This window comes from Salvelinus namaycush, chromosome 13 (genome assembly GCF_016432855.1).
Source record: "Salvelinus namaycush isolate Seneca chromosome 13, SaNama_1.0, whole genome shotgun sequence".
In the NCBI taxonomy this organism is placed as follows: Eukaryota; Metazoa; Chordata; class Actinopteri; order Salmoniformes; family Salmonidae; genus Salvelinus; species Salvelinus namaycush.
The window spans coordinates 23,864,807-23,922,019 of record NC_052319.1 but is presented as its reverse complement, the minus strand read 5'-3'; the positions used below and the strand labels follow the sequence as shown (position 1 = coordinate 23,922,019).

The window sequence follows — 57,213 nt, the reverse complement described above, 5'->3', positions numbered from 1 at the left end:
ACCACAGGTTAATGAGATGGGTGTGCTTGAAAGGATGCACATAACTCTGCAATGTTGGGTTGTATTGGAGAGTCTCAGTCTTAAATCATTTCCACACACAGTCTGCGCCTGTATTTCGTTTTCATGCTAGTGAGGGCCGAGAATGCACACATACAGTTGAAGTCGGAAGTTTGCATACACCTTAGCCAAATACATTTAGTTCAGTTTTTCACAATTCCTGACATTTAATCCCAGTAAAAATCCCCTGTTTTAGGTCAGTTGGGATCACTACTTTATTTAAAGAATGTGAAATGTAAGAATAATAGTAGAGAGAATGATTTATTTCAGCTTTTATTTCTTTCATCACATTCCCAGTGGGTCAGAAGTTTACATACACTTAATTATTATTTGGTAGCATTGGCTTCCTTTCGTTAAGTGCACCAATACCTCCTGCAGCAAAGCACCCCCACAGCATGGTGCTGCCACCCCCGTGCTTCACGGTTGGGATGGTGTTCTTCGGCTTGCAAGCCTCCTCCTTTTTCCTCCAAACATAGCAATGGTCATTATGGTCAAACAGTTCTATTTTTGTTTTATCAGACCAGAGGACATTTCTCCAAAAAGTACGATCTATGTCCCCATGTGCAGTTGCAAACCGTAGTCTGGCTTTTTTATGGTGGTTTTAGAGCAGTGGCTTCTTCTTTGCTGAGTGGCCTTTCAGGTTATGTCAATATAGGACTCGTTTTACTGTGGAAAAAGATACTTGTGTACCTGTTTCCTCCAGCATCTTCACAAGTTTCTTTGCTGTTGTTCTGGGATTGATTTGCACTTTTTACACCAACGTATGTTCATCTCAAGGAGACAGAACGCGTCTCCTTCCTGAGCGGTATGACAGCTGCGTGGTCCCATGGTGTTTATACTTGCGTACTACAGTATTGTTTGTACAGATGAACGTGGCACCTTCGGGCATTTGGAAATTGCTCCCAAGGATGAACCAGACTTGTGGAGGTCCACAATTTTTTTTATGAGGTCTTGGCTGATTTCTTTGATTTTCCCATGATGTCAAGCAAAGAGGCACTGAGTTTGAAGGTAGGCCTTGAAATACATCCACAGGTACACCTCCAATTGACTCAAATTGTCAATTAGCCTATCAGAAGCTTCTAAAGCCATGACATCATTTTCTGGAATGTTCCAAGCTGTTTAAAGGCACAGTCAACTTGGTGTATGTAAACTTCTGACCCACTGGAATTGTGATACAGTGAATTATAAGTGAAATAATCTGTCTGTAAACATTTGTTGGGAAAATTACTTGTGTCATGCACAAATGAGATGTCCTAACCAACTTGCCAAAACTATAGTTTGTTAACAAGAAATTTGCGGAGTGGTTGAAAATGAGTTTTAATGACTCCAACCTAAGTGTATGTAAACTTCCGACTTCAACTGTAGGTATGTGGTTGCAAAGGGCATCAGTGTCTTAAAATGTAAAAAATACTTCTTAAACAAGTTACTACTCGAAAGTTTTCTTGATTCTCGCTCAAAAAACTACAGTTGCTTATTTTTCAAATTGTTTGGTTTCTAAATGTCTGTGCACGAGTGAAGGTTTCCCGCAAGAGAGTAATGGTTAATGTGATTGGATGTTAACTATTTGACTAGGCTACCTGTATTTGACATTGTGTTGTTATTTTGCTGAACACTAGATGGTTTAATTTTATTTTTGGCAGTGAAACGAGGCTACTCATGCGAGAAAAAAACTCACCCAAATGTATAGCCCCGTTGGAAAATATAAATGTACTATTTGAAAATGTGAATATTTTTTATTATAAAAAAAATAAAATGTGAATCACATTTTTATTTGGCGTACCCCCAACGGGAATACCTAGGTTAGGGGTTAAGGTTAGTGTTAACGTTAGGGTTAGGAGTTAGGTTTAGGTTAGGGTTAAGAGTTAGTTTAAATGGTTAAGGTTAGGGGAAGGTTTAGTAGTTGCAAAGTAGCTAAAAAGTAATAACTAGTTGCAAAGTTGCTTAGCTAAAATGCTAAAGTTGTTCATGATAAGATTCGAACACGCAACCTTTAGGTTGCTAGACGTTCGTGTTATATATGCCCACCCAACCACCCTCCTTTCGTTTTTGCATTAAGTAACCTTCTGTCTTTTGTAACCATACCAAATGTAGCATATCTTACTAATTTGAGTGTCCCAGATTTATGCTTACTATGTTATGTCTAGTCTATGAGACCAGGCTGGATAGGGAGGCAGGTAGGTAGCACAGGAGGTTGGTGGCACCTTAACTGCGGAAGACGGGGTCATCCACTGGCTGGAGCAGAATCAGTGGAATGGTATCAAATACATCAAACACATGTTTAATGCCCTTCCATCAGCTCCGTTCCGGCCATTATTATTAGCCGTCCTCCCCTCAGCAGCCTCCTGTGGTAGAGAGGGAGGGTAGGCATATAGGTAAGGTAAATAAGTAGGCATATAGGGAAGGTAAACAACAGTCGTGCTTTGTGAGTGTGTTGACCTAGCAGGAGTGAGTCTAAACATTCATGACAATGGGTCCCACACACAAGACATACACTGTGATCACATGGAAGGCCCCTCCACAAAGCATGTATGTGTCCCAAATGGCACCCTATTCCCTATATAGTGCACTACTTTTGGGTCCTGGTCAAAAGTAGTGCACTATATTGGAAATAATGTGCCATTTGGGACGTAGCCAATGGTTTCCCTCAGCTTGTTTCTTTTGACCTGTCTCTTTAAGGTCAGGGAACATTCATACAGGATAGGGTTGATACACACACACACTTCCTGCCCAGGTGACACAGAGGTGCTGAGGCTTTCTGAAGTCCAAAGGTCTTGCAGGGTGTGTGTGTGTTTGTGTGTGTATGTGCGCAAATGCATCTATGTGTCTGTCTGACTGACTGTGTCTCTTAATTAACTGCCTAGTCAAGCGTTTCGATTACCTGTTCACACCCAGATTCCATTGGATAAACTGCATGTTACCAAGATAAGAGTCAATAGAAAGGTCCACATTCCTGAAAGACTCTGTGGTATCAATCAAAAGACTGCTCCCGAGTGGCGCAGCGGTCTAAGGCACTGCATCTCAGTGCAAGAGGCGTCACTACTGTACAGTCCCTAGTTAGAATCCAAGCTGTATCACATCCAGCCGTGATTGGGAGTCCCATAGGACGGCGCACAATTGGCCCAGTGTCGTCCGGGTTAGTGTTTAGCCGTGGCAGGCCATCATTGTAAATAAGAATTTGTTCTTAACTGACTTGCCTAGTTAAATAAAGGTTAAATGTAAAAAAAAAAAAAAAAACTGTGACATACACACACACACTAAACCTCACATACACAAAAACACACACACGCTGGGTCACTCTTGCTAAATTTCCCTGGTACCTGAGATGTTTGACTAAGACTTGACACATTCAAACAAACCCTGACCTGCATCATTGACCAGTCTGGTAACCACAGGTTACAGAGCACAGCATATCAACAAATCTGACAGCTAGGCAAACCTAATCAACAATTGACCACACAGGTGGAGCTGCTCAGAGATTGGACACAACATCTAATCACAGGTCAGTTTATTTAGATCTTCTGATTTCTTTGGAATCAAAATAACAACCTGAGCTCACCTACAAAACACACACAGTAAAGATTGTGGGTTCCATATCAGTTAGCTTGGGTATGTGAGTAAAATTGAGTGTTGTGGCAAAATCTGTGGCACAATGCTCCCCTCCCTGGCTTTTCCGTCCCCCTCCCTTCCTCCTTCCCTCCCCTCTCTCTCTTTCCAGGGCCAGGGATGAGCCTACGTGCCCGTACAGGTGTCTACACAAAAGCCTTTATCCTGCTCCTCATTCAGCCAGCTCCATAGACACACACACTAACACACACACACAAAAGGCTAATCACACAATGTTACATTTGTAAATGCATTCTCATTTTCCTGTCTCCACTCCCCCTCCCACTCTATGATTTAACCTTTATATACATAGACATGAGGTCAGGGATACACAATACCGGACATAATTACTCAAAACAACCATAATCCCACATTTAGGGACCTACAATCATGTGTAAATCCCACTTTTTGTGTGATAAGATTGTAACTCCAATCCCCACTTCTATAATAGTTTGAGTGTTTTGTATAACAGTAATATTTTCAGTGTTGTTCAGTGTTGTCATACAGTGAGGAGCCTCAGCTAGGGACCAGAGATTTTCCTGGTCAGTTAACATGGTTTGGAAAACAACCCTGGCCCTATTTATAACACATACCTGGGGCCAGGAATATATCCTGCTATGTGACTCTATCCATGAGCCTGGGCCCTACAAATGACTTACTAACCAGTTCAAACCTTTAGTCAGAGGGCAAAGAGAGCATCACTAGACTGAGAGTGGTGTGACATGTTGTAGAGGGGGTTGGGTTGGTGTTGGTTAGGGTGCTGCTGTGGGAATTTAGCGTCTACCTGGGGAAGTCACTGAATCTGCCTGTCAGAGATGGCTAAACTGCTGTGTGTTCGTAGCAGTCCATCACTGTCCATCCTTGTCTGTCCAACAGAAAGCAACAATCACAGCAGGCATCAGTAGCCATTAGCAACCAGAGCTAGGGTCAACTCCATCTCTATTCAGTAAACTAGAGAAAGTGGATTGGAATTCCACTTCAGGAATGGAGAAATCCTCATTGAAAATAAATGGCCTCTTTCAAATTATTGAATTGGAATTTCAATGTACTGTATCTCCTTAATTGAAATAAAATGGAACTGACCCCAACCAATCAAAATAGTGTAGCTACTCACTTGAGTAAAGCACAATGTTTTTGATAATGTGGACTGAGCAGAGCAATGACCTAGTTTAGATTCATAGGCTTTTACACATGGACATAGGTCTATGCTAGAGGCCCCAGTCAGAATGCACCATAAGGAAACAGTTGTAACTGTACAGAGCAGAAGTACTAGCTACTCTTTCTCCTCTGATCCAGGTCACCCAGAACAGCAGGGTCCTGTGTGCCTTTGTGTGGCTGCCCCATGTCAGAGGGCCAGTTTGTGTGTATGTGTGTGTATGTGTGTGTGTCAGAGAAGGGGAGGGTTAGTAAGGGGGGTCGTAGCACTACTCTCTTCCCCCTTTCAAAAGGACCCTCAGCCTTGCGTTCCATCCCATGTTACCGGTGTCCACCGCCCTCCTCACTCTCTCCACCCCTCCTCTCTCCAATCGTCTTTTTCTCCTTAAACCGCCTTTTGTTTTCTTTCTTTTTTTATTTTATTGCATTTCTCCTCTCTTGTTGTCAAGGCCCTAAATGAGTCTTGACTGGCCCCCGGGCCACTGGAGAAGCACAAAGGACCGTGTTCCACTCGGTACAGTTGAGCCATTGTGGCCGCTGACAATGCACTAATTGGCGATGACAATTAAGCGCGGTCGACACTCAGGTTCAATTTGCCCTCTCCTCAATACAAATCACAGGCAAATGAGTCAGGCAATACACAGTCTGCACACACACATGCACGTGCCCCCCCCCCCCCCCCCCCCCCTCACACACACACACTTACATCCACACACACACACAGTTTTGTTACACTTTTACTCGTCTTGTTTGGGAAGCCTGCTGAGAGATTCGGGAGGAGAATAAGGATAGGACCTATAAAGGCTGAGCAACATTTTTTCCCAACCATGTTTGGACACATATCTTTTGTCATGTCGGCAAACTACATACATAATTTACATACAGAGTTATTGTTTCAAAGTCCAATGACATTTTACAGGGCTTTCATTCCTCTGGTAACTACAGTAGATATATTTCCAATAGAAGGGAAGGAATGTGTCAACCGCTCCACTCACTCATTGCATAGAAGTACAAACACTTGGTGTCGTTAATACCTCACACTGAAAATCTGTTTAAAATCTTAAAGGGTTACAACGCCTGTAACCCCCGTGTCCCCTAGGGAAAGAAATGTGTGAGGGTTCCATTTAGGAAAGGGGGGGGAAGGGGGAAAAAAAGAGAGAGAGAGAGATCAACTCTGGCCTGTCCAACATTAAGAACTTAATGGAGTTTGGAATCAACAGAGCGGCGAGGCTCAAGGCCCCTCTAAAAACCACCCAAACCTCTCTGCCACTTCAGAGAACAAAAAAAAAGTGGCGAACACACACACACACACGCACACATGGTGGGCGGGCATGTTCCAGCCCATCGGTGGGCCTCAGATCCCGGTGGATTACTGTCTGTCAGGTGGAAAGCTTTAGTGCTCTCTCCTGGACAAGACCTGGAGGAATGGCTGCTGCCAAAAAGGCAGGGAGAAAAGGGGGGCGTGGGGGTGATGGTGGGAGAGTGGGTTTCTCAGGCTTTGTGTGGACTCAGTGGTTTGCTCTGACAGATGGAGCAGGGATCCCATTGGCTGCTGTATGCCAGGGCTCGAGGTAGAAGTTGGCCCTACCCACATATCTAGGATGAGACTACCCTGCATCCAGTCCTATTGTTAACCATTGGGTTAGATGAAATAATATCCGACCCTGTAACAGTGGTTAGGAACAACTCCTCCCCAATCCTATGCCAGGCTGGAGAGGTGTGGCTGGGTGATGCCAGGTGGACCCTGCCTCGCCCACGAGGGCATGCCATTGGATTAATCCATTCTTTCAAGGATTCTTTCAGATCTTAACCTTTGAATAAGGACAGAACAAGGTAATGTACCAGCCTGTGCCAGCATAAACAATATAAGGCAATTCACTATTAAAAAAAGCCACAAAGCGAGTGGTGGAACGCAGTCAGAGCCTTGATGATTACAAGGCTGCTAGTAAAGTGTGGTTTGTGACAGGTCCTCAGGCTGGCTGGGTCTTGGTTCTCCTCCATGAGGAAAGGAACCTGATACATTCAGTCAGGTTTGTAATTTGGGATTTGTGAGAGTCAGAGAGTCAGTGTTTGGACCTGCTCTGGCCCTAAACCAAACCAAGCCCAATATGAAACGTAATTCAGGGCGATCAACAGGACTACGAATAGAAATAGACAGGACTGAATCATTTGTTCTACTGTTATCATTCTTAGGTTGGTTCTGACTCACAAGCAGGGACTTATGCATTTCACAAATGTATTATCTAACTAGGACCAGTTTTTCCAGACCATGTGACCATAGAAGGTAAATCTCTAGGGACTGGCTTTTTACCTGTTATGGAGAAACTCCTGTCCCTATAGTGTCATCTTACACCTGCCTCCAATGAGTATTCACTCCAGATCAAAAAATCACTGTCCACACCAGCCTGTATTAAGTTGTTTGTTTTATTGGCATCAGTGGTAAAAACTGAAAAAAAGACAAAGAAAAGCAGGAGGAAGGAGGGATCAGGTACTGAAACACAAGTCTCTGTAAGAGGTTGGCTGTTGGCTGTGATACATATTCGAAACAGAAAGATAGAACAGTAGGTAAACCTGAAACAGTGCTGAAGTCCAAAGTGCTGGTTGGTGCACAACATAAATAAAATAAATAAGTGATACAAAATAACAAAATGTAACAAAGGCAGAGTAAAATCCACAATAAAAACCCAGTATTGAATAGCAGGGTGTATTCATTAATCCAGAAACTAAGTGCTCATGGTGTGAAGGTTGGAGAATGTATGTGGAAAGAAAGATATCCCTATTTGTCGGTCCATCTGAACAGGAAAAACATGTCCAGGAGAATACTTCCCTTAGGTTCAATGCCCTCATCAGTCCCTCAGTAGTGACTGTATTGTCCACCATTTCCAGTGCAGTGAATTCCTGATGTTTAAGCTCAACATACATTAAGAGAAGCAGTAACACTACTAGTCATATAAGCTTTTTAAGACAGTCTATGAGAGCCGGTACTCTGATAGACTTCAGTTATGTACATTTTACTGCAAGTATGCACAGAGTTTTACTTTAAAGAACAGACGGTTTATAAGCCTTCCCTTTCTGCTCTTAGTACATTGAGCTTTGCTAGAAGCCAATTAAAAGAAAATATCATATTTAAGATATTATCTCCTTTGCTTTCCAGATTGGAGTAAACACCTTTATTCAAGCAACAGTGACCATCGGTTTTGGATCTCTTCTATACAATGAAAAACAGAAACATGGCTTAATACTACATGGGCATCTGAGGCATTTTGATGATTAAAGATGGAAGCCCACACGTCAGTCTCACACAAACTACATTATCGCTGTAACAGGATTGGCTTTCATTTTAAGGCAGGCGAAAAGACACTCAATAAATAACATGAATGAAATGGTCAGAGCAAGTAATTATAATTCACACAAAAAACAAGCGATTGATTTACTGGACATAATAGCATACAACCCCAAACATTATAACAGCAAAATAATTGATAGTGCAAAATGTAAAAATACTGAAAACCAAATGATAATGTAGCTGCATTTAAACAAGCACAGCCACTTAGCTAGCCGTTATCTTGCTCTTGTTCAGAGCATTAGTGCTGCTTGGTAACACTGGCTCAGTGTTAGCAGGCCACACAAACAGCCTGAACCAGAGTTAGCTGTTATCCAGCTTTCAATCAAGCCTTTTTCCAGAAGGTGACATGACTTGTAACTTCAAATGTAAACCATACACACTTACATACAAATACGTGAATAAATAAACAAACCAAAACTTGGATGAGCAGCTTAAGGGGTACTAAGGCCCTTTCAGGACAGATGGGACAAAATGGGAAGAAATGTGGAAAGTGATAAACAAAGACATTCTAGGGAAAGCAGAATCTGAAAATAAAGGCCTAGCTGCATAAGGAAGACACGACTCAAGCTAAAGCTTCTGTCTTGTAAAGTTTTGTACGATTAAAGCACAGTACCTCAGAAAGTAGGAGAAGAAAGAGAGGAGAGGAAAAGGCAACAATGCAGAGAAAACATATTATTGCCCAAGTAGAGTTCAAGTAATGGAAAAAGGGGATCCTAAAGCACACATACAGCACACACACTGGGGCTCTCATCCTCCACCACCAGTCCTTTGAGCTTAGAACAGTCACACTAGGGAGTCATAGACCCCCCCTCCCCAAATAACCACCTTTCTCACACACTCACTCACTCACGATATGGCTCTAGAGTGAGAGCACTGAGTCATAGCAGTAGAAGAGTCCCAGCTCCTGTGGGTTTGAGATGGCTTGCGTAACATAACTAAGCCCTGCATGGTCTTTTCCATAGACTGTAATTTGGGCCCTCTGTGGCTGAGGCCTGGGGGATGTAGGGCTGACCTGATGGAGCCTTTCCTACTGAGTATAATGGAGACAGTCAATACATCCACCAGCCTCTAGCCCCATAGGGGCAGCTACTCCCTACTGCTGTCCTATCACTCTCAAGGAAAAAGTATACATGGTAGGATGAAATGTGATTTGAAAATAACTATGACTCAATCTCATTCTAGTTTCAAGTGTGTCTTGATCATAATAAGCGTCCCCCCACTTGGACCCTCCTATTGAATATGTCTGGATAAAGGTTGGTTGGTTAGAGGGGCTCTAAGGGCTAATAGGTGAGTTAAATAAGCAAACTCATCCTTAAATACAGTGGCTACTAGCCCAGTCTGTGGCTTGACATCCTAATGAACATGCATAAATAGTGCAAAAACATGTGACGGGGAGGATAAAGAGAGAGTGAAGGGCAGAGGGACAGTGTGGGGAAGGAGGGACATGTAGAGTTCAGATATATAGTCCAAATATATAGCGAGTTGCGACATCACACCAACAGAGTCCAGATATAGGCTATAGATATAGGCTATAGTGACAGCACACCAACAGTCCAGATATAGGCTATAGATATAGGCTATAGTGACAGCACACCAACAGTCCAGATATAGGCTATAGATATAGGCTATAGTGACATCACACCAACAGTCCAGATATAGGCTATAGTGAAATCACACCAGCTGTTCTTCTTTTAAGCAGCTGTTTGGTCACCTGGTGTGTGTATGTCTATGTGGACAGGTCACCTCGTAACACCTTCAGGTGGTGTGTGTGTGTGTGTGCGACTGTGTCCAGAAAGTCAAGAGGACCAATCCCTGCTGTTGAGTCAGCATAGTCCCTCTCCCTTTATTTGTGGTGTCTGTGTTTGTGTGTGTGTGTGTATCTGTGTTTGTGTGTGTGTGTGTGTGCAGCACTATGAAGATAGCACATAGCAGAGAGGCTAAGAGGCAGAGCAGTTCCTCTCCGGTGGGTGTTGCGTTGGGATCCATCTCTCCCAGGTGAGAGTGATGTCAGCTTAGCTCACAAAGCAGGTGTGTGTGAGAGAGCATAACCCTTTCTTAGTCATCAACACTCTCACTGTGCATCCTGGCCGGCTCACACACACAAACACACATGCTTCCATTGACTTTGGTGAGAGTAGCTCTGTGGAGTGGAACCCCTGTTTCAATCTCTGTGTGTGTGTGTGTGTATCTCCGGGTGTTGTGTGTGTGTGTGTGTGTGTGTGTGTGTGTGTGTGTGTGTGTGTGTGTGTGTGTGTGTGTGTGTGTGTGTGTGTGTGTGTGTGTGTGTGTGTGTCCCAGGATGTGTGTGTATTTGTGATCAGGTGTACTGGTAAGGCAGTGTGAAGCAGCCTGGTGTATCGTCGTCAGGACTCCAGAAAGAGGAGGCTCTCTTATGGTGGAGCTCTCTGTGTACGCAGCGTGGACACGGCTGGGCCTTCTGATGACACTCTGTATGGAACACCGCTCCACAACCATCACATCTGGACACATACAGACCAAGCACAGAGTCACAAACATCAATACAACACAAATCTGAAGGGTGGGAAAAAGCATATTAGTTTTAGCTTGTAGGTTGGTCACTGATGTCGGAAATGTATGAGCTGGAAATATACATTTCCAGATGAACACATCACTGTACTAAAAGACTGGATAAACATTAGTTTCACCCAGCCCTGTCCAGCCCCGTCTGGAGGCTTGATCACGTTGCCACCCTCCCAGGTATCTATAGGACAGGACAGCATTATACACAGGTGGCAGTATCTAGCGATCTGCTGAGCATATGTATAGAAGATAAGACGAGAGAAACCTTGTTCAGCATCCACTTAACTAGGCTACACAGTTCACCTTAAAACTTCTGGAACATGGAATGGTGAAAGCATTTACTTTGCCTGAAAATAAATACATTTGTAGTGACATTTCGAAAGTAAAAAAAAAAAAGACCATAAATTGGAATAAACAATGTAGAACATATTTCAGAAATGATTATGGAATGCATCCGACACAACATATTCATAGCCACTCTAATCAAAATGGGGCACCAGTCCCAAAGAATCCAATTCTTCACCTATTGATGATTAACAGTGTCTATATGGCAGGCTAACTAACTGAGTGTCCCAGGCTATGTCATGGATGAGGTGGTAAAGCTGATGCAACCAGGAAAAGAGCAGGTCCTGCTCTCGGGGGTCAAAGTCTGGCCCAGGGACTAAGCTGTTACTCTTACTACAGTATAACTGGTGTACTATCACTATCAGTTAACGTGATACTTCCTTGCCAAGGGCAATAAACCCTGGTCAACAGTTGAGGTGTGCCATCCAGCCTGATAGTGAAGGGTGTGTGTGTACCAAGCACTGCAATTAAATCATTAGCTCTAGTCTACAGCATCTTCTGTCAGCTGAAGAAACAGCATAATGTTTATGTGGGGAGTTGATACCTTTAAAGCTAGTTGAGCACAGATTAATATATATTATATATTCACTTCAGCAAAGATCGTAACGCACGCACGCACGCACGCACACACACACAACCGCTGCTTCTCACGGCCCTGTCTTCAGAGGCTCTCCGTTAACCCAGAAGAGAGATGTGTGAGCTGAGGCAGCAGAGATCAATCATTTAAGAGTGTGTGGACAGACTAGACATTAATTAATGTTTTATCTGCCTGTCTCGCTCTCTGGCTTCTGGCCAAGAGCAGCACAGCCACGTCTGGCGATCTCCCCTGTCCTCTACGCTGTCCTCTCTTCTCCTCTTCTCCACCATCCTCTCCTGTAAAAGAGAGGATCTTCTTTCCTCTTCTTCTCCCCCTTCCTGTCTTGTTCTCTCCAAAGTGAATGAAACCTCCCTGAGGTGAGAGAGGGCCATTCCTTAACAGTGGCATGTCATAAGGCTCAGGCAGAGGGAGACAAGGACAGGACGGGACGGAGCAAGGGACTAGGGGGATGAACTGTTCCTCTCCAACAGGACACCATGTTCTCCCTGTCACCCGTGCCCCTGCCAGCGTGTAATTAACAAGAGACAGAGACACACTCCTCTTTACTCCATTCATTCTTCCAGGATGCCATCATGCAAGTCGCTGATCTAACATCCGTTTTCTCTGTTACCCTGAATAGTTCATAAGGTTAAGATTGTTGAAGTATTGAGCTGATCCTATATCTGTGCATGAAGCGGCCTCACCTCTTAGTGGCGCTCTCCTGGAAGGGGTAGATGACCTGTCCGTTCTGACACATCTCACAGATGAAGCCCTTCTCTCTGCACTGGCTGCAGCTGAAGACGTGGGAACTGGCAAACTTAATCACCTTGGAGAGAAAGGGGGCCAGCTTCCCATCAATCACCTGTACAGAGAGAGAGGTAGGGAAAAAAGGAGATGGAGATAGACAAGAGAGAAGGAAAAAAGGGAATAATGGATGAAGTGAAATAAAATGTACTTTCCAAAACATTCTCTTCCTCATTCTCCACGATAGAATTCAAATTCAACATTTTCATTCTAATTCAACCATTCTATTTCCCATCTATAAGAATGTACTGCTGTAATATATTCTACTATACAGAGAGAAGAAGACAGCAGAATTTTCCCTGGGAGGATAAACACTTTTAATACAGGTTCCATTGGGAGCCACTGCAGCGCAGCGCATAGAGGAGATGGACAAGAGTTCACGTCAGGAATTCACATCGGGAATTTACATCAAAACTAATGAAGGCCCTGGGAGAAAGGCTGGCTGGAGAGGCCTGGGGGGCGGGGGGAATTCCTTTTTTTGGGGGCCGTTTTAGCAAAAAATGATATGTGAATGCCGGTGGGCGAGTAGTTAAAACCGGCAGGGCCTTTGATTGGTGAGGGCCTGGTAGAGAGCATTGTGGCTCTGTTGAATGGGGCTGGGGAAGGGAATGGGCCTGAGTGGACCTCCAGAGAACACTGAGGGAAGCTGAGGGGGCAGAGACAAGTGGCTACACCTGGCAGCGCTGGGGCTGCACCAATTAAGGCCTGCCAGGCATTCTTCAGCCTGGAGGAGAGAAGAGAAGGAGAAAAGACGAGAGAGAGGGAGAAGGGGACAGAGGGAAGGAGAGGCTGAAGAAGGAGGATGGGGGTGAGGAGGGGGGCTGAAGGTGAAAGGAGAACGAAGAAAGGAGAGGAGACCACCCCGACCCCCACTCCTACACACGCACGCACATGCATACGTACACACAATGGAGATGGATAACTGAAAAGGTGCTCTGCAGGGGAGGGGGAGGTTATGTCTGTATGGTTTGGACAGAGAATGAGAGATTACATAATGTAATACTAACTGGTCTACAACAGCTCGTGACTAACTACCTAGAGAATGGGCGACAACCAGGAACAGTCCTTATAACTTCTCAAGCAGTGGCTGAAAACACACCACACCTCCATCTTTCCATCCCTCCATCTTTCCATCCCTCCAGCCCGGAGGCTGTGGCAACCCCAGTCTGGGAGAGCTACAACACTGTGAATAATGCTGCCTAGCATGGTGACATGAGTCAGGCTGTAGCCCAGCAATCAAAGGCTGTGTGTAGTGTGGAGCAGTGAGGCAGAGCAGCCAGTCAGTGAGTCAGCCAGCAATCCAGAGAGCCAGACAGGCAGAGCAGCCTGCCAGCCAGCCAGGCAGTGTTCCCCATCCCCTAGCCAAGCCCAGCCCAGATGATATATGCCACCCCTGATCAATGCTGACACCAGAGGTAATTAAGACACTCCATAATTTAGTTTAGCAGAATGAAACGACTGGCAACACACCACACTGGGTTCTTCTGACTGGGACTGATGCTCAGTGGACAAGGAGAGAGGGAGATTAAGGGAAACAGAGGGAAAGGGACAGAGAGAAGGCAAAAGTTGCAGAGGGAGAGAGCGAGGAAGTGAGAGAGATAGAGAGAGTTGGAATTGAAGGGAAAGAAAGGGCAGGAGAGGTGTGAATGGGAGATGCTTTAGGAAAGAATAAAAACAGAAAATGGCAGTAGCCCCAGGTTTCCCTTTCTTTGCCAACCAGGTGGATACATTCTCCTCAGAGAAGTGATACCCCACCTACAGCTGGTCTGAGGGAGGGGTGCAGACAGAGCGGGGAAGAGAGGGGCTACCATTCGTTTGTCCTGCCTGCAGCTGCCTTCCTTGGCTGCAGTGTCATTGTTCCTGGAACACCAGCCCCAGCACCCCCCCTCCTTCCACCAACACCCCTCAATCAAATCCTACTCAGCCCCCACTCCTCATAAAGTCACACCCCTCTGGCCCTGTCCCGTGTGGGGGGCTTTGTGGTCCAAACGGCTTAATCCACTAAAACCTCTGTTTAACACCCACTACGTTATCCCTCTCTAGTGTTCCGCTGATGAAGGCCGGGCCTCCATTAGTGATGCTCAGAAAGCCACCCGGATTACACACATAAAGACAGGGTGAGCTCTGTTTGGATAACACCCCTCTCACCAAACAGGATTACTACCAGCCCCAGTGTGTGTGTGTGTGTGTGTGTGTGTGTGTGTGTGTGTGTGTGTGTGTGTGTGTGTGTGTGTGTGTGTGTGTGTGTGTGTGTAAGACGTGTAGTGGGGAGTGTGATTATGGATGAGAGCGAGTGAGAGATAGAGAGAATGTCCGTGTAGGTCTGTGTGGGACTGAGAGGCAGCGGTGTTCAAGCTTTTTTTAAATGTTTAAATGCAGAAATATATGCAACTTTTGAGTTTAAAATCAATATCTTACAGTTCAGAAAAAGCTGCATAATTACGATTTACCCAACAGCTCTCAAAATGACCAACATGCCCCTATTCCAATGAGCGTGCCAGTGTAAGGGCATACATGCCTAATGCCTGTGTCTATGTCTGTATCTGGGCTCAACTAGGAAGTGCTTGTGTATACGTCAGTGTGGCTACTAGATAGCCTGTGGTGTGCGTAAGTTGTATGCCAGGGTGTCAGTGTGGGAATCTGCCCTATTGCACGTATGTGCGTGTCACCATGGCCACCGTGCAATCCGGGCCGGGGCTGCTCAATGCCCCTTTGTCCCCTCCAGTTGTTTGTAGGTCGTTGGCAGGACTAGGACTGCTGCCCCGGTACACGACACACAATACAATTAGCATCTATATGGTACTCCTCAGTCCTCCACAACAAGCCTATCTCCCCATCCCACTACTTTACAACTGGAAAAGCAAAAAAACATTTCAATGAAGCAACAAAAGGGCCAGTAGCCAAACAAGTCCAGCCTCTGGGCAGGCCCTGGGCAAACAAATATGGCCAACAGTCTGATGGTTTAAAGACGGAGGCTGCTCCAAATAGGACGCGTTTGTTGGGAGTTCAATAGCAAAGAGCCAAGTGCACTGCTGCTTTCTATGAAGGACTGGGTCTAGTCTATAACTAGCCAGGGAGAGACGGTTCAGTCTTCATTGATCTCGCGGGGCAACAATAAAAGCCAGGCTTGATGAAGGAGCTCTGATTATTCAGGAGAAATAAAAGAAACAGCTCGTTAATATGGAAAGCCAATTAAGAAGCTGTGAGAGAGCGAGAGCGAGAGAGAGAGAGAGAGAGAGAGAGAGAGAATATATGGGGAAAAGTGTACTTGGCAAATAGGTTCTAATATAGTTGATCAATTATGGGGAAAACAAATGCAGCCATCCATCAATTTATTTGTTGAGCTGTTTGCAACTTTTAAAGCAGTTGTCAAGCCCTGAGTAAGTTGCCTGTAGCAGCATGTCTGTAGTAGCATGTTGCGGTGTCCTCAACTTGAGGTACACTTTAAGCCATCTATTAGAGTTTGTTTGACATGGGCATCATAACCTGGCTGAGTGTTGTGTGCAGTCCACTGGAGAATGTGACAATGACACACGCAGACACCCAGAGAGAGAAAGAGAGAGAGGGGGAGAGGGATAGAGAGAGGAGTGAGAGGGGATAGAAGTACAGAGCGATAGAGGGGGTAAAGCGGAGGAGAAAAGGAGATAGAAGGATAGCAAAAGAGGGGGAAGAGAGAGACAGTGTCAGGGCAGGGGATGTAGGGAAGAATGGTGGACTGTCACACTCTTGTTTTCCTGCCTGTTGATTCTGAATGTGTGTAATTAGTGAACGGGCCAGGGGGAGAGGGGGACATGGAGGGAGCAGGGAAGGGGGAGTAGAGGGCTGTGGACTCTCCCTGGGTTGTTAAGAGAGGGGGGGGTCAGAGAGAGAGAGGGAGTGAGCGGTACCCCACTACATGATCAAAAGTATATGGACACCTGCTCATCAAACATGTAATTCCAAAATCATGGGCATTAACATGGAGTTGGTCCCCCCTTTGCTGCTATAACAGCCTCTACTCCTCTGGGAAGGTTTTCCACTAGATGTTGGAACATTGCTGTGGGGACTTGATTCCATTCAGCCACAAGAGCATTAGTGAGGTTGGGCACTGATGTTGGCCGACTAGGCCTGGCTTCCAATTCATCCCAAAGATGTTTGATGGGGTTGAGGTCAGGGCTCTGTGCAGTCCAGTCAAGTTCTTCCACACTGCGCTCTAGCGACTCCTTGTGGCGGGCCGGCGCATGCATGCTGACTTCGGTGGCCAGTTGTACGGTGTTTCCTCCGACACATTGGTGTGGCTGGCTTCCGGGTGAAGCGAACAGTGTGTCAAGAATCAGAGCGGCTTGGCAGGGTTGTGAGTTGCAGTGACGGGACAAGACCGTAACTACCAATTGGAAATCACAAAATTGGGGAGAAAGAGGTAAAAAATACAAAACAATATCAAAATATTTAGACAAATATTCCACACTGATCTTGACAAACCATTTCTGTATGGACCTCGCTTTATGCACGGGGACATTGTCATGCCCAAACTGTTGCCACAAAGTTGGAAGCACAGAATTGTCCAGAATGTAATTTTATGCTGTAGCGTTAAGATTTCCCTCCACTAGAACTAAGGGGCCTAGCCCAAACCATGAAAAACAGCCTCCACCTAACTTTACAGTTGGCACTATGCATTTAGGCAGGTAGCGTTCTCCTGGCATCTGCCAAACCCAGATTCGTCCTTCGGACTGCCAGATGGTGAAGCGTGATTGATCACTCCAGAGAACGCGTTTCCACTGCTCCAGAGTCCAATGGTGGCGAGATTTATACAACTCCAGCCGACACTTGGCATTGCGCATGGTGATCTTATGCTTGTGTGAGGATGCTCAGCCATGGAAACCCAGTCTATTGAAGCTCCCGATGAACAGTTCTTGTGCTGCAGATGATTTTTACGCACTACGCGCTTCAGCACTCGGCGGTCCCTTTCTGTGAGCTTGTGTGGCCTACCACTTCGTGGCTGAGCCGTTGTTGCTCCTAGACGTTTCCACTTCACAATAACAGCACTTACAGTTGACCGGGGCAGCTCTAGCAGGGCAGAAATGTTATGAACTGACTTGTTGGAAAGGTGACATCCTATGACGGTGCCACGTTGAAAGTCACTGAGTTCTTCGGTAAGGTGATTCTACTGCCAATGTTTGTCTATGGAGATTGCATGGCTGTGTGCTCGATTATATACACCAAATCAAAATCCACACCAAATCCACACATTTGAAGGGGTGTCCACATACTTTTGTATATATAATGTATATGGAATTGTTTTAATAAGGTCATACCAAGGATAATTTTGCTATTTGATTTAGAATTTTAAGACCCCTTGAAGCATAACAACAAAAAAATATGAAAACATTATTTGATGAAAAAAACTGCCATCAGCCCATACAAACGCACTCAATAACAGATTCCCTACATGGAACAACATATAGACGCATCCAATGCAAAAAACAGATATCTCTAGCTTAAACTGACTGAACGAATGACATTTTGAATGACATTTTCCCCCCGTGTCAAATCAGGATTAATTGACACATAAACAAACGTTACAATAATTCACTGTGATAATTCATTGATAATTCAGGGAATTGTTTTATTATGCTAATTCGATTGAATTTAGGGGGTTAATAAAGGTATACTTCGGGATTTTGTCAATGAGGCCCTTTATCTATATTTTGTCAATGAGGCCCTATTTGACATAGATAGTTTGTGTGTATGCATTGATATGTAGTTTACGTGTGCCATTAAAAAAAGTTCTGTCTTTGAGCTGTTCTTGTCTATTGATGTTCTGCATTATGCTTCATGTTTTGTGTGGACCCCAGGAAGAGTGGCTGCTGCTTTTGCAACAGCTAACGGGGATCCTAATAAAATACCAAATATCTACTTCCCCAGAGTTAAGTTAGAAGTAGTTTTGTGAACCAATACTAACTAGCGTTAGCACAATGACTGGAAGTCTATGGGTATCTGCTAGCATACACTAGTTAGCATTGGCTCGCATAACTACCTCGAACTTCCTTCATACTGGACACAGAGACATAAAAATTCACCTGACTGGGGGAAGTAGATAAAGGACCTCATTGCTAAAATCCCAAAGTATATTTTTAAACGTTGGAGGAAATGCATTCCTAGCGTATGAGGAATGTGTTTGCTGGCTTCATAAATGCTAACCTATTTGCAATCCCTTTAGCTTTGCTAGCTAGCTTGCTGGCTAGTTAGAGAGGTTAGCTGACTAGTTAGCTACAGTAGTTGGCTACTGCCATCAAGTTGTTGTTGTGTTATCAGATTTAGCCTTTTCCACCGTTTTCAGAATGCATACAGGCATTTGAATATAGTGTGGGATAAGGGAATCCGGACAGAATGTGGACACGGTAGACATATTTAAAATGTAGGTGTAGACCAGGGTTCCCCTACTGGTGGCCCTGTGTCGAATTTGTCCCACCGGTGGTTTTATTTGGCCCCCAAAGTTTAAGAAAATGTAATAAAAAAAAAACATGAGACTGTAAAAACACCAGGAAATCAGCTCCAAGTGATTTTAATTGTGGAATTCTGCTCCCAAGTATTCCAACGCATAATAGAGAGACACATGATTGTAAACAAATGTAAGTAAGGTTTGAAATGATTATGTTTTAGTCAAATATTATATCCGTTTGTGCTTCTTGCAGTCAATTTGCAGTCTACAAATGATTTATAATTATATTCCGGCTCACTGACCATCCCCTCAAGAAAAAAAATCTAGTTGATGATCCCTAGTGTAGAAGCATGACATGTTCGAAATTCCATGATCAGAACTCCATGATCAGAATACAAAAGCTGCATCAACTATCAAGTGTAGACATGGCCTAAAAGCAGCCTGTGTGTCTTACCTGCTGCAGGTCAGCCAGTGAGTACAGGTGGATGTGTTGCAGGAGGTATTCTCTGGGGAAGATCCTATGGGGAGAGAGAGAGCATTACACTAATGCATAGATGCAGTAAAGAGGTCAATGGAAAGCAGACTGGGGAATAGAAGGAGGACGTTGGATTGGTGCATATTTAACAAATCTGATCTAACAAAGCAGATATTTGTCAAATCCGTAATGATTGGTACAAGCAACAGGCCCACAATGTGGTTACTAAAGTCCGATGTGTATCTATTTCGCTGTTTTCCCTGCATAACATTTAGAAATTGTCCTTTTTAAGGTTTAGAAGAAGTGACAGCTAAATGCTAACTCCCGTTCGTATAAGCTGGTAGCATAGCTAGCATAAAAAATTGGTGGTGGTAGTTAAAGACATTTTGAACTGTAATGCAGTTGATTGGTTAAGGTGACATGAACATGTGTTGGGGATAACATCCATACAAGCATTATACTCAGATTTTTACCTCAACATAGTGTGAAATACAAATAAATAATAGCCAAAATGTAGGCTAATTTTGCTGGGGGGCAATGAGGATATTTGGAATCTTTCCCCGCAGATCTTTCCCCCATGCATTTCCATGGCATTTCCATTGTTTTGGTCGAGTTAGATTGACTTCTTTACCGTATGTATTCAAATATTGGAATATTTTCTTAGAACCATGACTTATATCCTTTCATAATAAATAATAATACATACCATTTGACAGACACTTTACAGCAGTGCGTGCATATATTTTCATGTTTTATTTTGTAATTTTGTCTCGCACGCTTGAAATAAACTGACCGGTAACTTCAAAGTACACGTATGTAAATGTATAACACCGTTTAATGGTATATCATACATTAAAAGGTCCTAAACAATATCATAACCGCCATCGATAAAAGACAGTACTGTGCAGCCGTCTTCATTGACCTGGCCAAGGCTTTCGACTCTGTCAATCACCGTATTCTTATCGGTAGACTCAACAGCCTTGGTTTCTCTAATGACTGACTCGTCTGGTTCACTAACTACTTCTCAGATAGAGTTCAGTGTGTCAAATCGGAGGGCCTGTTGTCCGGACCTCTGGCAGTCTCTATGGGGATGCCACAGGGTTCAATTCTCGGGCCGACTCTTTTCTCTGTATATATCAATGATGTCGCTCTTGCTGCGGGTGATTCTTTGATCCACCTCTACGCAGATGACACCATTCTGTATATATCTGGCCCTTCTTTGGACACTGTGTTAACAAACCTCCAAACCAGCTTCAACGTCATACAACACTCCTTCCGTTGCTTCCAACTGCTCTTAAATGCTAGTCAAACCAAATGCATGCTTTAAACTGATCGTTGCCTGCACCCGCCCGCCCGACTAGCATCACTACTCTGGATAGTTCTGACTTAGAATATGTGGACAACTATAAATACCTGGGTGTCTGGTTAGACTGTAAACTCTCCTTCCAGACTCACATTAAGCATCTCCAATCCAGAGTTAAATCTAGAATCGGCTTCCTATTTCGCAACAAAGCCTCCTTCAGTCGTGCTGCCAAACATAACCTTGTAAAACTGACTATCCTACCGATCTTTGATTTCGGTGATGTCATTTACAAAATAGCCTCCAACACTCTACTCAGCAAATTGGATGCAGTCTTTCACAGTGCCATCTGTTTTGTCACCAAAGCCCCATATACTACCCACCACTGCGACCTGTATGCTCTCGTTGGCTGGTCCTCGCTACATATTCGTCGCCAAACCCACTGGCTCCAGGTCATCTATAAATATTTGCTAGGTAAAGCTCCGCCTTATCTCAGCTCACTGGTCACCATAGCAACACCCACCCGTAGCACACGCTCCAACAGGTATATTTCACTGGTCATCCCCAAAGCCAACACCTCCTTTGGCCGCCTTTCCTTCCAGTTCTCTGCTGCCAATGACTGGAACGAATTGCAAAAATCACTGAAGTTGGAGACTTATATCTCCCTCACTAACTTTAAGCGTCAGCTGTCAGAGCAGCTTACCGATCGCTGCAGCTGTACACAGCCCATCTGTAAATAGCCCATCCAACCAACTACCTACCTCATCCCCATATTTGTTTTTCTGCTCTTTTGCACACTAGTATTTCTACTTGCACATCCTCATCTGCACATATATCACTCCAGTGTAAATTGCTAAATTGTAATTACTTCGCCACTATTGGCCTATTTATTGCCTTACCTCCTTACTTCATTTGCACACACTGTATACAGATTCTTCTATTGTGTTATTGACTGCACGTTTGTTTATCCCATGTGTAACTCTGTGTTATTGTTTTTGTCACACTGCTTTGCTTTATCTTGGCCAGGTCGTGGTTGTAAATGAGAACTTGTTCTCAACTGGCCTACCTGGTTAAATAAAGGTGAAATTATTAATATTATTATTTTTAGTTACAGTATTACATACAGCATATTAAACATGAAAGTATATTCATACATCAATATGACAGTATCATACATGACAGAAAGGAGATTCTGCTTTCGTGTTCAGATTAATTTAGGACGATAACAGAATGCACACCATGAGTCACGTCTCTCACACACACGCCATGATCGGGCCTGTGTAACTGTGGCAACGAGTGGCCAAATTGCCCTGAAAATGGGGGTCAATTCAATAGAGTGGGAGCTGGGTTGGGGTGGCAGTGGAGGCTGGGGTATAGGGGTTTAAAATCCCTCTGCCTTTATTACGGGGTGAAGCGGGGTACCCTCAATGCTCTCTTCATCCTGCCTGTCTCGCTATTACAGCCCTCTCTACGCTCATTTGCCTGAACTACATACATACAAACGTTAGCATACATACTCACATACACACAGACAAACATACACACACTAATTCACACACACACACACACACACTCTCGCCCACGCTAGCTCACATTACAGCTCGAGAATCCACAAAGTGACACAGAGAGAGAAAGAGAGAGAGAGAGAGAGTAGAAGATGGAGAGGGGGAGATATGGGATCACATGGACAATTTGGGTGCACTCACTCTCTGCACTATTAACAATGTGAAAAGAGACACACACACAACACTAATGTGACTCCTGAGAGTGGAGAGAGGCACACACATACACAGCTCTATGCAGGTTCTATGGCACGCCTTAATCTGAAGAGGGTTGCAATATCTATATAAATTATGTGGAATGTGTGTGTACATCAGTATTCTACAGAGAGACAGAGAGAGAGAGAGAGACAGAGAGAGAGAGACAGAGAGTGAGAGAGACACAGAGAGAGACACAGAGAGAGAGACAGAGAGAGAGAGACAGAGAGTGTGTGATCAAGCATGTAGGAGTTTGCTCAGATATAGAGGCAGAGTGTGTGTGTGTATGCCCACAGACAGGCAGACTTTATGTGGTCATTGTGAGAGGAGGCATGGCAAAGGTCCAGTCAGAGAGAGCAAAGCCCCATTCACACATCAGCCTCAGGCCTCATTAGACAGGCTTCATTACAGCACTAACCTGACACACACACAGGCTCAGAGGGCGGGCAATTTGTTTAGCTGAGGATGAATTCCCTTTTCATGTGTTTGTGGGAAGCTTTACAGTTAAGCGATAGCCAGGGAGGTGTGTGTGTAGCTTTCCAGTCAGTAAGAGATAGACAGAGAGTTGGGGGGACTGTCAGAGAGACTAGCCCCTACTGAGAGAGTGAAGCCAGCAGTCAGAGGCTTCGTCCTAAACGTCACCCTATTCCCTGCATAGTGCATTACTTTTGATCAGAGCCCTATGGGCCCTGGACAACAGTAGTGCACTTCATAGAGAATAGGGTAGCATATGGAACGCAACCAGAGTCAGAACAACATAGAGCATACATACATACCAGACACACAGCTAGGGAATGTACAGTCCATGCCATAACTGACTAATGTAACTGCTATAGTACAGGGTTCATCAGAGGGACAGCACCAGCTTTAATTGGAGGATATCAGTGTTATGTTCAAGGAAGCAGGAGCATAGGGTGTATGTCTACTGACAGACATATTTAGGGGAGACTACCTGCCTCTCACCCTGATTGCTGCAAAATATGTTTTGGCCATATGACATGACAACCCACTATGGATCTTCATCTTCACTCACTTTCGTCCTACATTGTAAAGAACATACCCCCAGAGAACTCCTTCCCAAAACAACAAATCACTGGAGACAGAAAAGGTGGTTTAAAAAAAGGCATCATAACTGTGATATCTAACCTGAGTGTTTAAGCCTCCAATAGAGACATCCAGTAGCCACCCAGTCTGCCGTGTCAATCCCTGTTAAATCCCCTGGTTTGTGTGATTGTCATTTTCTCAGGGGCCTGCCTGCCTGCGTGCCAGTCCACAAGGGCTGGACAGTAATCTCCTTTTCTTCTTTCCTCTCGTTGGTCAAGTGTTTGCAGTGGTGGTAACCCCCAGATACAGGCCTGGCTAGCAAACAGAGCAGAGCCAGCTAGGAGGACACTTATCAGTGGTGACTTAGCACCTCGACGGGACTGTATCACGTCTGTCATACACACACACGATGGCGCCGACAGAGATGGTTGCCTCACTTCGAGTTCTTAGGAAACTATGAGGTATTTGTTTTTTTAATGTTATTTCTTACATTGTTACCTCAGGAAATCTTAAGTCTTATTACATATAGCTGGGAAGAACTATTGGATATAAGAGCAACGTCAACTTACCAACATTATGACCAGGAATACGACTTTCCCGAAGCAAATCCTCTGTTCGGACCACCACCCGGGACAATGGATCTAATCCCAGCCGACCCAAAACAACGGCGCCGCAGAAGGGGCAGATGGAGCGGCTTCCTGGTCAGGCTCCGTAGACGTGCACATCGCCCACTGCTCCCGAGTATACTACTCGCCAATGTCCAGTCTCTTGACAACAAGGTAGACAAATTTCGAGCAAGGGTTGCCTTCCAGAGAGACATCAGAGATTGTAACATTCGGAAACACGGAAACATGGCTCTCTCGGGATATGTTGTCGGAATCGGTTCAGCCACCGGGCTTCTCTATGCATCGCGCCGACAGAGATAAACAACTCTCTGGGAAGAGGAAGGGCGGGGGTGTATGCTTCATGATTAACGACTCATGGTGTAATCATTACAACATACAGGAACTCAAGTCCTTCTGCTCACCCAACCTAGAATTCCTTCCAATCAAATGCCGGCCATTTTACCTACCAAGAGCATTCTCCTCAGTTATAGTCACAGCTGTGTACATTCCCCCACAAGTAGACACCAAGACGGCTCTCAAGGAACTTCACTGGACTCTATGTAAACTGGAAACCATATATCCCGAGACTGCATTTATTGTAGCTGGGGATTTTAACAAAGCAAATTTGAGAACAAGGCTACCTAAATTCTATCAGCATATTGATTGCACTACGCGCAGGAGTAGTACACTCGACCACTGCAACTCTAACTTCCGCGATGCATACAAAGCCGTCCCCTGAACTGAAAACGCAAACCACCGCATTTAACCATGGAAAGAGGTCTGGGAATATGGATGAATATAAACAGTGTTTCCCTCCGTAAGGCAATCAAACAAGCGAAATGCCGGTACAGGGACAAGTTGGAGTCGCAATTTAATGGCTCAGACATGAGACGTATGTGGCAGGGTCTACAGGAAATCACAGACTACAAAAAGAAAACCAGCCACGTCACGGACACCGACGTCACGCTTCCAGACAAACTGCTGGCCCAGATGGCATCCCTAGCCGCGTACTCAGAGCATACGCAGACCAGCTGGCTGGTGTGTTTACGGACATATTCAATCGCTCCCTATCCCAGTCTGTTGTCCTCACATGCTTCAAGATGGCTACCATTGTTCCTGTACCCAAAAAGGCAAAGATAACTGAACTAAATGACTCCTGCCCCGTAGCACTCACTTCTGTTATCATGAAGTGCTTTGAGAGACTAGTCAAGGATCATATCACCTCCACCTTACCGACCACCCTAGACCCACTTCAGTTTGCATACCGCCCCAACAGGTCCACAAACGACGCAATCGCCATCACACTGCACAATCTGGACAAAAGGAATACCTATGTAAGAACGCTGTTCATTGACTACAGCTCAGCATTCAACACCATAGTGCCTTCCAAGCTCATCATTAAGCTGGAGCCCTGGGTCTCAACCCCGCCCTGTCAATTGGGTCCTGGACTTTGACGGGCCGCCCCCAGGTGGTGAAGGTAGGAAACAACATCTCCACTTCGCTGACCCTCAACACTGGGGCCCCAACAAAGGTGCGTACTCAGCCCCCTCCTGTACTCCCTGTTCACCCATGACTGCGTGGCCATGCACGCCTCCAACTCAATCATTAAGTTTGCAGATGACACAACAGTAGCGGGCTTGAATACCAACAACGACGAGACAGCCTACAGGGAGGAGGTGAGGGCACTCGGAGTGTGGTCCACCAACACAGACAGTGTGGTAAAGAAGGCCCACCTGCGCCTCTTCAACCTCAGGAGGCTGAAGAAATTTGGCATGTCACCCAAAACCCTGACAAACCTTTACAGATGCACAATCGAGAGCATCCTGTTGGGCTGTATCACAGCCTGGTATGGCAACTGCACCGCCCTCAACTGCAAGGCTCTCCAGAGGGTGGTGCGGTCTGCACCACGCATCACCGGGGGTAAACTACCTGCCCTCCATGACACCTACAGCACCCGATGTCAGGAAGGCCAAAAAGATCATCAAGGACAACAACCACCCGAGCCACTGCCTGTTCACACCGCTACCATCCAGAAGGCGAGGTCAGTACAGGTGCATCAAAGCTGGGACCGAGAGACTGAAAAACAGCTTCTATCTCAAGGCCATCAGACTGCAATACAGCAATCACTAACTCAGAGAGGCTGCTGCCTACATTGAGACCCAATCACTGGCCACTTTAATAAATGGATCACTAGTCACTTTAAACGATGGCACTTTAAATAATGCTACTTTAATAATGTTTACATATCTTACATTACTCATATCACATGTATATACTGTATTTTATACCATCTATTGCACCTTGCTTATGCCGCTCGGCCATTGCTCATCCATATACTTATATGTACAAATTCTCATTCACCCCTTTAGATTTGTGTGTATTAGGCAATTGTTGGGTAATTGTTAGATTACTTGTTAGATATTACTGCACTGTCGAAACTAGAAGCATAAGCATTTCGCATTAACATCTGCTAACAATGTGACCAATAACATTTTATTTGAACGCACGCACACAAGCAACGCACGCACACACGCACGCACACACAGTGTTGACTCTTCCTGTGGGTATCAGCGCTGGCTCTGCCAGTAACCGACCAGCACACCCTGCTGGGGTAAGATCACAGCCAGTCAGTCAGTGTGTGGTTTGATAAGACTACAACTATTATATATTGATTACAACAGGTTCACTGTTTAATGGAGGTTATGACTTCGGCTTATGTGAATAGGAGATGTACACTTAGCGTGAACTATGAACGATGTCTGTAAACAGTATGGTGCATGCCTGTGTGTTCATATGTATGTGTGCAGACTATCCACACATGTGCAGCGTTTCTGTGTGTCTGAGCGTCTGCAGCGTTTCTGTGTGTCTGTGTATGTGGGGTACCCGTGGGGTTCAGAGGTGTGCGTTAGATCAGCGCAGGCAGTGTGGGCCGTGACAGCTCTCTCCCATCTCCCAGGGGTTGAGTATAAACACAGGGCAGGCTTCCTCCGAGCTCCCTAGCCCTTTAGCCCTGTTCAGGGCCATGGTAGGCCTATGGAGGGCCGATGGATGGCCGGGGGAAGGTTTTAGCGCCTCCGGCCTCATTAATCCTGTAGTGTTTTGAAGTGTGGGGCATTAGCCGCTGTGGGCTAATGGTGTAGCGGTAAACATGGGCCCCGGTGAGCGAGCATCGTTCCGGGGTCGCCACCATTGCCGTAAACATCACAGCTAGATGAAGTTACACCCTCTTTCCGACAGCCAGATGGGATGGCTCTGAGGGCCCAGGGTGGGTGTGGAGGAGTAGGAGGGTCTCAGAGCCCCACCCTCTCTGTTGGTTTCTGTCAGTAGGTTACTTCAAACAGACCTCAGCACAGCAGAGACAGACATCAAAAGGACAGGTGAACCTGGGATGTCTGCAGTCTACATCGACCTACACACTCACTGTAGACAGAGGACATAAACCTGCCAGTCAGACTCTCAAAAGCACATAAAGAAGGACATGTTTTAGACACAAGTATATGGACCAGGACTGTCTTTAAAAACAATGTGACTAACCTGGACAAAATGAGAAGCTTACTAACCAGTTCTTTAGAGATGTGTTGAGTGTACTTCACAAAGTGCGAGTACAAGAGTATAGTGTGGGGAGGGGGTACGAAGAGTGTCTGTAGTCCATGGGAGTGACCCCATCCAGGGCAGTGAGCATCCATCACCCCAGAGACAGGCCTTTTAGTCTGGACCCCCTCACATAAACACAATCCCCTCATTCCCATCATACAGAGAGAGCATGTAGGGGCCTTAAGGCCTACATACAGTCATACTCAACATGGGCTAGGAATCAAGTCAACAAAGGGTCTTTCAATGGACATCAGACATACAATTACCATTCCAAACTTCTTCACTATATTCCTGTGTTTTATGAAATCCTACTTTGATGCTTGCAGTCTCATTACACACCATTCTCTCTCTTCCTCCTTCACATCACCCTTCACTGTCGTGGCCCCCCAACATCTTGCCCATTCACAACTCTTTATATCTGTAGTCACTAAAGATGGTCATGGAGTTTCAGTTCAGTGCTCATACACCTGACTCAATGAACAATCAAGGCCTTGATGAATCATTCTTTAACTCCTCCCCTCTCCCCATGCCCCTCGCCTTCAAAGCCCCCCTCGGCCACAGCAGGGCAGCAGCTGAACAGGTATGCTCTGAGGAGGAACTGGGTCTACTACCGTTTGGAAATTGCCCCGCTCTCACCTTCTACGGAGGTCCTCGGCCACGGCAGCGCGGCAGCTGAACAGGTATGCTCTAAGGGACTGGAGCTGCTGTCTCAGGCGCAGTACTGCAGCCAGGCCCTCACAGTGTTCATACAGACACGGGTTCAGCTGCTGCACGTCCAGCAGGGGTTCCTCATACACAAACTCCAGGAACTCCTTGGCCTGCTTGGACACCTGGACAGGACACACAGGGGAGGGATGGGAGGGCTGAGTGGTGGAGAACGCATAGGGATGTGGGGTTGTGACTGTGTATACATATGTGTATGTATGTATGTATGTATGTATGTATGTATGTATGTATGTATGTATGTATGTATGTGTGTATGTGTGTGTGTGTGTGTGTGTGTGTGTGTGTGTGTGTGTGTGTGTGTGTGTGTGTGTGTATGTGTATGTGTGTTTGAGTTGTGGGACCACATGGGGTAGTTTGGAGGGAAAATGTAACCTGGCAGCAATCTCTATACTGTATGGTGGCACCCAAACCCACATCCATGGGTCGACCCAATTTAAGATAAGCATGTGTGTAACTAGGGAACGTTTCCAAGTGCATTTTAGAGTGTATCTCAATAAGCTGGACATATTTCTGAAATGTGTGCATTTATCACCATTGATTCTCACCTTGTGTCTGTTGGTGTCCCAGTTGTGCAGCAGGCGGGCAGGGATGAGGAACAGGTTGTCTTGATGACAGCTCTGGCAGTAGTACCTGCCACTGTAGCAACACACCTTGGCCTTGCCCCGCGACAACCCTACTGGCTTCTGACACCCTGCACAGAGATAGAGAGGAGATACTGGATAAGGGTGTGTGTGTGTGTGTGTGTGTGTGTGTGTGTGTGTGTGTGTGTGTGTGTGTGTGTCTACAGCTGAACTAAAGCACAAAATGCTCTCTGTATCTGGAGCTCAAAGTTGAGCAATAAAGTCCCTCATTTATTAGAAATGACCTGTTGGGTAAGACACTAAAGACAGCTCATATTCAGGTCACAGAGAGAAGCTGTTGTCAGGAGATTGAAAGTCCCATTTGCTACGGCTAATGATTAGAGAGGAGCGACCCAGTCGGTCTGGGCTCTTAAACACAGTGTTAATATGTAGCAGTTTATGGCACCTCTTAATTGCCACACTAACCACGTTCAACCAAGCAAACAAACATCTATAACTACGAGAACCATTAAACTGCAGCCACATCACCTGTTCAGTAAATCCCTCAAACTCAGTTGAGACTGAGGCAGAGATCAATAGGTTCCCCCACTCCTACCTGCAGTCACAACAAGAAGGGACTTCAATGCTCTGCTGTCTAATGAACACTAAAGAGAGAGATCCTAGGCTTCTATTGAGGTTCTTTAGTAGTGCTGCTATCCTCTGAAAACCCTCTTTTATTGTTCCTGTCTGCATTCCCCCAAATACTCAGGTCCCACGCCACGGGTGACGATTGGAACCCAAACAGGTGAACGGGGCAACGGCAGGTATCCCTTATCCCCAGGATGATCTGGTAGGGCCGGGAGCGCCACGGAGGAAGAAAGGAACAAGAGAAGAGGGAGAAGGCAATGGAGGGAGAGGGGAAAGGACCTCAGATGGATAAAGACTTGCACGCTCTTGCTCTTTTTCGATGGAGCGTGGTGCCTTCCTCTTAACTTCACAGAGACAAGAGAGGGGCAAGAGATCAGACGTGGATAGAGAGAAAGAAAGAAAAGAGACAGAGGAGAGGAAAAGACAGAGGAAAACACCGTCTCCATAGCCGGACACCGATGCCAGCTATCAGAGCAGCAGATCAGGACCTGAGAGACTTAAAATGAACATAATACAAGTCTCTGATTTTGTCTGCTTTATCTGCGGAGGCTTTCTATGGGATGTTGTTGTTGAAGTACCTGATAGAGCACTAGTGCCCTTCTATGACTACAGAGAGAAACCAAAGGGTAATGCGTCTCAAATAAAAACATATCGGGCCGGTGGCTCAAGCCTATTCCTGGACAGACATTAGGCCGAGCACTTGTAATGGAGATTCTTCAATGAGCATGCTTTTTAGTCCAGGTGGAAAATAAATTTGGGAGTAATTGGTTTAACATTCACCACTGTGTACACAAGGGACACCAATGTAAAAACCTTACAGATCGCAAACACTACATTAACCCAATAGCCTCTCCAGCCAACATCTTAATTACCTCAAACTCTGGGGACAAACTTTGAGGCCCATTAGTTTCTACTATGATTCAGTCAGAGGGAAAGCCGGTGAAGAACACAACCCAAAGCAATATAAGAGGCCCCAATGAGTCAGATAAATGACTAAGCAGGGACCGATGTGGTGTGCCCGTTTCTCTTGGAGAGAGAACCCATCTCCTCCTTATGCCTTCCTAAACCCAAGGCAATATGGCATAAACACAGGGGCTGCACTGCCACTGGCTGAGGTAAGGAGTTAGCCACGCACCAATCAGCCGATCAGGCACACTGGAGCTAATGTCAACTTGAGGTTTTTGCGGCAGGGACCCCAAACTATAAAAAGAGAGTTGGTGTCTTCCCCCCTCAACTCTAGTTCCCTCTTTACCATCCATCCCTGTGCTTACACACACACACACACACACACACACACACACACACACACACACACACACACACACACACACACACACACACACACACACACACACACACACACACACACACACACACACAGGAGGCTGCAGTGTGGAGTGTACCACAGACCATGCGGCGGGGTGTCGTGTGTCGGGGCTGCCCTGTAATCAGTGTAGGAGCGCAGCACAAACCCACACTAACCACTCCGCTCCATAAATACACACATCCCATCCACTCCCCCAGAAAACAAACCAGCCTGCTGCTGCTCTGATGCCCATCAACTCACTCACTAGGGCTGGATTTAGCCATTGGGGTTTTCTGAAAAGGGCTCCTCCAAGTGTTCTCGGAAATTATTGATAGCATTCACTAACATTGTCGTTTCCAGAACTACACCTTGGCTTCTGTATAAGTTAGATTCTCTGAAATAGGATCCAGCATGTTTAAATCTGGACGGTAACTTGTTGTGTTGGATGGTGCCTTGGCAATACAGATCCTATACTAATGATGTGGATGATGTGGCTTATTTTAGTGAGTATGTGATGGATGTTAGGGCCTCCATGAGCAATGTCCAGCAGAGAGGAGAGGATGGTCAGTGCCAGCGGCCAAACGCTGTGTAACTGCTGGGAAGGAGCTGGCCACTAGCAAACCACAGCTGGAACGGCCGCTGGGTCTGCTGTCACTGTCAGTAAAAAAACAACAACAAGAAAAACCCTCACACAAAAAAACAAACGCATATTGATCTACATTTTTACAGTTTAGTCATATAGCAGACGCTCATATACATAGCAACTTACAGTAATGAGTGCATACATTAATACTTTTCCATACTGGTCCCCCATGGGAATCAAACCAACAACCCTGGTGTTGCAAGGGCCATGCTCTACCAACTAGCCACACGGGAGCTTACTTCATGGTTATGTCCTCCCTAAAGCCACAGCCCCCTAACACAGCTAGGTACATTCTAGTAGCCTTCTAGTGTAGAGTGCAGAGGGCAGAGCAGTGGTGCTCATGGTAACAACATGCCCTCTAGGATTGTCTATGCCCACCAGTGTGGGAAAGAAGAGGAATAAAACCATGGACCCACCATCTCAAGCTCCCACTTGAGAGGCCACTGTAGGGATTCCCCAAAACCTCCAGTGTCGCCTCAAAATGGCTGACACTGAGGGGAGGAGAGGTGATGGGAGGAGATGGAACGTGAGAGAAATCCACTGTTGTAATACTGAGGCACCCCAGGTCTACCTGCTGCTATGATGAAACTGTGGCCCCTCAGGTCCCAGTCCCACAGCTAGAGAGGGTCATTCTGTTCTGTCGTCCTCAGAGAGGGGTTCCTACTCAGCCACGCTTTCAACTGTCCGACGTTTTACACCACCGCACCGCTGAGGGGACATTGACCAGTGTGTGTGTGTGTGTGTGTGTGTGTGTGTATGTGTGCATGCACAGGGGGCAAAGACAAGAGGCCTCTGCTTTGATGTGTCTCATTCAGGCAGATGAACACTTGTGTGTGAGGGAGAAAATTGTATGTGAGAGAGTGAGAGTGCTTGTGTGTGGGGGGAGGGTGGGGGATGCGCTGCCCATCTTTTGATGTGAACGCCCACCTCTTCCCCTAACACCCCTTTCCACCTACAGATTCCCACCCAACCCCAAAGCATCTCTCTTTTCTCAACCTCCTCTCCCTGGTTGTCCCTCTGGATACTCCAGTCCTCCTCCCTACAAAGCCCTCTTCTCTGAGGACCCTGTGAATCCACACAGGCTGAAAGACCGGGGTCAAGCTAACTTTGAGAAGAACCTGGGGATACATTCAGCCCCTTATAGAATGGCAGAGGTGGTTTTGGGGGGGGGGGGGGGGGGGTAATCAGGCTTCAAACGAACATCGGCAACAAAAAAACAACCATGTGTTTCCCCATGTGCAATTAGCTGAATAAATATTGCTCATTAAATTCTGTTTCAGTATGGGTTTGATGTGAACAATCACCTGCCCCATATGCATGTGGCACAATTCTTATGAAACAAAAGGACAAAGACAACACGCAGGTGGAGGGTCACTGGCCTTTCATGGTAGGGTCCTGACCTGCATGACTGGTTAGCAAAAGTAACTGCCCAGTGATTCCAGATATCTATGAAATATTACCTATAATTACTAACAATATGAAATAGTAGTTATAGTATTTCTTAAAAAAGTAGTATTTGTAGAAATAGTATTTCTTTAAAAAAAAAAATAATAATGTTAAAAATCAGCTTTTCTGTGTTGGAATGGTGTGGCTGTATAACGGTCATTAAAGATATTCATGCAAGTTGACCACTGATTGGCCAGCTCATTCTCCTCTAGACCGCTGATTGGCCAACTCATCTTCCTCAGGGAGATGACATCAAGGTCTATATATTTTTTAAATGGTCACAAATATGAGTATAGGACGAGTCAAAAACATTATTTAACAGAATATGAACTCTTAAAAGTGAGATGTTCACTGGACAGATACTTTAAACCTGCTTTGTACCAAAAATCTTATTTTATAGATTGGCAAATATAGATAGGGTTGGGGAGTAACACATTCCATGTAATCCGTTACATGTAACGGATTACAAAAAGAACGGTAACTGTAATCCATTACGCTACCAGCAAAAATATTCCAATCCGATTACAGATACTTTTGAAAAACTAGATAATTAAATTTAGAAAGGATGTTTGCGGCAGAGGTTACTCTGGGTCTTCCATTCCTGTGGCGGTCCTCATGAAAGACAGTTTTATCATAGTGCTTGATGGTTTTTGCGACTACACTTGAAGAAACATTAAAAGTTCTTGAAATGTTCCGCATTGACTGACCTTCATGTCATAAAGTAATGATGGACTGTTGTTTCTCTTTGCTTATTTCAGCTGTTCTTGCCATAATATGGACTTGGTCTTTTACCAAATAGGGCTATCCTCTGTATACCACCCCTACCTTGTCACAACACAACTGATTGGCTCAAACACATTAAGAAGGAAAGAAATTCCACAAATTAACAAGGCACCCCTGTTAATTGAAATGCATTCCAGGTGACTACCTCCTGAAGCTGGTTGAGAGAATGCAAAGAGTGTGCAAAGCTGTCATCAAGGCAAAGGGTGGCTACTTTGAAGAATTATAATATATTGTATTTGTTTAACACTTTTTCTGTTACTACATGATTCCATATGTGTTATTTCATAGTTTTGATGTCTTCGCTATTATTCTACAATATAGAAAATATAAAAAAAATAAAGAAAAACTCTGGAATGAGTAGATGTGTCCAAACTTTTGACTGGTACTGTATATATCCATTGCTTCTTGAAGAATATAACTTATAAATGCCTCATGAGCTTAGTTCAACTGTCATAGACCACAAGGAACCCAAAATATACGCTTGTTTTTCTCCAATGTTTGTAAACATTGTAGATGTAAACAAAAACTGTATAGCCTCATATCAAAATTATTGTTTTAACCATGTTATCAAGGATGGTCAGTCCTTGCATCCCTTGCTCTGTCTATTATTCTGAGAGTCATTACATTTCTCCAGTCCCATCCCTCAGGTTTTTACCAAAACAGAGGCGGGGTGTACATTTTGTTATTGTTTCGTCTGTGGATTTTCCCTTTAAACAGCTGCATATTAGCAAGATATCAAAGTGTCACCAACAAAAAGGTAAACAATAGGCCTATAGCAAATGCAGCATATGGCATTCATTTTTCACATGTAAATAGCACTTTTCAGGTGCGCTCAAAGCATGCCATTCCATAAGGGCAGCATTTATTTTTCAACTCGAATCAATGAGCCCAATCAGTCCTCCATGACAACAAAATCATAAACAGAGTAGGGCTGGATAATAAGTCCTTAGTTTTGGGGTTATACTCAGGTAAAACAATTTAGCTAATCTATACTTCCATATTTCCAAGTCCTATTCTGGAAGATCAAGGGGTATAACATTTATTGGAATGACTGGAATTCTGATAGACTTTGGTTTTTAATGTAAAGATATAATTTAATTGTATTATTATATGTAGTAGAAAGCGATGGGTTAGAAGAAGACTACATAACCAACCCATAAAGTAAAATTTAACATCTATATATGACCAGCTATGTAAACTTTAACATTGATTTATCCTGCAATAGATGTCGTTCAATTGGTAACATACATTTTTGTCTTCTAAAAGTATGTAATCAGATTACGTTACTGAGTTTGGGTAATTTAAAAGTTACGTTACTGATTACAATTTTGGACAAGTAACTAGTAACGGATTACATAAAAAATATTAAAAAAATACCCAAACCTGAATATAGTGCATTCACATAGTAGTATCCATCTGACCAGTGACAATCTTATAGATGCATTTAGGTCACAGTTCAATATTCATCAATAACTGATTTAAAAAAAAATTGTGTTCAGCCAGGCCCAGAATTGTTTTTGGAATTTTGTTTCTGGTTCATGTGAATACAGATGTAAGATCTTAATTTGACCCTTTCTCACAGCAGGAACATATAATGTGAAAATGTAAATTATTGTGTGGATTATAATGAACGGATATTTTTATAGGGGTTGATATATTTTTAGTTAAGGTAAATCAAGTCTGATATTTTAATGTGGAAATTACAAACTTTAGAAGCATTTTTTTAACCTAGAATACACTACAAGTTTTCTGCAATAACAGGGTGATCAAATTAAGACCCTTCATCTGAAGCTTTGAGACGCAATGCCAAAACTCCTCATTACAGGCCGCTGTTCTAACAAGGATATTTTGACTTCACTTTCGGGTCAAAAGAACAGCCGAAAAAGAAATGGTAAAGCACATGAGATTTGAGTCAGATTCTCCTCCCCAATCTGTCCTTAATGACATGTACTCTTAGATTCTCCACCCAGCACAGCCAGAAGACGACTGGCCACCCCTCAGAGACTGGCTCCTCTCTAGGTTTCTTCCTCGGTTCCTACCTTTCTAGGGAGTTTTTCCTAGCCACCGTGCTTCTACATCTGCATTGCTTGCTGTTTGGGGTTTTAGGCTGGGTTTCTATATAGCACTTTGTGACATCTGCTGAAGTAAAAGGGGCTTCATAAATACATTTGATGATTTGGCTAGCACAGGGAAGAGCAGGGCAAGACAGGGGGAATGAAGGCAAGAAGATTCAACTCAAGGATTGTTTTTGGTTGTTTTGTTGCATTCTTTTGCCTATTGTGCTCTGGCCTCTTTACAAATTCCTAGACCATTAAGTTGCTGAGGTCTGATGGGTAATTAGTAGACACCAGAGCCCAGTTGAAAAGAGGGTGCACATGCTCCCTCAACCTTCCCCCCAGAATCACACACACAGGCACAGGAGGAGGCGGGGCCAATCCACCATCCATCATCTATACTTTATGGGGGCTAACAAATTGGTGCCAGAGGGTGTCGGCCGGTGGGGAGGTGGGGGACAGAAGAGGCACAGGGTGCTCAATCACAGCCCCCAAATAGACAGAGGGGCGAAGGCTACAGTAATGGGGACCCCTGAACCCCCACGCCCCCCTCCTACACTCCCTGGCCATTGTGCTCTCTGTCAGACCCAACAATGGTAACTTCCCCTCTCTCCCACTCTCCTCTCTTTCTCCCACTCTCTCACTTTCCCTCTATTTGCCTGTTGTCCTCACCCCTCCTCATCGCGCATCCCCTAATCCCCCTAACAGAGCCGTGGAGGCCAGGGATATTTGTTTAGGGAAAAGCCATTAAACTGTAATACAACAGGCTGGCTCCTGACTCTCCATCCAAAGCTAAGTGACTGACAAGAACAAGCAGTCAAAAGGAAACTGGCACTCTACCAAGGAGCAAGGCAAGGGGATTGGGGAGGGCGGGAAGAGCTAGAGAGAGGAAAAAGCGAGCGAGAGCATGAGAGAGAGAGAGAGAGAGAGAGGGAGATAGAGGGGGGACAGAGGGAGAGAATGAGCCAGAGAGAAAGAGTAGAGTTCAGTGAACACAGTGACAGCATGAGAGACTGTGCGAGTCTGAATGAACGAGAAAGAGAGAAAGGAGAAATAGGGAGAGAAAGAGAGCGCATAATTAAAGGGTTTTGTGAACAGAGCATGGGACAAGCTGTATCCAGCTGTTATTCTCTGCTTGTGTCTCATTCAAACAGGTCTGCAGCCCGAGCAAAAAGAGCCCCTGTATCAAACAATTAGCTTCCGCATTGACGATAGCATCCCAGCCTCCCGGGCGCCTGTCTTTGATTATAAAAAATGATTTTTTTCCCTCTGCTTTATGCCGGCCAATTATCGTCAGGTGCCCGCTCCCCTTGTTCAGTGGCCCTTTCAGACGGCATGCATTAATAGAGCGCTGGTTACAGAAGAGAAGGAGGAAACCACCTCATTCATCCCCTTTTAGTGAGCACAGATTTCACACCCAGAAAGACCAAACACAGAGCCGCCATGGCTCCATTTACTGAGCTGTCAGACAGAAGAGAGGGCTATCTGGTAGTGAGATATCAGTTATGGTCCACTGAGGCTTAGGGAACGGAACAGATGTAATGGTGGCGACATCTCTAAGGGGAACTATGAACTGTAGCTACCTCTCTATATCTCCTACAAACATACAGGTCAGGTCATAAGCCTAGTAAATACAAAAACTGCTGCAGCCAGCCAGTGTGTGTGTGTGTGTGTGTGTGTGTGTGTGTGTGTGTGTGTGAGAAAGGTGGTTATTTGGGGAGGGGGGGTCTGTGACCCCCAGTGGTGTAACAGGTGACTGGTCTAAGCTCAAAGGACTGGTGGTTGTGGGTGAGAGCCCCAGACACCTTGATCCCCAGCCGTCTCCCAGCTGCCCTTATGAAGCCCTCCACAACAAAGCTGCTTTGCCAACAAAGGTAACGCCACCGCACAGGACTCTGGGTAATGCCATGTCGTCGTGCAGTGAAAATTAAAGAGAAACAAAATAGGGGCTCATAAAATAGGAACTCATAAAATTACAGACCCCCAAAAATCTGTTGGTCTACCAAGTGTTCCATTGGAGGGATGCTGTTTGTCTGTCTGTTTGTGTTTGTTTTGTTGGAGGGAAAGCGGCAGTGACTGGGTGTATTGATACATCATCCAAAGTGTAATTAATAACTTCACCATGCTCAAAGGGATATTCAATGACTGTTTTTATTTTTACTCATCTACCAATAGGTGCCCTTCTTTGCGAGGCATTGGAAAACCTCCCTGGTCTTTGTGGTTGAATCTGTGTTTGAAATTCACTGTTCGACTGAGGGACCTTATAGACAATTGTATGTGTGGGGTACAGAGATGAATTAGTCATAAAAAAAACTATGTTAAACGCCATTATTGCACACAGATGGAGTCCATGGAACTTATTAAGCACATTTTTACTCCTGAACTTATTTAGGATTGCCATAACAAAGGGGGTTGAATACTTATTGACTCAAGACATTTAAACTTAAATAGAAGAAAATTGTAAAAAAAAATGGAAAATCATAATTCCACTTCGACCTTAAGGGGTATTGTGTGTAGGCCAGCGACTAAATACCTCAATTTAATCCATTTTAAATTCAGACCATAATATAACACAATTTGGAAAAAGTAAAGGGGTGTGAATACTTTCTGAAGGCACTGTAGATAGGATTGAGAGATACAAAGCCTATATTGCACCATCTGACAGTCATTAGCTAGCTACCCTCACGGGAGTATGCATCCAGTTAACAAGTAGGCCTCTTGAACACACTCATTAGCAGACTGAGATTGTGTAATGCATCTGTTTGCAGAGCACTACTGAAGTATGCTGTCTCTTTCTGTAGTAATATCAATAGATTTTCGAGTAATGACAGTGGTTACTCCTTGAGTCAATATAAAGCCACGGTTTTGATGGATTATGTTGTAAAAAATATTTCCATAAAGAGTAGAGATATGTAGATGAACCAGTGATGTGACAGATTATATTTTTGGAACTTTAGTGAAGAATGTGTCACTTTAGTGTCTGTGTAAAAATTTTTTTACGGGGGTTTATATTTTACACGTGTGCAAGTGTGTATTAACATGCATGTGTGAATTAGATTTTTTTAATTTAACCTTTGTTAGGGAAATGTGCTTTTAGCGATCCCAACTCCCCCCGAGAGACCCTGGGAGTGTGGGGTCACGGCCAGGGTCAGCCATTATCAACGGCGAACCTGGAGCAAGGGGTAAGTGTCTTGCTCAGACTGACTGTGTGTGTGTGTCTGTGTGGTAACAGGAGGAGGTCTCTACCTGCACACCTGAAGCTCTGGGTGGTCAGGCCCTTCTCCACAGCCAGGCAGGTGAGGATACTGAGGAAGCTGGTGGTGACTGACTGTCTCTTGGCCCTCTGGGCATCCCTCTGCTTCCTCTCCCTGGAGGGCTTGGTCCTCAGCAGCACCCCCGTCCCCATCGACACTGCACCTGGCTGGGCCTGGCTGGAGCCCTGACCCTCCTCCCCCTGGGGCCTCTGGGCCGCCACGGCCGTCAGCAGGGCCTCCATCCAGTCCTGGGCCTTGAGTTGGCTCTCAGCCCGCAGACGGAGCACCTCTCTGGGGAAGACTGCCTGGAAACGGGCGGCGCTGGCCCCCTCGACCTCGTCCCTCTGCACGACCAGGCAGGAGGCCAGCGGGTAGTGGAGGACAGGTTCGGACACGGGCCCCCGGCCCTCGGTTGGGAAGGCCTGCAGCGTGGAACGACTCAGCACGAAGGTGAAGGCCCTCCAGTTGTTGAGGTCAGTCTGCTGGTGGAGCAGACCCACCTTGAGGACATCAGCACAGTGCTTGGTGAACAGGGGCAGAGCCGTGGGCCGGGCTGGGGGGAGATGCGAGGTATGAGGGGTCAGGGCAGCCTCAGCAGGACCAATGGGGTCTGGTCTGGTGTCGAGACCTCCAGAGGAGATGGATGACGACGGGGATAAGACTGGAGGCGCCTCTGCCTGTTTGTGGGCGGGCCGGGCAGCTAATACTCTCTCCCAGATCTGCCTCCTCCAGTCTAGCGCCTCCCACTGGCAGGCGGCACGTAACTGCAGGCGGGTGGAGCTGTTGAAGATGAGGTCAGTGAGTGGTCTATTAAAACATGTTATGAGAGAAATAGCTTCAATTGCAACTCATGTTTATGTGATTGACCGTTGACTCAAACAATCTTTGATTTATTTTATTTAACCTTTATTTATCCAGGAAGTTCCGTTGAGGTTAGAAGACCTATTTTAGGAAGGACCCCTGGCAAGAGGTCTCCTAAGAGTTGAGCACCGTTATTTTACCTGTTGAAGAAGAGGGCCTGGAGGACTCGTCCGTCCTGTGGTGGCTGGGGTTGGCTAACCCCCTGGCAGTGGGACAGGGAGTAGGCGGTGCAGAGCTGGCGGTTACCACTGCTGTCTAGGCTGTAGAGACGCAGCTCACAGGGGGTCAGCTCTAGGTGGCAGATGCTCCAACGACCCTTCTGACCCTCACGATGCTCCACGGAGCCCTGCTTCACCACACTGCCGCTGCTGCTGTCCTTATGAGCTGGAACAAACACAACATAAATTCAGCAACAGGATCATCTGCAGAAAACACTATTTGATATACAGCAAAACACCAGTGGTGGAAAAAGTACCCAATTGTCATACTTCAGTAAAAGCAAAGATACCTTATTAGAAAATGACTAAAGTAAAAGTGAAAATCACCCAGGAAAATACTACTTGAGTAAAAGTCTAAAAGTATTTGGTTTTAAATATACTTAAGTATCAAAAGTAAAAGTATAAATCATTTCAAATTCCTTATATTAAGCAAACCAGGCGGCACCATTTTACAGATAGCCAGGGGCGCACTTCAAAACTTAGACATCTTTACAAACTAACAATTTGTGTTTATAGTGAGTCCGCCAGATCAGAGGCAGTAGGGATGACCAGGGATGTTCTCTTGGTAAGTGTGTCAATTTTACATTTTTCCTGTCCTGCTAGGCATTCAAAATGTAACGACTACTTTTAGGTGTCAAGGAAAATGTATGGATTAAAAAGTTAATTATTTTCTTTAATAATGTAATGAAGTAAAGTAAAAGTTGTCAAAAATATAAATTGTAAAGTACAGATAGCCAAAAAAACTACTTAAGTAGTACTTGAAAGTATTTTTACCCCACTGCTAAACACATAGGCTAGAACTACATTTATTAGGCCTTACTTGTTATATAGAACAATGTATAGCCTACTGGAAGAGGTTACATGTAGAAGCTAACTGCCTTAGAAAGATTCAGAGGGCAGACAAAAGAACAGCGACTATCTGATTGTAAATGGGTGCGGCGGAGTGGGGGGTGTTGCAGGCCCTTCCAATGGGCTATGCTGCCAGCCACACATGCTATTACCACTCACAGAATGTCTCTGCAGCAATTTCATCTTATTATCTGCTCATTGGATCAATAACACTGGTCTCCATTCAACAGTCAGCACTCAGCAGTGTGCTTGGCTAATATACCGCGTAGGACATTCATTCTCCCGTCATTAAGGACACATCTTCAAACCGCAGCCTAAAATTCTCAACTTATTAAACAACTCAAATGCGACACATTACTAAGTGCAGGGGCAAACTTCTAACTGCCTAGCCTATTCTGGGTCAGCTTGCTTAGCCAGCGTTTTCACTAAATGAATTAGGCTACCATGCAACTCCCACCATTTGAGGGCCACAAGTCTGATAGCACTTTTGACACGTTATTTATCGGAGCCAAACACAGATGCTCAGGTCTGAACGTGAGAGATTATATTTTGGTTTGTGATAGCAACTAGCACAGTTAGCTTTGAAAGTCCTTCCTGTGAGGTCAGCAGGAAGAAACAGCATTGTTACCCAGAACGCTGTGCAAACACAGAGAACCAGGAGAAACTCACTTATCTGGGGCACACCCTCTCTCTGCCCTTCCTCCCTCCATCCGTTTCTTTTACACACTCCTTTCTTTATCTCTTTTCCTTTCCATTCCTCCTTTTTGCATCTCATCTCTCAGCTTCCTGTTCAGTGGTCATGGTGGATTTTGACTTGTGCTGTGGCTGCACGTAGGGTGTAGAAGGGCAGACGTGTCTCCACCTACCAGTGGCCCAGGAGCATTGCTGAAGCCAAATAGCATTGCACGTAAATAGAAATGTCTGAGACATATAGGAGCCACTTTCCTTATCTGTAGTGCTCCAGCATACACTAGTTGTCATTGGAGCACAACTCGCAGCCTTGACGTATACTTGTTTTTATCCTTATCAGAAATTATGTTATACCAGGGTTAACAGGTGGGTGTAATCCTTGACCAATCAATGATAATAACTGATAATCAACTGACCAAAAAATAAAAAATATGACTGGAGTTCAGTTCAATGTATCTTGTACTATACTGTTATGTAGCCTACCTGCTGTTTCACTCCCCTTTAAAACCCAATAGGCTCTGACCCAACCTACTCCCTGTTCTCCTCTGTCAATCGAGGGTGGCAAAAGGCGGCTGTGGGTCTGTAGGCTAATTTGTCTACGTTTGTCAGACGGAGAGAGCAGATGCCAGAAGCCCGGAACAGACAACCAGACGGCCGGGCCAGTTGGCCGCTGTGCTTTGCCCTTCGGGAGCCCCTCAGGCAAAGGTTGGGGGTGCTAGGGGGCTCGCCTGTCCCCCTGGGCTTCAAAGGCTCCTGTGAGCACGTGGGTGCGGTGTAGGTCACTGTTCATTTCACGCTACAAAGGAGGCGAGGCGCACGGACATGACTCAATTAGTAGAGTCGCAGTCGGCGCTTTGCTTTGCTGGGCCTGGTCAACCAGCAGCATCCTAGCCCTACACGGCCCTACACTTCCACTGGATTGAACTGGCTGTCCTGGCCTGGCCCTGCATGGCCGTTAGTGCCACCTGATGCGATAGCATTGCTGAAACGTCACAGGGACTTAACATTAACGTGATGTGAATGGTCTGGCCCAGAGGCAGGTGAGGAGAGGACATCTTGTTATGAACTCATTGTTGGTGTCTGAGCCATCAGTTCATATTATACTCAACTCAAAACTGTGTGGTTTAGCTGTACCTTGTCCCTTAGTGATAGTATAATAGATTCACTAGATGAACTCGGCTAGCCTAATAAGATGGGAAAATACTTCTAGAAACGAGGCTAAATGTGGTTCAAATGGGCAATGGTCCCTTTCCTTCCTTCTTTCTTGACTACTGAGGTAAACGAAGGTGGTGGTTGGGTGTCCCATCCATCTTACTGCACAAAAACACTGACAGACAAGGTGTCACTTTGAGTCTTGCACTTGCATGCTAAAATACTCCTTAGGGACCAATAAATATGTAAATGCAGCCAGGAGCCTGATTGAGATTCAGCCTCCGCTCGACAGTCGCCACGCTCGGTGGAGTGTGGAGCAGAATTAAGAGGTGAGACACACACACACACTGTTCAATTACTACACCACCGCTTGTGTGCCGTGACATCATGCTCCGGTAACACTGTGAGACATGAACAAGCTAACGTTACGCCACGCAGCCTTGGGCCCCAACAGCCTGAAATCAAAACTGACATTCTGTAAAACCACCAACACGTAGCTAACGCTTGCCTCAGTCCTGCAGCTAAAACGCTGAAATAGGATATCAGTCCATCCAGAGCTGTAATCACACTAAAGCAGCTGCCTTAAGGCTTACATGGGGACGTGACAATAAACACTGTACATGGGCTAGGGTGTAATTTGGGGGGGGGGGGTTGTACCAGGAATAGGGAGTACCGGTTAGGCTGCCAAAGTCCAGACAGAATTGCTAGAGCAGTCACTCTTACTGTAATGACTGACTGCCACACCCAGACAGACCAAGGACAGCCAATCACAACAGAACAAGTGCCATTTTATAACTTTGGCCTTTAGAGACGAGATGTTTTACCAATGGACCCCCTGGTGAATCCTGGACACCATAACCAGGACAGACAGACTCAAAGAGAACAGAAAGGAATAATGTGTTTCCAGTAAGGAAAACATCCCAAACATACATATATATTATTAGTGTTCTATTTAATTCGCTGGTTCCTAGTTAAAACGAACAAAAATATAAAACGCAACATGCATACATTTCTAAGATTTTACTGAGTTACAGTTCATATAAGGAAATCAGTCAATTGAAATAAATTCAGTAGGCCCTAATCTATGGACTTAACGTGACTGGGAATACAGATATGCATCTGTTGGTCACATCATTGATACCTTTAAAAAAAAGTAGGGGCATGGAACAGCAAACCAGTCAGTATCTTGTGTAACCATCATTTGCCTCATGCAGCTCGACACATCTCCTTCACATAGAGCTGATCAGGCTGTTGATTGTGGCCTGTGGAATGTTGTCCCACTTCTCTTCAATGGCTGTGCAAAGTTGCTGGTTATTGGTGGGAACTGAAACACGCTGTTGTACACGTCAATCCAGAGCATCCCAAACATGCTCAATGGGTGACATGTCTGGTGAGTATGCAGGCCATGGAAGAACTGGGATATTTTCAGCTTCCAGGAATTGTGTGCAGATCCTTGCAACATGGGACTGTGCATTATCATGCTTAAACATGAGGTGATGGTGGCGGATGAATGGCAAGACAATGGGCCTCAGGATCTTGTCACGGTATCTCTGTGCATTCAAATTGCCATTGATAAAATGCTATTTTTTCCCATTGTCCGTAGCTTATGCTTGCCCATACCATAACTCCACCACCACCATGGGGCACTATGTTCACAACGTTGACATCAGCAAACCGCTCGCCCACACGAAGCCATCCACACTGTCTGCCATCTGCCCTGTACAATTGAAACCTGGGATTCATCCATGAAGAGCACACTTCTCCAGCGTGCCAGTCAGTGGAGGCTCCTCAGAGGAGGAAGGGGAGGACCATCCTCCTCAGTGAAATTTCATAAAAATAAAAATTGTGAAACACTAAAAAAGTTTTCCTTTTTAGATACAACTATACAAAATATATATGTCACCAAATAATTGATTAAAACACACTGTTTTTTAATGGTCTATAGTAACTTCAACTGCACTCTCTGGGGTAGCATCATGGTGTAGCCGGAGAACAGCTAGCTTCTGTCTTCCTCTGGATACATTGACTTCAATACAAAACCTAGGAGGCTCAAAGGCCTTACCCCCTTCCATAGACATACATGGTAATTATGACCACTTCTGGAGGACAACCTCAAACCAATTAAAACCTTTGCAGTATGAACTGACATGTTGTCCATCCAATCATAGGATTAGGACCAGAGAACGAACCTGGTGTTTTGTATTGGGGTTGTGCCGCAAAGCATTATGGTGGGTTCTATGTATTGAGAAGCTTGGTGGATGCCAACCGCTGTTAAACCTCATCAAAGAAGATGAAGAGAAGCTTGGTGACATTATTGGATAGATGAAGTGATAGTTGAACTTTTTGGTTATTATTCCATTCAAATTAGTTCCTTCAAATTACAGGAGATGGGGTGAGATTATACATTGTTTTCTTGGTTTTAGAACTTTATTTTTGTGTCCAGTTTGCAAGGCAAATTGAAATAAATTGTACTAACTTCAGTAGCAAGTAGCCGTAGCTAGCTAGCTATCTACCAGCTCCAGTGTGCCGTTTTTGCCGCCAACTATGGAACGCCGTTTGGGTGTTTGCTATGGATATTGCTGGCCTTGCCTGCTTTTTGGAAAGTCTGTGCCTTGGGCGAAAGAGGGTACAAAGACCTGAAGAACATTAATCGTTCAGCTAAACGGCAAAACAAAAGCAAGGTGCATATAAATGGCCACATCAGATTCAAGCTTCTGGGGAAAAGCTGCATCGATCATGACAAAGGTTTGCGTATTCAAACTGCGCAACACAACGATAAAGTAAGAAGGAACAGGAATGTTCTCAAGCGGCTTATCAACACCACTGCGTTTTGGGGCATTGGCTTTTCAAGAATTGGCTTTTAAAAGGACACGACGAGAGGGAAAGTTCCGCTAACAAGTGCAACTACAATGAACTTGCAGTGGTAATTGCACGTTACGATGCTTTACTTGCTGAACACATGGAACGTTCTGTCTTTTCTAGGATGTCAAATCAATTCAGAATTATTTGATAGCTTCCATCGCATCATCCATTAAAAGTTAGATTAAAGAAAGAGGTGGACGCTGCGTATTTTTTCGCACGCGCTCAAGTACATTTTCCACTTTCTTCCGGTATTTATTTAGAAATATAACTCAATCAATCCGGACAGACCCAAGCAAAAACTTATTACACAAATGTTTTATGGGTTGAAAACGAGACTATTTCTTCAGTCTGATCAACAGTAGGCTAGTAATAAGAGCAGCTGCATACAGCCTACGTGCGCTGTCCATTTGGTCAGGGTAACTAAGGAGAAAATGTGAATGTGATCCAATTTGGTTTATATTCAAAATGTGGCTGGCTAGGCTGCCTATTCGTTTTCAATCCCAAATTGTTAACTGGAATTAATCAATCAACATAATAGTGATGACAGATGTGAGTATTTTTTTTTTTTTACAAGGCCTACAGTTACATAGAACTGCAAGCAAGCTCAGCCCTGTGAGTGCTATTGTCTATCAGTTGTTGTCTCTGTCTGGGTAGAGTTTGCTCATCTAGTCTAACTATAATTCATATGACCAAGTATAATGTTGCTGCAGTTGGACAGGGTTTTCACCCCCCCCAGGGGCCAGGATTTTTTTTTAAACCATGTGACCTGATTAGGAAAAACTGGTCCCATCATAGCTCTTACATTTTTACAACAGATTAATCACTGTCACACCTTATAGGGTCTCAAGTTTTCCTGGTTAGGTTAACAGATAAGGAAAAACTCTGGGCCCCAGGGGGTAAAAATTGCCCCGCCACTCTGGAACCTATGGAGCCACCAGTCTGCTTGCAGTTGTCAGTTATGTGGATGACCAGGGCATTATTCAGGAATGTTTCTTGGGCAACTTTGATGTGTCAAGTGGGTGAGATGCGCAGTCTGTGTTTAACTTAATGGAGAAACTTGCTGTTCAAACCTATGGTGCAGCTGTAATGGAATGTACAGTTGAAGTCGGAAGTTTACATACACTTAAGTTGGAGTCATTAAAACTCGTTTTTCAACCACTCCACAAATTTCTTGTGAACAAACTATAGTTTTGGCAAGTCGGTTAGGACATCTACTTTGTGCATGATGCAAATAATTTTTCCAACAAATGTTTACAGACAGATTCTTTCACTGTATAGCCATTCCAGTGGGTCAGAAATGTACATACACTAAGTTGACTGTGCCTTTAAACAGCTTGGAAAATTCCATAAAATTATGTCATGGCTTTAGAAGCTTCTGATTGACTCAAATTATGTCAATTAGCCTATTGGAGGTGTACCCATGGATGTATTTCAAGGCCTACCTTCAAACTCAGTGCATCTTTGCTTGACATCATGGGAAAATCAAAATAAATCAGCCAAGATTCAGAAAAAAAATTGTAGCCCTCCACAAGTCTGGTTCATCCTTGGGAGCAATTTCCAAATGCCTGAAGGTACCACGTTCATCTGTACAAACAATAGTACGCAAGTATAAACACCATGGGACCACGCAGCCGTCATACTCAGGAAGGAGACTCGTTCGTCTCCTAGAGATGAACGTACTTTGGTGTGAAAAGTGCAAATCAATCCCAGAACAACAGTCCTATATTGACATAACCTGAAAGACCGCTCAGCAAGGAAGAAGCCACTGCTCCAAAACCGCCATAAAAAAGCCAGACTACGGTTTGCAACTGCACATGGGGACATAGATCGTACTTTTTGGAGAAATGTCCTCTGGTCTGATGAAACAAAAATAGAACTGTTTGGCCATAATGACCATCGTTATGTTTGGAGGAAAAAGGGGGATGCTTACAAGCCAAAGAACACCATCCCAACCGTGAAGCACGGGGGTGGCAGCATCATGTTGTGGGGGTGCTTTGCTGCAGGAGTGACTGGTGCACTTCACAAAATAGATGGCTTCATGAGGAAGAAAAATTATGTGGATATATTGAAGCAACATCTCAAGACATCAGTCAGGAAGTTAAAGCTTGGTCGCAAATGGGTCTTCCAAATGGACAATGACCCCAAGCATACTTCCAAAGTTGTGGCAAAATGGCTTAAGGACAACAGTCAAGGTATTGGAGTGGCCATCACAAAGCCCTGACCTCAATCCTATAGAAAATGTGTGCGAGCAAGGAGGCCTAAAAACCTGACTCAGCTACACCAGCTCAGTCAGGAGGAATGGGCCAAAATTCACCCAACTTATTGTGGGAAGCTTGTGGAAGGCTACCTGAAACGTTTTACCCAAGTTAAACAATTTAAAGGCAGTACTACCAAATACTAATTGAGTTTATGTAAACTTCTGACCCACTGGGAATGTGATGAAAGAAATAAAAGCTGAAATAAATCATTCTCTACTATTATTCTGACATTTCACATTCTTAAAATAAAGTGGTGATCCTAACTGACCTAAGACAGGGAATTTTTACAAGGATTAAATGTCAGGAATTGTGAAAAACGGAGTTTAAATGTATTTGGCTAAGGTGTATGTAAACTTCCGACTTCAACTGTATCTGCTATTTGTATTTCCAACTAAGTCCTCTCCTGTTCCCTGATTAAGAGGTGATGACCACTCCACACTACTACCATTGTCAACTCTGTCCTGACATGAACTGAAGCCACGTCTCATGTGCCCGCTCATCAACTGGCACATTGAACATTTCCTCTCCAATCACTGAGTAACCCTATCAATTCTTTCTCTCTCATTACTGTATATAGTCAATCACATACACAATTACACATTGATTTTACTTGCTTGGACAAACTCATTCTTAACTCTTTAGTCTAACTGTGTGGTGTGCTTTGTTATTGTTTGTCTTCCCAGTCAATCCCTGAAGTTAAGCCTCTGTTACCTCAACTCCTGCCTCATACCCTCATTCAATCACTGCTGTGATCCCTTCCCAACACTAATTAGCCCTCTCATTCCCATTCCCAATAATAAAGACATTTATAGTACAATATTAAATGCTTTAGGTTAAAATAATTACTTTGATGATTTTTGAAACACACTTTGACGTCTGTGCGTCCCGTGCCTGTACTGTAGGTCTCCCATCCTCCTCAATTTTTCAAGTCACCAGCCTCCACTGGTGCCAGTGGCTATCGAAGGTGAGCATTTGCCCTCTGAAGTCGGTTACGACCGTCTGCGGTTGAGGCCAGTTGGACGTACTGCCAAATTCTCTAAAATGATGTTGGAGTCGGCTTATGGTAGAGAAATTAATGTTCCATTCTCTGGCAACAGCTCTGGTGGACATTCCTGCAGTCAGCATGCCAATTGCACTCTCCCTCAAAACTTGAGGCATCTGTAGCGTTGTGTGACAAAACTGCACATTTTAGAGTGGCCTTTTATTGTCCCCAGCACAATGTGCATCTGTGTAATGATCATGCTGTTTAATCAGCTTCTTGATATGCCACACTTGTCAGGTGGATGGATTATCTTTGCAAAGGAAAAATGCTCACTAACAGAGAAGTAAACAAATTGGTGCACAACATTTTAGAGAAATAAGCTTTTTGTGCATATGGACATTTTCTGGATTTTTTTTTTATTTCAGCTCATGAAACATGGGACCGACACGTTGCATTTATATTTTTGTTCCGTGTTGATGAAAAGCCAACAGAACAGAGATTCATTAGATGAGGTTAACCAATTGAAAGACCAATTAACAGCTAATAAAGCTAGGCTATACATTAAAATCCCAGAAGTACATGTCTGGTCTAATGTCTTAAACAAAAATATAAAACCTTAACGAGTAGATTGGTAAATTAAGTAAAATCCCTACAGCACTATAACACTGACAGCTGAAGGTCGCTGTAAAGCCCACTCTCTCACTGGCTAGCTTCTGGCCATGCTGAAATCAACAGATCCATCAGCATTAGTGTGTGAGTGTTGCTGCTGAGGAAATCAGTAAATATCACCCCACAGGGACTCTGCAGGAGTACGTGGGCTGGGGTCTTTATGAGGGAACGTTTACCGCTGGCAGTGGGAAAGGGAGGAAGCATTCTTGCATGCCAGTGGCACCAAAGCCTCCTTTCCCTGTTGCATCTAATGTGACAACAACTGCAGTGGATCCCCATTTTATTCACATTATTCAAGATGGTGGGGATTTCATGGTTTTCTCTTATCAATTAAACAGTTCTGCTTAGGTTTGTTCTAAGAAGAGACAGCCTGGGCCTCCCGAGTGGTGCAGTGGTCTAAGGCACTGCATCGCAGTGCTAGCTGTGTCACTAGAGATCCTGGTTTGAGTCCAGACTCTGTTGCAGCCGGCCGCGACCGGGAGACCCATGGGGTGGCACACAATTGCCCTATCGTCGTCCGGGTTAGGCCGGCAGGGATATTCTTGTCCCATCGCGTACTAGCGACTCCTGTGGCGGGCCGGGTGTAATGCACGCTGACACTCACCAGGTGTACGGTGTTTCCTCCGACACATTGGTGCGGCTGGCTTCCGGGTTAAGCGGGCATTGTGTCAAGAAACAGTGCGGCTTGGTTGGGTTGTGTTTCGGAGGACGCACGGCTCTCGACCTTCGCATCTCCCGAGTACGTACGGGAGTTGCAGCGATGGGGCAAGATTATAATTGGATACCACGAAATTGGGGAGAAAAAGGGGGTAAAAGTGCACCTAGGGGCCTACCTACACAGTACACACATAATCAAATGTCATGGAAATATGTTGTACAGGACAAGCGAGAATACAATTAGGCCTACATAAATGCATTGCCAACTATAATGACTGGCAAACAGCAGTATCTGTTCGGATGCTAAGTGCTGTTGAATGCAGCCCATGATTTTACTATCCTCTTGTGAAGCCTAACTATCCATCCCTCTTCCCTGCCTAGAGCCAACTAATGTCTTTTCAGTCGTATGCTAATCCCTCCTAATATGAGGGATAATTGGGCCTCTCTCTTTCTCCTCATTTGAGTACATTTGGTGACAGAATTACATATTATGGTCTCTCCCTAAACAAATACAAACAAGCAGACTAAACAACATGCATCAGGGAGGTTCGAATTATTCACCACATTATCTATCCTGTTGCCTAGTCACTTTACCCCTACCTATACAGTACCAGTCAAATGTTTGGTCACACCTACTCATTCCAGTTTTTTTTTTAAATTTTATTTTTTACATTGTATAATAGTGAAAACATCAAAACTATGAAATAACATATGGAATCATGTAGTAAACAAAAGTGTTAAATCTAAATATTTTATATTTGAGATTCTTCTAGTAGCCACCGTTTGCCTTGATGACAGCTTTGCACACTCTTGCCATTCTATCAACCAGCTTCACCTAGAATGCTTTCTAACAGTCTTGAAGGAGTTCCCACATATGCTAAGCTCTTGTTGGCTGCTTATCCTTCACTCTGCGGTCAAACTCATCCCAAACCATCTCAATTGGCTTGAGGTCGGGTGATTGTGGAGGCCAGGTCATCTGATGCAACACCCCATCACTCTCCTTCTTGGTCAAATAGCCCTTACACAGCACAGCCCTTCCATCATTGTCCTGTTGAAAAAAAAATTATAGTCCCACTAAGCCCAAACCAGATGGAATGGCATATCGCTGCAGAATGCTGTGGTAGCCATGCTGGTTAAGTGTGCCTTGAATTCTAAATAAATCACAGACCGTGTCACCAGCAAAGCACCATCCCACCTCCTCCTCCATGCTTCACGGTGGGAACCACAGATGCGGAGATCACCTACTCTGCATCACAAAGACACAGCGGTTGGACTCATCAGACCAAAGGACAGATTTCCACCGGTCTAATGTCCATTGCTCATTTCTTGGCCCAAGCAAGTCTCCATCCCTCTGGTGTCCTTTAGTAGTGGTTTCTTTGCAGTAATTTGAACACGAAGGCCTTATTCACACAGTCTCCTCTGAACAGTTGATGTTGAGATGTGTCTGTTACTTGAACTCTGAAGTAACTATTTGGGCTGCAATTTCTGAGTCTGGTAACTCTAATGAACATATCCTCTGCGGCAGAGGTTACTCTGTGTCTTCCTTTCCTGTGGCGGTCCTCATGAGAGCCAGTTCCATCATAGCGCTTGATGGTTTTTGCGACTGCACTTGAAGAAACTTTAAAAGTTCTTGAAATTTTCCGGATTGACTGACCTTCATGTCTTAAAGTAATGATGGACTGTCATTTCTCTTTGCTTATTTGAGCTGTTCCTGCCATAATATGGACTTGGTCTTTTACCAAATAGGGCTATCCTCTGTATACCACCCCTACCTTGTCACAACACAACTGACTGGCTCAAACGCATTAAGAAGGAAAGAAATTCCACAAATTAACTTTTAACTAGGCACACCTGTTAATTGAAATGAATTCCAGGTGACTTCCTCATGAAGCTGGTAGAGAGACTGCCAAGAGTGTGCAAAGCTGTCATCGAGCAAAAAAGGGTGGCTACTTTGAAGAAACTCAAATATATTTAAATTTGTTTCACACTTTGTCTTCACTATTATTCTACAATGTAGAAAATAGTAAAAATGAAGAACCTTGGAATGAGTAGGTGTGTCCAAACTTGACTGGTACTGTATGTACAGTACATACTGTAGCTACCTCAATTACCTCATACCCCTAAACCGACTGGTACTCTCTGTATTTAGCCATGTTATTTTCTACTCCCTACATATAGCCATGTTATTTTTACTAATTATTCACTGTGCATTTATTCCTCATCACTTTCTATTTTGTTATATATCTTTAACTCTGCATTGTTGGAAATGGACCCGCAAGTAAGCATTTCACTGTTAGTCTACACCTGTTGTCTATGAAGCATGTGACAAATAACATTTGATTTATTTGATCCTGAGTGGCCATTGCTGTGTTCCAGAAGAATACAATACTGGCTGCTGCATGCAGTACAGCTGTGTCATAGCCTAGGCCTATTTGTTTTCTCTAGGACGCTGAAATTATCTTAATTTAGACAAAAGTGGAAACTAGTCCTAACCTTAATCTAGTCTCTGACACAGCAAGGAAAAGTACATGTCATTATAGCATAAGCCTATTTATCACATTTTTAATAGAATTAAAGCTCAGACACTAGCATTGATTTGAGTATCAACTAGGGCTGTGAAGGTCTTGGAATTTGAGGTTGCGGTAATTGGCCAGGGCAATGTACACGGTCACTGACATAATCGTGGGGGGGGGGGGGGGTTGGCGTATTATAGGAATAAGAGTCTATAAACATGCATTGTATAAAAGAAAGTCCACTCATCAAGTGGCATAGCCTATAGGCTAGCGCTTCTACACCCCCGCGCATCTAACGTTAGCGGTTTAGCTGCTGGATCATCAAATGACCGTTGGAAAGAGGAGATGTTGACAGTTTAATAGACAGACTTAGTTAGCAAAACAATTGCTTATAATTGTTAGCTAATAATACTGCTAATAGGTCAAGTTTATCTATATGAAAATATATTTATTAAAAACGTTTTTCAAAAAACTTTATGTAGGCCTATTTTTAAATGGTTTTGACAGTTATTTTATTTTCATGACTGTCTTCCTCCATAACCATCACACGGTTATTCAATTACCGTCACAGCCCTATTATTAACCAATAATACATAAGCTGTGTGTCCTTATCAGCTAACCAAAGAAGGACATACTCTTCCTTCCTTACCTTCTTCTCTCTGGTCGTTGAGAGCAATGTTCTTCAGCATGTTCTTGTCCACAGCAGGCAGGCCATTAGTGTTGTCTGTGTAGGACGGCCGGTAGTTGACATCAGAACGTGAGCGGTTGTGGCCTTTCTTAAAGGCAGTGTTGGAGGAGTTAGAGGTGGTGTTGTTGGTATCCTTGGTGTGGGCAGCCAGGTCGTTGGTGGAACGAGCACGACTCCTTTTCCCCTGCCTCAGAGCCAGCACACTGAAGGCAGAGGGCTGGTCAGCCCAGGCCACGTTACGGGGGGACACCTCAGTCCCCTGCTCCCTGGCCAGCAGGCCCCAAACCCCGCTTGAGCTCAGCTTCCCCAGGGCTGCAGACATCTCCTGCAGCTTGGGGTGGTGTTGCCTGGGATGCCGGAACCCATCCCCACCCTGGCAGTGGCTTTGGCCTCCACCCCCATCCAGGCAGTGTAGGAAGTCCTCAGTGGCCTCCAGGGCAGGACTAATGTCCTCCACCTCCAGCCCTTCCATGGTGCTCCTGGGGTGGGTCCCTCCGAGAGGCTGTTAGGGCAGGCGGGGTGGTCCTCTATGGGGCGGGATGGTCCTCTATGGGGTGGGGTGGTCCTCTATGGGGCAGGGTGGCTCTGGAACTTGCAGCCGGAGCATATGCCGTCTGAGCCCCAGAGGGAGGCAGTCTGAGCGGATGGTGTTCCTCGAGGGCAGGAAGCTCCTTCCAGGACAACAATCCCTCTTTAACACAGCTCTGTTAATCAACTAGCTAGAGGCGGACGATCCTATTGAGTTAATGCTAGAGATTGGCACAGTAAGAGGAGTAGGTCTGGCCTTTGCCAGAAATTCTCATGGCACAGTTTTGGGTGGCACTGTTTTTCTTACACAGGCCGATACACACACACACTTGAAGAACTGTGGTGCTGTGTGTTTGTGTGTGAGAGAGAGAGCTTTCACATGAATCCACATATGGATGTGTGTAACAAAGAAGAATGCTCCTCCTCCACATTGGGTGATGATGTCAATATGAAGATTCACTGTCATGGAAAAGAAGGAACAAAAAAAAGGAAGCATGTCAGGGTTGATTATTGGACAGTAAGAAACACAGAACAGGGTCAACATCAGTTAGGTTTAGCACTGAACGAGGCTTAGCAAGCTTCACATTTCCCATTATAATAGAACATGCACATTATCCTGACAGATAGCCTAAAAATAGTTAAACACTCACTACCAACAATCTTAACTCATTGTAAATCAATCTGAACCTACCCTCAATCATCAGCTAAAAAGGGTCTCAAATGGACGTCTCCTCAAAGTCAGACTCATCATCAGACGCTCCCTCAAATGTTCGGATCATCCCAGGATGAGGGAGTAAATGGAATAGTCTAACACACAGCCAACCTGTGCCTCAGGCATGGACCAACCTGGTTGGAGCGGGGTTCCCTTTCATCTGCCCAGCCAGTTTAGCCTCTCACTGTCAGGGTTTGTTGTTATTTTTCTCTTCCTCCCCGATGCAACCTCTGACTCCTCATCCATATCTCTCTCTCTCTCTCTCTCTCTCTCTCTCTCTCTCTCTCTCACTGACAGGCCCATCGATTTTCCCTGCCCCCCTCCCTTGCCCCTTCTGGCTCAGGGTCTTTCACTTTCTTCCAGTAATGAATTATTTAGAGGGCATTACATCACCATTAGCCAATCGCTGGACGGCATACAGTCAGTACTTCACTTAGAAAGGGTGATGTGGAGGAAGGGGGTGATGGTGGGGAGGTGGATGGATCAGAGAGCAGGCAGGCCAGATGAGGCTGTGCTTAGGAATGTTATCTCCGTGACAACAACCCTGGCCAGAGGCTGGGGCAGGTTGTGACTCCAGCTTCAGCAGCTATCGGACTCATCAATCTCTCTTCAGCAATGATGAATCTAATGAAACACTATGTCAACATGGCTATGTACTGTATGCTCATAGCAAACTAACATCCAGGCAATCATCCTGCACTAAAGAGTACGCCCAACACCAGGAAAACATATTCAACCATCCCCAAGAGCAAACGGTAAAAAGGAAAACACAAATCATGACATTTGACATGAGTGACCTTGACTCAAAAAGGCTTGGTTGCATGTGATGTGTTAAGTGCATGACTGTCTGAGGCTAGCAGCACCCCCAGCAGCTGAGTCACGACTGTGTCCTCACCTTCCCAGCAGAACACCCTGTGTGACACAGAAGCACACAGTGCCTCCTCACTGACTTTTTATATCCCTCTCACACAGCAGCACACAGCAGGCATTGCATCCCCCCTTAGGGTATCAAGCATAAGCATTTCGCTACACTCGCAATAACATCTGCTAACCATGTGTATGTGACCAATACATTTTGATTTAGGTCAGTAGCTGATTTAGGTCAGTAGCTAGCATCAGTGTGTCTGTCTGTAAGCATGAACATATAGTCTATAGCTAGAGAGACTATGCACTTCTTTATTTTATATATGAATTTGAAATGGTGGTAACGTTAACTAGCTAACAGAGAAAGTGTCTCTAGTGTAGGTAGCAATTCCTTGATCAATACAAGGGGAAAGCGCAGTCAAGACAGGTGTCTTTCTTAGAACTTCAGTCGACTAGTTGTCATCAACGCAAGTATTACAGTTTTACATAAGGTTAGACATCCTGACCAGCTGCATCCTGGTTGAGTGGTTCACTGACATAAATCTAGTTAGCAAGCCCCAAATTAGCACAGAATATTAGACCACTTCCAACATTCGTCATTGAAACAATAATTAGCTAACTTGTAGTTTGCCTAACGGTACCAATCTAGATAAACGACTCAGCTAGCTAGCAGGTGTGAACGTCCATCCTCTACTGTAACTAGCTAACTTAGCAAGCTAGCTAACGTTAGCTAGCCTCCATCCTTGAACAATGTCATTTTGATAGCAGGGGTAAAACCATCTACACGCGCAAATATTTATCAATATTTGTTAATATTGTATTTCAAAAACAACATAAAGCTAGCTAAATACCCACATGTACGGTTCCGAGAAAAAACAAATATATAAATCGTGACTCACCTGAATCTGTTTACAAATATGTAATTTTCTGGTCCGTCAGCGAAAACGTTCACCGGATGGAACTGATAGTTCCGTCATTAAATGTTCCGTCTCAATTCTGCCGGGGGAGTTATTGCATGGTCTTACAATTTGTGTGAGTTTGCCATGCATTCCCCCAGATCAGGTCAGAAGAATTACTGTACAGAGTTGTACATTCTTCAATATCATGCATAGTAATGAATTATTGTATAAGTAATAATGTAATAGTATGGTAATATTAACATGATAATGCTGGTGTTACAATAATCTCAACATTAATCGAAAGAACCTAAGTGTGTAATAATAATGGACAACCTTTTGGTGAGTTGCTAAACCTTTCAGTTACTGCCTCATCCTGTATCCCTCTGTCTCAATCACCCCTTTTGTTATTATATATATATTTTTTTACCATTTATTGTATTTTTTAATTCACACAAATTAACCTACAGTTGCTTCAAGACCAGTACAATACCAATCTAATGACTAAGGCAGGTGACAGCAGCGGGGGGGAACATTTCAAACTGAAAGTCCTCCTACAGAGGTCATAAAGACATTTCTCTAATGACGAATCTGAGTGGAGGGGTGGAGGAAAGAGAACAGAGCATATTTTTTCCTAATAGGGCAGAGCTAACGGTCCTTGAAGCTACCCAGCGTCCATTGTGCTTGCCCCACAGAAAGAGAAACATTATTCAAGTCTCATTCAGGCCAGAGAGAGAAACACAGTAATTATCGTGGGCTCTCTGGCTAAA

At 44.7% G+C, this 57,213-nt stretch overlaps 1 protein-coding gene across 1 annotated transcript; it reads right to left on the bottom strand.

Moving 5' to 3' along the window:
- Positions 1-10,437: 10,437 nt before the first annotated feature.
- Positions 10,438-56,493, bottom strand: LOC120058349 (pleckstrin homology domain-containing family M member 3-like). Its single transcript, XM_039006950.1, has 9 exons — positions 56,447-56,493; positions 53,405-54,430; positions 40,046-40,289; positions 39,037-39,824; positions 28,896-29,041; positions 28,261-28,454; positions 19,304-19,367; positions 12,329-12,486; positions 10,438-10,641 (listed from the first exon to the last, which is right to left on the bottom strand). The coding sequence occupies exons 2-9, from the start codon at positions 53,913-53,915 to the stop codon at positions 10,479-10,481; spliced, it is 2,268 nt and encodes a 755-aa protein (XP_038862878.1). The 5' UTR covers positions 53,916-54,430; positions 56,447-56,493; the 3' UTR covers positions 10,438-10,478.
- Positions 56,494-57,213: the final 720 nt, after the last annotated feature.

Coding starts and splice junctions, on each gene's coding strand:
- LOC120058349 (XM_039006950.1), bottom strand. CDS start 53,915: ATGGAAGGGCTGGAGGTGGAGGACATTAGTCCTGCCCTGGAGGCCACT. Junction 40,290..53,404: donor CAACGACCAGAGAGAAGAAG/GTAAGGAAGGAA, acceptor TGTTTGTTCCAG/CTCATAAGGACAGCAGCAGC. Junction 19,368..28,260: donor GCCGAGGACCTCCGTAGAAG/GTGAGAGCGGGG, acceptor CTCTCCCCATAG/GATCTTCCCCAGAGAATACC.